Source organism: Myripristis murdjan, chromosome 6 (genome assembly GCF_902150065.1).
Source record: "Myripristis murdjan chromosome 6, fMyrMur1.1, whole genome shotgun sequence".
In the NCBI taxonomy this organism is placed as follows: Eukaryota; Metazoa; Chordata; class Actinopteri; order Holocentriformes; family Holocentridae; genus Myripristis; species Myripristis murdjan.
Genome location: NC_043985.1, coordinates 35,273,664 through 35,345,752, shown reverse-complemented (window position 1 = coordinate 35,345,752; position 72,089 = coordinate 35,273,664). Strand labels below are relative to the sequence as shown.

The 72,089-nt window shown below is 43.6% G+C and overlaps 1 protein-coding gene across 1 annotated transcript; it reads right to left on the bottom strand.

Moving 5' to 3' along the window:
• Positions 1-15,937: 15,937 nt before the first annotated feature.
• On the bottom strand, positions 15,938-58,267 carry lamb1a (laminin, beta 1a). Its single transcript, XM_030053663.1, has 33 exons — positions 58,236-58,267; positions 57,030-57,229; positions 55,280-55,418; positions 54,033-54,106; positions 52,801-52,989; positions 52,241-52,304; positions 50,604-50,806; positions 49,434-49,554; positions 49,019-49,207; positions 47,834-48,010; positions 47,391-47,503; positions 46,973-47,052; positions 46,370-46,505; positions 45,984-46,142; positions 45,076-45,203; positions 44,850-44,970; positions 44,051-44,252; positions 39,064-39,207; positions 38,442-38,673; positions 37,957-38,117; positions 36,979-37,203; positions 34,291-34,508; positions 33,070-33,166; positions 29,112-29,481; positions 28,564-28,748; positions 27,511-27,752; positions 26,763-26,969; positions 25,595-25,739; positions 24,479-24,686; positions 23,644-23,785; positions 18,009-18,185; positions 17,081-17,240; positions 15,938-16,925 (listed from the first exon to the last, which is right to left on the bottom strand). The coding sequence occupies exons 1-33, from the start codon at positions 58,264-58,266 to the stop codon at positions 16,786-16,788; spliced, it is 5,379 nt and encodes a 1,792-aa protein (XP_029909523.1). The 5' UTR covers position 58,267; the 3' UTR covers positions 15,938-16,785.
• Positions 58,268-72,089: the final 13,822 nt, after the last annotated feature.

Genomic DNA, 72,089 nt, shown 5'->3' with positions numbered 1-72,089 from the left:
AGGGGGGGCCCCGGACATGGAGCGTGCCTTTCCTGTCCCGTAGGGGGCAGGTTCAGTTTTTCTCCCCTAACCCTAACCCTAACCCATACAAAATGGTGACCTCAACCCCAATCCACTTCACCTAACCCTAACCTTTTCCTCTTACCTAACCCTAACCTTAACCTTCCTACTATACCTAAACCTAACCTCTTCCTAATCCTAACCTCTTCTCCCCCTTACCTAACCCTAACCTCCTGGACCCCTTCACTCTACCCCACCCCTATTTACACACCCGGCAACCATTTTATGTTTTTTGCAGGACAACCATCTTGTTTTTGAAAAACAGCCCCCCCTCCTCCTCCCCAAACCCCCCCCACCCCCCACCCCCACCCCCCCGGCATGGATAGCATGGAGGTCACTAGACCTACCGTCTTTAAAACTACAACAAACCAGGTTATCGGACCTTTGCGATAACTGGGGAATTTGGAGGGACAGGGACCGAAGTACACGGAACCCCATCCCCCAACTGACCCCAGAAAGCGATCTCAAGCCGCAGACTTATGATTAGAACCAGGCCCCCAATTTGTTACAACATGTTATGACCTGAGGGTAGGGGGTGACTCCATAAGGCTGGACCAAGTCTGACAGTTCCTGAATCCCAGTCCCGGGCATCAGGTTCTGCCACATGGTATCACACCAACCCCGAACTTTGGTTAAGACGTGGTGTTCTTCAGGGTTTTGGCAGTCCAGTAACGTGCGAGGGCCAGTGCCTTTTAACCCAAAAACTCACAACTATGCTGCTTGTACTACCGAAATTGGAGATGAAGTTGGCGTGAGATATCGAGTTCCATCTAACCCTAACCTAACCCTAACCATAGGGTTGGGCGCCTAACCCTAATTCCCATCCCTTCCCTCCTTCACACACGCATACACACACATATACACATCCACACACACACACACATCCACACATACACGCACGCACGCACACACATACACACACACACATTCACACACACACACATTTACATACACACATATTCACACACACACACATTCACACACACACACACACAGTCACACACACACATTCACACACACACACACATTCACACACTCACACACACTCACTCACACACACACACACACATTCACACACAAATATTCACACACACACACACACACACACACATTCACACATATGCGCACGCACACACATACACACACACACACACATACACACGCACACATTCACACACACACACACATTCGCACACACACACATTCACACACACATTCGCACACACACACATTCACACACACATTCACACACTCACACACACACACACACACACACACACACACACACACATTCTCACACAAACATTCACACACACACACACACATTCACACACACACACCACACACACACACACAACACACACATACCCTTACATTACACACATACTTTTACAAAAAAACACACACACACACACACACACACACACTCACACTCTCCCACCCCATATAAACCCCCATCAAAAATCTTAACTGAAAAATGAGATAAACTCTCTCATTGTGACAGAAAAGGGTTAGGGTTAGGGTTAGGGTTAGAAAACGAAAGGTTTCGAAGACGATAGCCCTGGCAAAGGGGGAGGAGCCTGGGGAAACTCCTCACGTCTGCTCAGATTAGCAAAGGAGAAACAGCTCTTGCTCTCAGAAAACGAAAGGTTCCGAAGACGATAGCCCTGGCAAGAGGGAGGAGCCCGGGGAAACTCCTCACTTCTGCTCAGATCAGCGAAAGAGAAACAGCTCTTGCTCTGCAGCTCAGCCAACCTTCTCTATTCTTCCTTCTTTATTCTTCCTTCTTTGTGTGCTAGGCCTGAAGAAGACCCCTGTCGGGTCGAAACGTTGCCGTTGGCACACAAATATATTGGCCAATTTTATTTCATTTTAGTTTTTTGATAAACTTTTCCTAAAAAAATAAAAAAAATAAATATAAAAAAATAAAAAATAATAAAAAAACAAAGAATTTTATTTCAGTTTCAATTAAAAACAAGTTTATTTACAACCTTTTATTTCATTTCATTTACATACATATTTGATTTCATTTTTTAAAAAAATAAATAAAAAAATAAAAAATAATAAGAAAAACAAAGAATTTCATTTCATTTTAGTTTCAATTAAAAACAAGTTTATTTACAACCTTTTATTTCTTTTCATTTCATTTACATACATATTTGATTTCATTTTTTTTTTGGGATACACATCAATAAATAAATAAATAACTTCATAGAAACAATAAATAAATAAATAAATAAATAAATAATTCATATTGATATAAATATATACAATTTCTAGAAAAACAAAGGTGGTTATTAATATATAACAAAGCCTCAATTTGCAAAATAACAAACATGACCCATCGGGAGGAGGATTGGACTCTGGTGCGCTACGGTAGGAGAGGTGGCCGTGGACGCACCCAATCCCAGGAGGATAGGGTGTCCTGGGGGAGGGCCCGTGCACCCCCTGTCCCTTTCGGGGGACAGGCACATTCCCCTCGACCTAACCCTCCCTTCTTCTAACCTTAACCCCCCTACCCTTCCTCACCCTAACCCCCCCTCCCCCTTACCTTCTCCTAACCCTAACCCCCCTACCCCCCCTCACCCTAACCTCAATCCCCTTCCTTCTCCTAACCCTAACCCTCCTACCTCCCCTCACCCTAACCTTAACCCACTCCTTTCTCTTAACCCTAACCTCCCTACTTCCCCCCACCCTAACCCCCTTCCCCCTCCTCCTAACCTTAACCCCCCTACCTCCCCTTACCTTAACCCCACCCTCCCCAATCCTAACCCTAACCTCTCCACCCTCCCTCCTTTGAACCCCGACCCCACTATCCTGCCTCAACCTAAGGCCTCCCCCCCTTCTCTTCCTGATCCTAACCTCCTCCTCCTTCCTACTTCCCCCAACCCTTCCCGGCCAGTTTCCCTTAACCCGCCTCCTAACCAGGACGCCTCCTCCTTTCCCAGCATTGTTCCTTCCGCTCTTTCCTTCCCCCCAGGCCTCTGTGCGGGACCGGGGGCGGAGGTTGCGGCAGCGGTGGGGGGCCCCGATGAAGTGATCCAGCTCCAGCAACCCCAATTTCCGCGGCGCAACCCCAGGCGGCAGGTGAAAGTGGAGCTGAATCCCTTGCCCCAAACGGTACTGGACCGCCTGCGGTCGCGCCCCGCTGGGTCCTCTGCCGGGGCCCTCCCCGCTCCCTCCTCCTCCTCCCCCGGCCCCCCGTCACCTACACACACCCCCAGTCACCCCACAGGATCTACACTGCCATTCAGCAATGTTGCACTCCCTTGCAGTAACTCTATCTCTTCCCTTTCACCAACAGCTTCACCCACCCACCAGCAGAGGGAGCCAGAGCCGCCCGCCTTGGAGCCCAGGGAAACCCGAGCAATCACGGAGGTGGATAAGAACTCGATGACGATAAAGGGCAGTACGAAAGCAAGGCTGAAAACAACCCTAACATCTGAGAAATCCACTTCCAACCCTACCGGGGCTCCTACGGCGACGCCTGGCTCCCTCACCCGCACCGAACCGTACAGACACCCCAATACCTACCGTAAGATTCAGGATTGGTCACTGGAGGTACGGAAGAAGGTCCTTTTTATAGGCGACTCAAATCTCTCCCGTATTCCCTCATTCCAAGACCCCACCATTCAAATTGACAGTTATCCCGGAGCCACGTTTCATCATATCACCGCGATCCTCAAAAAATTACCCACCCACCACACGGTCACCCAAGTTGTCCTGTCCGTCGGCCTCAACAATTGCCTTTCCAAACATGAACCCTCCACTATCTTCAAACAGTTACAGACTATGTGGACCACCAGTCATACTACCTTCCCCAATGCCACCATTTACATCCCGGTAATAAACTTTTCACACCAATTGGACAAACGCAAGAAGACCCTACTCACTCAACTCAATAACACCATAGCCTCCAAGTACAACTTCATCCCGGAAATTAACCCACTCCTCTTTCAGACAGGTACTGACCACATTCATTGGACTCCCCAGATGGCCGGGATGTTGTTCAGGTACTGGCAGCAGCACCTAAACTTGTAAAGGGAGCAATCTGTACCCCTACATCTCCCTCCCCACAGTCTAATATCACTAACCTTTCAGCTGTTCTCTCCCTCACAGCCGCACAGCTGGAGATTTTAGAAAAAGGACTCACCTTCATCCCCACTCCCGACCCTCCTACCCGACCGGAGCTCAGAAGGGACCTCCACGCCTTCCACAGAAGGATAAAGTTGTTGGACCACTTTTATGGGGGCCAGAGGCGGGAGCCTGTTCCTTTCACGGGACCGTCCAACTGGGAACCGCACATAGACACAGTCGATCCCATCATTTCACAACTTATCCATAAAAATTACAACGCACTCACACATTGTTACTCCCGAACACACAGAGCACCCAACATTAGTGAGGAACATAAACAGATTCTTCACACACTAGGTAATTACAAACACATAGTCATTAAACCGGCAGACAAGGGGGGTCAAATTGTCATTCAGGACAGGAACAACTACATTTTAGAAGCCAACAGACAGTTAAATAACACCATTTATTACAAACCACTCCACTCTTCAATGCAAGCGGACACACAAACATTAGTTAGGAACATTACAACCACATTACACACACAGAAATTCATCACAGCAAAACAGAAATCCTACCTGGACGGTCCCGATGAACCCAGGCCCCGCCTCTTTTATCTGCTCCCAAAAATTCACAAACCCCCGGAGGCGTGGACGGTCCCCTTTGTGGTTCCGGTCGGACGTCCCATTGTCAGCGACTGCGGTTCAGAGACTTATGCCATAACTGAATACATAGATCACTTCATCAACCCTTTAGCTAAACTCCACCCCTCCTACATCCAAGACACATACCACTTTGTTCAGAAAATAAAAAACCGTCAGGTACCCGGTCACACACTTCTCTTTTCCATAGACATTGACTCTTTATACACCAATATTGAAACTCCACTTGGTCTAGCTGCAGTCAAGGACATTTTTCAGCAATACCCGAACCCATCCAGACCTGACAATTATATTTTACAGTTACTACAGATAACCCTCACACGCAATGATTTTACATTTAATGACCAGCATTATCTCCAGTTGTGCGGCTGTGCGATGGGTCGGAAATATGCTCCCTCATATGCTGACATCTACCTGGCCCACTGGGAGAGAACAGCTTTTAGCAAATTATCCACCAAACCCCTCCTGTATTGCCGGTACCTGGACGACATCTTCGGCCTCTGGGACGGCACACCGGATCAATTTTCACAATTCATTGCCACACTTAACTCACATCACCCCAAAATAAAATTGAAACACAACCTACAACCCGACTCTGTTGAATTTCTGGACACACGTGTGTTCTTCCGTGCCTCCAGTGACCGAATCAAGCTTTTAGCCACAAAGGTCCATTTTAAGGAGACTGACCGTCACGCCCTCCTGCACAAATCCAGTTATCATCCGAGGCATACGTACAGAGGCCTGATCAAATCCCAGCTGATACGCTTCCACAGGATCTGCACCTTCCCGGAAGATGTGGAGGAGGCCACGAAAACTCTCTTTAGTGCGCTGAGGCCTAGGGGTTACTCGAGACGCTTCCTCAGGAGTGTTAAGGCGGAGGTCAGCCGGACTTTTAAAGACCAGTATCATCACGTCGTCCCCCGGCAGCCGGACCCGAACCTCGTCCCCTTAGTACTCACCTATTCGGAGACCCTTAGAGGCCTCCTAGGGCAGGTAAAAACCAACTTTGAGGGGACGAGGAGGGATTGTGAGGCGCTGGGGGACTGCCGGTTGATCTCCGCCTTTCGCCGCAACAAAAATTTAAAGGACATTTTAGTACATTCAAACTTAAATAATAAAAAAACACAGCCTGGGGGAGCGTCTCGAGGCCTGGATATTGGTTTTATCTCTCTCCCCCACATTTTTAATCCTTATGCCAGAACAGGAGTAAACCCAGGGCAGACCTTCCAACCAACGACCCAGAATGCAGTGTATGCAATCAGGTGCAAGGCCTGCCACAAATTTTATGTGGGGGAGACCGTGGGTACAATAAGAAATAGAATAAAACAACATCTATACAGAATACACAGCGATAGGGGTACGAGTGTCCTGTATGTACATTTTAATCTCCATGGCCGCCACAATATTCAGAGTATGGGTCTGGAGAGCAACAGGGATTGGACCATGGGGCAGAGACGAGCGGCGGAGAGGAAGTGGATCCATCTTTTAAGAACAATAGACCCTGCTGGTCTCAATGAGAAATATGGTTGATGGATCCACTTCCGTTTGGTAACGGTTAAACCTTTTTGAAGCATTCACTAGGGATGCTGTCCTCCTGGCTCCGCAGGGGCTGCCCAACTATTTTAATAAGGATTCCGGATGAGGGACCCCCGACAGCTGCGACTCTTTATTATCTTATGTTGTACATATTTTTTATTAATTTTATTAATTATCTATTATCTTTTATTCCTTTAATTGGTTTTAACTTATTATTACATATATGAATTTGATTTCTAAATAAAAGGCGAGTTCTTTCTATGGGTTCTTGACATTGCTTATCACTAACTTGTTTTATTATACTCTTATTACGTATGGAGTTTTTATTGCATGGTGTGTTTGTTTTATTTTTTAGTCATTTTAGAACTCCATTTGCGGTGACTCTAATACAGCAGTTGGATTTTAGCACTTGGAACCCCATAGGAAGAAACCGCATTTTTAACAGGATTTTTAATTAATATATTAATTTTATGGGGGTGGGAGCCAGGTTTGGTGGTGTGCGTGTGTGTGTCTGTGTGTGTATGTGTGTAGATATGTGTATATATATATATATATATATATATATATGTATGTGTATGTGTATGTGGGTGTGTGTGTATATATGTGTTTAGCAGCTGTCGGGACGGAGAAACCATGCCACTACCCCTCTTGAGCTTTTTAGGACCTTTTTACCTAAACCGGAACCTTCACCAACTTTTAATAAACGTATTACAACACATCGGGGGGGTGTCTTTTATTAAATGTCCTGCTTTTATTGTTATTTATTATTTATTATTTATAACCAAGGACTGGAGGGATGGAGGAAGGTCTCGGGTGTTTTTATAACTCTTTTATCTGTTTGCATGTTTTATATGATCTTATTAATCTATCTTTTATGATGATGCTTTTACATTGTTTTAAGTGTGTGACTATGTGTGGTTGTATATATGTTTTATGGTTTTTAGCACTTATAGCACTTACCTTTTATAGCACTTCTTTTCACCTAGGACCGATCCTCCTCTCTCTCTCTCTGGTTAGCTTTTAATCCTTTTCCTCCAGGACTTAAGGGACCACCCGCGGATGAGGTTCTTGCAGGCCCTGCCAAGCAGGAGGCCCTTGATAATAATGATAAAACCCGCCTCCGAATCTGCCCTTGGGTCCAAACTCTGTATTTTATATCATTTTATATTATTTTTATGGGGCTTTTTAAGGGCCACTTTGGCCTTTTTAATAGGAGATATATTTTAATTCTTGGAATTATTTTAAGACCCCTGAGAGCCCGTGCCGCCCGGAGTGTCCTCAAAGAGGACACTGCGATCTTCACCAAACCTAACCCTAATGATCTGGTCTCTGGGGGTAACTAGTAAAGCAGCCTACAAGCTTCTGAGCCTAGTCCCTGGGTGGACATCCACTATACCATGGGGTTAGGGACTAAGGTCCCACTCACATCGGCAAGTTTGAGTCCGTATCGTGCTAAAGCCAAAATCCCCCCCTCCCCAGTCCCCGGCTGGCCTGCACTCACATTACCTTTTTCCCAAACGCGCCCAAGCACGATTGCCCCTGGTGTGCACGTCATCACGTTGAAATACGACAACAACAGGCATGGCCCGACGTCATTATAAATCAATGTAGTTCAAATACATCATGTCTTCCTTTCAACTAAAAAACGTTTTTGGTCCTTTTAATCAGACATGGGATGTTTATTTACCTTGACAGTTTCGGAGGTAACTTCCTCCTTCTTCAGAAAGGTCCAACTGACAGCCGGAGCGGCACCTGTCAGATCCGGCAGACCGGGTGACCGGGTGACCGGGTGGCCGCACACCGCGCGGTGCCGTGGCCGGTGCCGACGCGGTGCCGGCCAGCACCAGGTCTGCCGGATCTCCACACACAGACTGCTGTACTTTCATTATAAACCGACTTTTGTTTATACGCGGTTGCAGCAGCACAACAGACAATGACACAGACAACATGGTTGATTATTGATTGCGCAACGCGGCCATTCACCGGTAATCGCGCTGCGCACATTAAACAATTTTGCAGAGGCAGGAGGAAAGTTGCATGATTTACATCCGCGCACTGCGTGCGTGACCGTGCATGTGCTCATGTACGCGCCCGTACAACAAAAAAAAAAAAAAAAATTAAATCCTAATTGGACAAGTGGGAACTGAATATATATAAAAAATTTAAAAATAAAATTAAATAATTAAAAATAAGAAAAGAACCTAAATTATTATGTCAAACTTGAAAAAATTATATCCCCGAGTCGGTGGAGGCATCCTCCCTTAAAAAGTAAGTGTTTTAGGGAGATGCTCTCTTAACCCCTCTCCCCCCAAATCCGGGCCTACAGGGGAATCAATCTGTTTAACTTTAATTTTGTTTTTTCTTGTTGTCAGTCCCTTTGTAATAAAGGTGTGGAGACTGGTGCTTGGACCTATGAAAAATGAATAAATTCCATCCACAGAAATGACAAGTTGTGGTCGTATTTATTATCACTATTGTGATTGACTGTATAAATGAATAAATAACTGTATTTATTACAGCCTTGGATGGGCGGCCGCCTTGCCCAGGAGTCACCTCTTCTTTATGTTGTGAACCCTGAAATGCAAACAAACATTGTAAATGTATGGTGTGCTTTATTTATGTGTATATATATATTGTGTGGTTTTTTACTGCATGTCAAGCACTTACCTCCACTGTGTCCGGAGGCCTAGGGTCCTCTTGTAGGTCACTCCTGAGTGAGGCGGACCGCCCACCAGGGCTCATGAACTGATATATTTATGGAAACATGAGTGTGATCATTTTATTGTATTTAATTGTTGGATTGTATTATGTATGTTTTGAATGAGGTAGATTTACATGTACTTACCTTTGCTCTGCCATCCGCCGCAGTGTCTTCTCCTCTCCTCTTTTCCAGTCCACACAATTACACACACATTTGGAGCGTGGGAGGCGACAGTGTGCAGGCACCTGTGCCAGTGCACCAAAACCATACTAAATGGTGATTTTAACCCCAACCCATTTCACCTAACCCTAAGCCTAACCCTAAGCCTAGACCAGAGCATGGCCCTAACCCTAAGGCCAAGCACAGCCCTAAGTCTTAGTGCCCTCTGGTGGCATAGCCCTAAGGTGGCATAGCCCTAGGCCTTGCTGCCCTCCGGTGGACAAGCTTGGTAAAACACCCAACCAAAATATAGCAAAATTTGACAAAGTGTCATGCAAAAAAAAGTCACCTTGAAAGGGGGTCCATTCAACTCCAAAGGGTCTGAAACATGCTCCTAACCACTTTCTGGAAGGTCCATTTGGGCTCTGACACTTAGAAAAATTTCAGCCCCAGACCGGACCTCATTGATTTTGAATGGGCGTCGTTTTTCGCCTGTAACTCCCGAACGGAAGGTCGTAGAGACTCGGGACCAAGCTCCGCCTGCCATAATTCGACCACCAGCTTTCCAACGGTGCAATCCCCGTCTCTCTACGACCGTTCTTGAGATACAAAAGTTTCAATGTATTTTTTGCAAGTCCCGCCCACTTCCCGACGTCACAGACAGTCGAGGTTGGGCTCGTTGGAAAGGTCTTGGTCGACTTTGGGGGGGTAGGACTTGGTTTCAAGTCGATAGGACCTTCCTATCCGGAGTTATTAGGAAAGGGGAAAAAATCCCCTGTAGTATTTACCCCTTTAACATCAGGAGTTTTACCCCCTTCAAATTCTCAATTAATCGCTTTATTCCCTATTATCCTAATATGCATATATTACAAAAGTGTAAAAATCATATTCTCATGACTGATTTCACTTAAATAACCAATGAAAACATGATTACATGTCACTAAAATGTGTCATACTTACCTACAATACTTACCTGTCACCTATTATAAATATATACCTATAATACTTACCGATCACCTACTGTAATTATATACCTATGATACTTACCTGTCACCTATTATAATTATATGCCTATAATACTTACCTGTCACCTATTATATTTATAGACCTAAAATACTTACCTGTCACCTATTATAATTATATACCTATAATACTTACCTGTCACCTATTATATTTATAGACCTAAAATACTTACCTGTCACCTATTATAACTATATGCCTATAATACTAACCTGTCACCTATTATAAATATTGACCTATAATACTTACCTGTCACCTATTATAATTATATGCCTATAATACTTACCTGTCACCTATTATAACTATAGACCTAAAATACTTACCTGTCACCTATTATAAATATGTTACAAAGGCACAACACTCATAACTTCGTCATTAATTTCAATTCATAAATTCAACTTCACTTCTTAGTGGAACTTTAAAGGTTTTAAAAAAAACAAAACAAAACAAAACAGCAGACTATAAATAGCGATAACATATATATTTACATATATTTATATATGTATATATATTAAAATATCCACATAAATTTAATTATTATTACCATTATATATATATATATATATATATATATACACACACACATATATATATACATATATACACACACATATATAGGGCACTGGATGTAAGTGGGCCATATATATATATATATACATATATATATATATACACATAATGTCTGACTTCGTTGTACTCGGCAAGGCCAACGCCTGAAGTTTTGTGGAGTCCTATGAGAGCAAGGCAGACATGGAGGCCTTCCTCCAGGACCCGGAGGTCAGGCTCCCCGTGTTTGCCACTACATACCTGTGGCAGGAGGGGCTCCTCCGAACCAGGTTTGATGTTGATGGTGTGTTGGTGGAGCTGGGGAGGCTGGAGGGGGTGAGGGCGCACATCCCCTCAATCACCCTCCCTCGAGCCAGCCCCTAACCATAAAGCCCCATTACCACATGCTCAAGAAGCATTTGCACTTGAGGGACTGCAGCCCTGCCACCAGGAAGGCATTCAAGCGTATCCATGGCTGCTGTCTCGCCCAGATAGCAGGTGGATATTTCTTGAATGTCTCCGTGGTACCAAGGGACCTGAAGGCGGCCAGCCACGTTGTGTTTGACGCCACCATCGCCCCCCACCATGCTGCGGAACAAGTCAACAACATCCGGGCAGCATTCATCGCGGCTCTGAGGGGATTGGACAGCAAGAATCTGGAAAGGGATTACATCCAAAAGAACAGCTTGGCCAACCCTGCCAAGTTTAATGTCCTAGCACAGGACCAGCACTTTGTGCTAGGACTTTTGGACAGGGCTGTCAAGGCTGTCGATGACAATCCCTTCACCAAATACTTGCTGGCCTTGTCCATGTTCGGACAAAAAAATCCTGAGGCCCTGGACTTGGCAGCGCTGGTGGACACACATCATCTCCTGCTCTGTGCAGACTGCGTGTACTCTCGTGCCAACAGAGAGCAATTTGGAGGTGATGTGGTCCAGGCACGGTGTGGAGAACATCATTGGGGAGAGGGGGGCAATCTACACTGCCCTGACTCTCAGTGAGTGTGCGAACTTCCAGAGCAATCTGGACGGCAGGGCACTGGATGTAAGTGGGGCACTGCTGAATGTGCTGTTTCAGGGGGAGGAGGACCGTGGGGTGCTGAACTTTGTTCAGATCTACACCGACTCCCCCCACACACACATGAGCGTGCCCTACAGACATCCAGTCAGTGGGGTTATCATGACCTGTAGCCTCCTCCACCATGAGGTCAACAAGGCCATGTACGCCAGGGCCCTGGAGTACATGGACCACATGGTGGACCTGGAGGTCAACTTCGCCAAACCCCTGCACTGCCGTCTGCAGCAGGTTAGGTTCTTCTGCCAGGACGACTGCCCCAGCGTGTTCGACCCGGAGGAGTTCTTCAGTGGCCAGGAGGACCTCCTGGCCAAGGAGCCCATGCTTGTTCCCTTTGTTGCCACAGGGGACGGCATGGGCCTCTGGGGTGTGGTCCAAGAGGCACTGAGCTACCTGAATGGTGTCCTCCAGACCGCCTACACCACGAGCCACGGTCGGGGCAGTTTCGAGCACTGCTGGAGAGCCTACCAAGCAGAACTTGCTCTGGAAGAGCTCATTTACGGGCACCCCCTGTCCCCGCATGACCACAAATTGTCTGTCTCGCTGGGCACCTGCTCCACCGGTGCCAAGAGTCAGACAAGAGTTAGGGGTTTCCTGGGTCTGGCACTGTGGAACGCCGCAGGTCTGCTGCCCTCCACTCACAAACTGGACCAGGGACCGCCGCAACCACCTCCGCATCCAGCGGATCTTCCGGTTGTGTGAGTCCCTGGGGGCAGCAGACTCCGTCGTGGGGCAGGAGCACTGGATGATGCTGATGGGGGATGTCTTCTGGGAGCCAGCGGAGCAGATTCCCCTGACCATACTGAAGGCAGTGGACTGTCCTTTCCCCTTCCGGGTGGTGGGAGCCCAGCAGGTCGACAAGTTCCTGGAAATGGTGGTCGAGAAAAAGGCCTTCCCATTTCCAGGGACGTTCGACAAGGCCAAGGAGCTTGTGGTCCGGTTGGGGAAGGACCCACTCCGCTACCTTCAGCTGGGGCTTCAGGAACTCAAGCTCCGCTGGTTCCCCCATCTGCACCTATGGGAGGCCAAGAACCTCCGTGCCAGCTGGGACCACAAGTCCCTCATCGAGCTCTATGATGAGGGCCGTGGGACCCAGCTGGCAACAAAGGTGGCTGTGGTGCAGGGGCATGTACTCCAGGAGATGGAGAGACGAGGGCTGTGCTATTGCCAGACGTTGGAGAGGTACAGGGAGCAGGGCATGCCATGGATGGAGAAGTGCATGACCCGGCTCCCTGCTACCCTCGACGCAGGGCAGAAGCTCAAAGCCCTCACTCTCCTGTCCTCCATCGCCTTCCTGGAGAACAACGATTTTGTCTCCTTCAAGGAGTTGGAGGCTCTCCCGAGGGATGTGCCCTTGACCACAGCCAGGATGCAGAGGCTTTTGCTACTCAGCAAATTCATGCTGCCCAAGGGGACGCTTATTAAGTTGTGGTGTCTCCACGAGACAATCCCCACCAGGCTGCCACCAAAGACCGCATCAGTCCCCGCTGTCCCCCAGGCCAAAAAGCCTCGTCTGGAGGAGGACAAGGAGGAGGAGGAGGAGGATGTCCAGGCTGTGGAGGAGAGGGATAAACCAGTGAACGTGGAGAAGCGCATGGTCAGGTTCGTCCCGGCCAATCTCCACCCTCACTGGTGTCCCAAGGAGGTGAGATTTGTCAGCCTGGACCGGGGCATGACACACCGGGCTGCATATTAAGCTTACCTGCGGAGCTGTGAGTCGCAGCTCATCCCAGCACGAAACTTTGACACCTTCTTGAGGAAGAGGCGGCATCTGCTGTCAAATTTGTAAATACAGTTACTTTCAATGAGTTTAGTACAGTTAGTTAGAGTTTGTTATATTGCTGTTTATTTGTTCTTTAGTTAGGTATTATTAGGTATCAGGTACAGTTAGGTATTCTTGTTATTGTTCATGATTCTGTAGTTAGAAATTTATTCCAAAAAAAAAAAGGCAGAGTCCTCACAAGGACTCTGCCTTGATGTGGCATGGGGGCTTACGTGCCTCGGTGGTCCCAGGGACTCTACCGGTTGGTTCTACCCAGCTGGCCTACTCCTACTTGGTAAGGCAGGAGAGGCACTACATGCACTACATACATACTCACCGTACACCTGCCACACAATGCACTACATACATACTTACCTTCATACTTACCTTCAAATTAGGGGGAAATTTGCCCAAGTGTCACAAAAAAAAGAGGGAAAAAAACCTTAAAAGGTTACCTTAAAAGGGGGGTCCAATCAACTCCAAATGGCCTGAAACGTGCACCTAACCACTTTCTGGAAGATCGATTTTTCAAAAAAAACTGAAAAAATCCACTTGCCTTTTCATTCTGAAAGACGATTGGTCGAGTGTTTTTTCGCCTATAACTCCCGAATGGAAGGTCGATAGGACCTTCCTATCCGGAGTTATTTCATTTTGTTCCCGTTTGTATAGGAATACACAAAGCCTTCATTTACACATTGGCAAGTAAGGGGTTAACAAAACCCTAACCCGTTATGCTAGGTTCAGGTTTATGCTAGTTAGCATTAGCATTAGCATCGGCTAAGTCGCTTCATTGGTTCAGCCCCGGTACTGTTAGCCTCAGCTCATGCCTGTGGAAGGATAAAACAGAATTAGCATTACCATTAGCATTGGCTAACTATGGTCCAATCAACTCAGAATAGCCTGAAACGTGCTCCTAACCATTTCCTGGAACATCGATTTTGCCGAGCAGACCCACTGACACTTAGAAAAATTTCACTTACTTTCTCATGCTGAAATCTGATTGGACGAGCGTTTTTCGCCTATAACTCCCAAACGTAAGGTCGTAGAGACTCGGGACCAAGCATCTGCCATAATTCTGCCACAAGCTTTCCAACAGTGCAATCCCCATCTCTGGAGATATGACCGATTTAAAAAAAAAAGAAAAAAAAAAGAAAAGAAAAAAAGAAGTCCTGCCCACTTCCCGACTTCCCCCCTCGTCGAGCTTGGTCTCGTTGGAATACATCTTATCTTTTTTCAGGCTTTACACAGCAGATAGGCCCTTTAGTGGGCCTCCCCCCCATGACCTGGGGTGTGGGGTGCCCGCTCTGCTCTCATTATGTTTTACTTAATTGACTCCACAAAAAAGAAGGCATCAGTTTTCTTCCCCTAACCCTGACCAGGAGGGCCTTCAGAGGGACCTCCACAAATACCATAGATGAGTAAAGTTAATTGATTATTTTCAAAACGCTCAAGTGAACTATGTTCCATTTACTTTCCAATCTACATGTGAGCCTGAATTGTCTCAACTTAGCAGACCAATTCGTCAATTCATCCAGAGAGACAGCACCAGCAGAAAGACATGCCATCACCCAGTTACAAAACAATCCCAACATTATCATTAAACCAGCAGACAAGGGCTCCTAAATTGTCATTTTAGACAAGCAGCAATACACTCTTGAAGCCCACCACCAGTCGGACAACATCAAATACTACTTTTTAATAAATTTGCAAAAATGTCTACAACACTTTTCATTTTGTCGTTATAGGGCACAGAGTGTAAATTAATGAAAGAAAAAATTAATTTAAACGATTGTAGCATCAGGCTGCAACATAACAAAAGTGAAAAATGTGAAGGGGGTCTGAATACTTCCTGAATGCACTGTAGATCCCTACGAATAAATTAAAGATACTTTGGGTGGCACCAAAAAATTTTTACACATTTATATCAAATGAGTCATCAATGGCGGCTATAGAAAGGAAGATGCTACGGCCCCCAAACTTTGTACACTTTGTCAGTGTAAGTACCTCTGGCACTTACACACATTTTGTTCCACTGCACAACAATTTAAAAAAAAAGAAGCCTATATTACTTCTTACCGTAATGTCTACTATTATATGCTTCCTAATCTGGTGCCTTAACCTTAAAGATTGAAACTGCTGCCTTGCCAAAAAAACTTGACACTACACAAGTGAATTCTATAAAGCATATTGAAAGAAAATGTCATATTTGGACAAACACATCAAATTTATTATAGTGGGCAGTTTTATTAAAAATCAATTGGTTGTCAACATTTTGTTGCATAGTAGAGCAACATACAAAAATACAAAATCAAAGAAGATATGAAGTACAACATTATGAGGTATACATCTTTGCAGTCTCATGCTTTAACAGTCACCTTTTCAGTATTTTTACACTTTGTTTTCCAGGCTTGATTTAAATGATTTTTTTTTTTTATTGAATCACATTGTACTATATTTTTTGACATTTCAGTTTATTGAGTACTTACTCTCTTGCAATTAAAAGAAGCTAACTGCAGCTGTCTTTGGTCGGGCAGATTGCAGGTCAATCTATAATTGAGGACAAAACCACACAAGGCAGTTTTAAAGTTTTCACTTGATGACATGGAGAAATATTTAGTTGGTTGGCACAAGTTTTGGCAGCTTAATCTGTAATTCTAAACTCATAATGGGATGTACTTTATTCATGGCATAAGATGATCCTTTACATTTAAAAAGCAACAAACATTCATTTAAATGTTTTATGTTACTGTTAGGGTTAGTTTAATAGTGGAGGTCACTTTATTCAAATGATGAAAACTTTGGAATGACAGTGTTCAATAGAAATAGTAAACAGTGTGGGGTAGCCACCTCCTCCACTGGGCCTTTCACAGTGCACATTCATAGACTTAAAAAAACTCAATAAATTGACAGTTAGGCCTGAGTTTGCTTGATATTCCCTCCTGGGTCTCTGAGTTCACTTTGCTCCAGAACAGGGCCAGCTGAACTCAGCCAGGTGTCTGACCAGGTGTTTGTGGCCTCACTTCTGGCAGTTCATACATTTGTCCTGCGATGCTGCATGGTGATCTATAGCTGTTTAATGTTGTCAACTTTTCCCCCTGAATATAAATTAAACTCAGCACTGTCAGACTTTAAGAGATGACCTTGGTCCAAAAGTGTACAGAGTGAGAAGCCTCCATGGCGGCAGAACTCTAGAAGAGACAGGTGCTGTAGACAGTGACTTTATGACTGATGTCCTCCAGCAGCTCCTTGACAGCCTTCTCCAGGTCTGACAGCTGGTTGACCTTCTCCTCCAGGGTCCTTTGATTATCTTCATATGATTTCTCCAGGTCTGGACCGAGGAAAAAGATCACCAGATTACTCACAGTTTGCAGAACTAAGTGATGTATTGACGTTTTTAAATCAGCAGAACAACTATTGACATTAGCCTTTGACTTGTTGGAATATTGATATTAGATTCAGAACAGGATCACTCTGTAATTTCACCTTTCAGTAGCTGCAGCTTGTCACTGGCCTGCAGCAGCAGTTCTTTGGCTTCCTGCTGTAGTGACTCTGCCCTCCTCTTGGCATCAGCCACACCCCCTGCCTTCTGCCGGATAAGTTCCTCCACTGTGGTGTATTTATCCTTCAATTCTGTGTCCAGGTTCTACACACACACACGCGCGCGCACACACACACACACACACACACACACACACACACACACACACACACACACACACACAATTCTTAGATGTAATTTGTAGTGTGCCAACAGTTGAATTGATCATGATGGTAATGGCTTGGCCAAAGTGATTATTTGTGTGTCTAAAACTTTGCATCAACACCTGGAAGCACACTGATGTCATGCTAGTTCATACTGTATTTACACTGATGACACTGATGAAAACAAAATTAACCTGAATTCACACTGTGACACAAACAAAACAACCAAAACTGGGTTAGGATTTGGCCCTTCCCCTCTGCTGCACCCACTGACTCACTAATAAAATGATGTTAAGTGTAAACTGTGTGTAAAGAGGTGTGTTTCTGAAGCACATAGTGCTCCTTATGCTGAGGAAACATGGCTTCTTATGGTCTTTGAATCTCTGTGTGAAATAATGTACTGAGGGGATTAATGCCTCAAAATCTAGTCACTTGCTACATTACTTTTTTATTAGTAATGGCTTTTTCCCTACCTGTATAGATATAAACTTTTCTTTTTTTCCCCTTCTTTTTTTTTTTTTTTTTACATAACTCACTTCAAAACAAATAACAGAACAACAATCAAATCATTGTTATGGAAAGTAAGACACAAACACGTCAGCTTCCAGAATCTATTCATCTCATAGTGAATGACTTTTGTATGGCTTAGGATTAGGGTTAGCTAACTAGTAAAAAAAAAAAAAAAAAATCATCAATACTCAATACAAACATTTTGGATTTGCTTGGCCTCTCTGCTGGTGTTCTCCGCTTCCTGCTGGGTTTGTTCGACCCTCAGTGAACTGTTCAGGGCTTTCTCTTTCAGCAGCGTCACGTCTTGTTCCAGCCTCTGCAGCCTCTGGGTGGCGTTGTTCAGTTTGAACTCAGAGTCTGCTGTCTCTGACTCCACCTGCAGATAACATTTACAATCACATTTTACATTTTGTACTTCTCGTGTTATTTGTAAAGGCTTACAATGACTGATGGGCAGAAAAATATGAGATCTTGCCAATTTTTTTTCTCTAAGAAGCACAATAATTCACCACAATCTAAATTACGTAAGTCTTGCAGAAAAGTCTTGCAGAAAAGCACTATTACCCCTTTTCCACCAAAGAGGTTCTAAGGCTGGTTCAGAGCCCGTGCCTGACTTAGCACTGGTTCTTTGTTTTTCCACCGCACAAGCACCAGCCAAACTGGTTCCAAATCGGTTCCAGGCAAGCACCAATTTCGAGCAGGGGCTAAACAGGGGCCAGAGAAAGAACCGATGACACGACCCACCACGTCATTGGTGGGCGGGGTTACAGACCCAAACGGGAACAGCGAACGCTATCCTTCAATGTATCCTATGCTACCTTCCGGGGCACGGCACGGCTGCGACTCGCGTCGAGGCGCTTGTGTTTCTTCTCTGTTTTATGTTGTTTTCTTACGATTAATGGGGTCTTGTCTAAGGTGAGCACGGGGGAAATGTTTATGCACATGTTTGTTTTCGTGCTATGTGGACTGTGGTTGCAAATGCAACAAACACACTGGAATATGGACCCACGTGTGGACACGAACTGTGTGGCTGCAAAGACCGGCATCTCATCCGCTGGTTCTGCACTCGCATACAGTAGAGAAATACTGTTGGAACTAAGATGTTGTCAGAGGATTGTCACTTCACGGGATCGGGCCTTGAGCCTCGCACCGGGGCTCCTAGATAACATTCCTCCGGAGCTGACAAGAGGACTCCAGCGGCGAAGGAAAAGAGGAAGAGAGGGGGGTTGCGGAGATGCCTGCGAGCGAGGCACACAAGGCCACCTCTTCCATCTGTGATCCTTGCAAACCTGCGGTCAATTAACAACAAAATGGATGAGATCTGCACCTATACGAGGTACTGTTCAGAGTTTCGGGAGGCATCGCTGCTGTGCTTTACTGAGAGCTGGTTACATTCCTCTGTGTCGGACTCTGTCTGTGAAATTGACGGCTTCACTCTGGTGAGAGATACCAGCACCTGTAAGAGCAGAGAGGGCGGGATCTGCGTCCTAATAAATGATCAGTGGTGCCGTCAATACATCGTGAATGGCAGGATTTGTGACAAATACGTTGAAATCCTGTACCTGACATTAAGACCATTCTATTTGCCTAGGGAATTTGGGTGCGTGCTGCTGTTTGTGGTATATGCACCTCCCAGTGGCAATGCGAAGCGAGCAGCAGCTACTGTTGCAGACTGTGTCCACACGATGCAGCAACAACATCCTGATGCTCCAGCTATTGTGGTTGGAGATATGAACCAGTGTAAATTGGACTTAATGATGCCAGGATTCAAACAATATGTGAAGGGTGAAACAAGGAAGAATAAACTGTTGGACAAATGCTTTGTGAACGTGGAGGGAGCATATGTGTCAAGGATAAGACCACCAATAGGCACTTCGGATCATAATGTGGTTCATCTTGTACCTGCCTATAAATCTAAATTGAAACGCTCCAAACCAGAGAAAGTGATCAAAGTGTGGTCACCTGATAGCATTGAAAAACTGAAAGCATCATATGACTGTACTATGTGGGAAGAGTTTCATCATGACTCCCTGGATGAAACTACAACAGTAACAACAGACTACATATATTTCTGTGTACAGTCAGTGATACCAACTAGGGAAATAAAAATATATCCAAATAACAAGACATTCATAACAAAAAGAGGTTAAACACATCATAAACATGCGGGAGATTGCTTTCAGAAACAAGGACATTGAAGGACTAAAACAGGCAGAAAAAGATTTAAAAAGTATGAGAGGCAAAGAGGAAACACAGGTTCAAATTAGAGGAGGGCTATAGAAACAAAAGCAGCAAGCAGTTATGGGATACAATGAAAGCTATGACTGGGCTGTCAACCACCTAAAAAGCTCTGGTGGTAGACAATGATTTAGAATTTGCAAACCAATTGAATGGGTTCTTTGCCAGGTTTGAAAAAGGTAACGATACAGATAGGGTTGCTGAAATAACTAAAACAGTTGTACTGTCTGCGACAGATAGGATTGATGTTTCTGTTGAGCAGGTGAGAAATATCTTTAAACGTTTAAATCAGAGGAAGGCCACAGGACCAGACAACCTTAGTGCATATATTTTGAAAACTTTCGCTGATGAGTTGGCTCCTGTGTGGCAGCCCATTTGCAAGTGTTCACTGAACACAGGTAATACTCCTCTCATGTGGAAGACATCACATATAACACCTGTTTCTAAAGTGAAATGTCCAAAGCAACCATGTGATTATCGTCCTGTTGCCTTGACTCTGGTCGCAATGAAGGCCTTAGAAAAAACTGTAGTTCAGGAGCTTAGTGAGTCCATTGCTGACAAACTTGACAGGCAGCAATTTGCATATAAGCATAATCGTAGCACAGAAGATGCAGTGGTGACACTGATGCACCTCATTCTGAAGCATCTTGATAAGCCTAAAACTATAGCTAGAGCTCTTTTCCTAGATTCTACATCGGCCTTCAATACGATCCGGCCATAGATCCTATTGGCTAAGATGGTTGACAAGGAGGTAAATCCCTACTTAATTCATTGGTACCATGCATTCTTTAGAAATAGAGTACAAAGGGTCAAGGTTAACCAGACATATTCAACTCCTATCGTAACTAATATTGGAGCACCCCAAGGATGTGTAAGCTCTCCATTTATTTTCTCACTTTACATGGATGATTGTAGGAACAATGGACCAAATACGTTTATTTTGAAGTTCTCTGATGATACTGTATTGTTGTCTTTGTTGGGGACCGAAGACGATCCCGGTATTCATCAGGTTCACACAGATAGTCTGGTGGAGTGGTGTGAGAAGAACTCACTTATTATCAATGCAAAGAAGACAAAAGAAGTCATTTTTGGTCTTCCAGAGAACTCATATCCTACACCTGTCACTATCAATAACACAAATATTGAACAAGTTTTTTCCTACAAATATTTAGGCATCTATGTGGATGCTGCTCTGTCATGGAGCGCACACATTGATTATATCTGTAGCAAAATACAGCAACGTATTTACTTTCTTAGGAGACTAAGGTCTTTTGGCACTAATAAGCCTATTCTGTTGTTGTTCTTTCAATCCATTGTTCTCAGTGTTATGCAGTATGGAGTCAGTGCATGGTATAGTTGTCTCTCTGTGCAACTTAAAGCTCGACTGGGGAGACTGCTAAGCATCTGCTCAAAGATCGTAGGCCAAACACTGGAGCCAATTTTTAGAGCTGCATATAATAGACTAATGCTATCCCTGGCAGACAACATTTTGTCCGACCCAACACATGTACTTTTTGAAGAATACCAGTTGCTGCCATCCAACAGGAGATATAGAGTCCCTATAGCCAGATTAAATAGACTGAGGAACTCCTTTGTTCCTCAGTCGGTTAAAATGTTGAATCAGTTGGGCCATTCAGGGCACTGAATTATTGTTATTATTATTGTTGTGTAAGGATATGGAGGCACTGCAGCCACTTTGAGGCATTTGCGCCTATAGCACATTATTATGTGTCTGACGGATGTCTTATGTTATATGTTATATTTATGTGTGTATATTATTTGGTATTTGTTGTTTTGCCACGAAGAACAAGTGTCTCGGACGCAAGAAAAATTTCAGAAGAGATTCTGACAATAAAAGTACTCAACTCAACTCATCAAACGTTTAGCTAAACGTAATCGTCATTTGTTCCGACCACAAATACGATGGGTAGGCAGCAATAATTGTGTTCTTCGCTTCTGGATCACAATGTAGGCTTGTTAAGACACAAACAGCACTTGCATCACTACAGTGAGGTTGTTCATATTGGTTATTGTGATTCCGATTGAGTGTCTCGCACACCCATGTGATCATGTTTTACACTGACGTCATGACGTGGCTCTGACTTGGCTCCGCTTGGCTCTTGGCCGATGGAAAAGCAAACTGGTCCAGTTAAACACTGGCTCTAGCACCAGCACCGAACAAGCACCAGGTTCTTTTTTGGTGGAAAAGGGACATATGTTAAGAAATAAACAGCACGCCATCAGGAAAGGTTAAACAGTACAATCAGAAGCACAGATGGTCAGTATTTCTGTTAGTTTTGATTGAAAAACATACTTTTGTGTGTTTTGTAATCCGTAAGCAATATGCTTAGAAAAGGTGCTGGAGCTGAGCTTAAGGATAAAGATTACAAAAACAGCAACCGCACACTCAAACACTGTGCATATCAAAATTTACTGCAAGCTTTCGGTCATAGACCTTCTTCAGGCATGAAGAAATTTTGATATGCACAGTGTTTGAGTGTGCGGTTGCTGTTTTTGTAATCTTTATTTCACAGGGCTGAAAAATCTCATTTGTAACAAGACACTTTACAGTGAAGGTTTGTATTTTCGAAGTACACAAAATATTTCCTCACAGTATTTCTCTATTTAGGTTCTTCTACTGTGACTGTATATTTGCGTCAATACAGTTTGCTGATTGAGGTGACAAAATGAGCTACAGTTTATTCCAAGGACACTACTCAGAAAATTATCATTACTACAAAAACGGTTCACAATACTTTTCACCACATAATGACCCGGTCATAACCATTTAAATAAAAAGCGAGGGCTTTAATTGTGACACCAAAATGCTGACCTGAACAGTATATGGCTAATACAGTTACATAATAGACATAAAACTACAGCAATTAAGAGTTACTCCCCTTACTTCTGGCAATAACTGTTTGCAAACCTATTTCCAAAATAATTTTGTTAAAAAATATTTAACTTATTTATTTATTTATTTTACCTTGTTACTTGTTAATATAAATGGCACAGATGAGTTGTGGTTTATAAGGATTATCTCTACAATGTGACTTACGCGCATCCTTTTTACACACAGATTTCATAATGTGCACATTTGACTGTAAAATGATAAAATAATTCAAAATGATGCAGGCAGTTGCCAAAAAAGTCTAATCCTAACTCTAACCCTGTTGAAGTATTTAATCCAAGTACACGGGTACAGCTTCTTGTTATTTCTAGAAAGTAAAAAAAAAAAAAAAAGGTTGAACAGTGAGGTGAAGTCTGTCTGGTACTGTGTACACAAATGTATGCAAGTGTGTTTATGCCTGGGTAAACATTTACCTACACAGTGATGGTATATGCATATGCAGTAGCATTCTACTTCCTGTTCATACTTCCTTGTTGGGTTCAATCTCTCACCAGAGCTTTGCACAAATTATGATTTTTTTAATATTCTGCCATTTTGTACAAAGTCAGAGTCCCAAACCTGTATTCCTGTATTTTGAAAATACAAAATATATGTATTTTATCACGATACATTTCCTGGCACTATCTTGGCCCATATCTGGTAGTGGAGTTCAACAGTACCATCAGGGGAGTTCAACAGTACTCACCGAGGACAGCAGGTTGTTGGTGTTCTTGATGTCGGAGCTGGCCTGTTGGATGGCTTCACTGGCAGCAATCTGGGCTTTCTGAGCTTCTTCCAGAGCCTGTTTCACCATCTCTGCCATGTCCTTCACATCTGTCGCCTCTTTACTGTGGTTTACAGTTGATTCTTCTTGTTAGTCATGTCATGTTTGAGAAAGCTTTTTTCCTCTGAAGAGATTTTTTTGTGTGTAAATGTATGTGTAGATGACACTGTATTCATTCTTTAAATCATAATGACAGTGCAGGACACCCATAAGAAAGCGTACACTTCTCTTTGACGGCCACATTATTCAGTTTACACACCTCCTGAGTCTTAACCTTGGTAGCTCACCTGGTAGAGTGCATACCTCTTGTTAAGTCCTGATGGCAGTGTGCTGGGTTCGAATCCGAGCCTAGGCCCTTTACTGCAGGTCATCCCCTCACTCTCACTCCCCCTACCTTTCCTATCTCTCTCTACTGTGACTGTCAAATAAAGCAGAAATGCCGAAAAAATAATCTTTGGGAAAGAAAGAAGTTGGAGTTCATACCTGCTTCTAGGTGTCTTTCATTCATAGCTTTTGACTTATTCAGTTAAGTTTTAAGCCCTTATTTAATCAAAGAAAGATGACTGAACACCAAGGTGGGTTGGTGGCTTAGTCTCGCTCTAATGCACCTCAGCAGTACAGAGTGTCACTCCTTCACTTTCCTGAGCCACATTCTCAACCCAGAGAGGGGCCTCAAACCAGTGGCATTGCGATGACACGCTTTCGTCTTTAGCCTCTCAGCAGGGACAGTGTGAAATCTCCATGACAAAGCTGTTACCTGGCTCTGCGGGCTTGCTCCAGCAAATTCTCAGCTCTCTGGATGTCACTAGCGCTCTGGTTGAGGATGGTTTCCACGTGGCCCAACTCTCCAATCTTCTCCCTGATCTCATCAGTCAGGTTCTGCAGCTGGGCAGGCGTGGTGGGCATCTGCATGGCCAGCACTTCGTTGGCCACTGTCTCAATGCTCTCCAGGTCAGCTGCATCCTCTACATGGCACCACAGTACAAAGTTACATTTATAGTTTACTCTTTATGTATTTAGGGTAACACTTTACAATAAGAGTACAACAATTAACGTTAGTTAATGTTGTAATAAACATTAAGTAACAGTTAACTAACCATTAACTAATGTGTCTAAGAATCATGTACTAATGCTGTTCGTGCTAAGGTATTAATTTATGTTATTCAAGGGTTATTGTAGATATTTTTAACATTAGGGAATGTCATAATAATCATTAACTAACAGTTAATTAACCACTACGGCATTAACTAGCGTTAGCTAACGTTAATTGTTGTACTCTTATTGTAAAGTGTTACTGTATTTAGCTCTAAACTGTAAAAATTATGACTGAATTTGTGGTTCCCCTCCTTTCCCCCTCATGACAGAGAAACATAAGTGTGTTCACAACAATTTCTCTCTGACGGCAGTGAGTTTGACCAATTTAATTATTCTAATGCTAAAACAAACATTTGAATTTACACCATTATATGCATTCAGACTTGAGTCGTAATTGAAGACCCCGATGGCGTATTATACAAATTAATGGAAAAGGCAGTTTCTCAGCCAAATATTCACTAAAACAGTATGTTGAATGTTACATATCATGAATGTGGTGTTGATTTCACATTCTGAAAAAAAAACTGCCATGAAGAAAAATGCACAGTCCAAATACAGTAAACTGAAGAATAAAGAATCATGTTTTTGTGACAGTTGTGATGCTGCCAGATCCACCGTCATAACCACCACCACACCTCTTCGATATTTAAGGTCTTTTTTTAAGGTCACAGCCCTGTGAAGGTCACAGGGTTGTAATACAAGATACAGTAAATGTTTCTGTGTCCAGAGTATGATCCAGAAGTGCAATATAGAGATAATGAGAATCATGCTGACGTACGGGTGAGGAAGTCTCGGATCTGTTTGATGAGGGTGCGCAGCTCCTCGTTGCTCTGGTCGATACGATGCTTGGTCTGATTGGTCTTCAACAGGACGTCCTGAGCACTCAGCTTGGCCTCATCTGCTTTCACCTTGGCCTCTGACACCTGCTCATTATAACATGCTGGTCGGGATCCACTGAAAATCATAACTTCTTTCCAAAACAGTGATGGCACCCTCATCAGCCCTATGACTGTCTGCCTTCAAACTGATGGATGATTGCATTGTTTCTATTTGTCCCTTTCTGATGTCTTTCCTGCACCATCCCAATGTTGTCTGGAGTTTTAAAGGCAGGCTTACTTAGTCAAACTGTGATGGACAGCCTACATCAGACCAACATAGGGAAGATGTTTTTTGCAATGTTTAGCCGACTGCGACTGTATGTCTGTATCAGGCCCTGGTGTGTGTGCTACCTGGGAACATATATAACCTCTGTGAGGGCTTATGAAGCTGCTGTGCATGAATGCAGCTGTTGCATGGTTTTGGTTTTATGACGAGTATACCTGTGACTTCACGAATATGCTCTCCAGCATTCAATTTCTTATTTTTTTTACTTAACAGTTTTGTATTAAAAGAACACCTAAATAAATTTAACTCACTTAACAAAAAACACACCACATATCCTTTTTGAAAGCTATTACCTGAACACCATTGTGCCATAGCTGCACTTCTTTTAAGAAATACCATCATTTGCCTAAGTGTGGTGTCAGTTCAAATGTGGGGGAAACACACTGCTGTGACAGATTACTAAAGACATAATATACTCATTTAAACTGATTTGTGATTGTGAAGGCTGATATTATTGCTTATTTTAACAACTGCTAATATCTGGCATTTATAAGTTTCTACATTTCACCATTTTCATGCATACAAAGAATTAAAAAGATTATAAGTTTTCAGTGTTCAATAGCAATGTCAGCATCATTAATACCATTTCTGGAATCTGAAATTGCCATTAGAATCACTCCATGCTAAAGGCTTCCACAGACAGTCAGTGCAGTGTTATTAACTGATAAAATGAATATGTCCTGATTGCGTTGTTGACTTACATTTAAGATAACTAACAAATCAATCTTTTGTCAAGATGCGGAATTAGAAATTCAAAATGCTGCTATTTTTCAGAGTCTCACCATCTTGGAGAGTTTCTCCACCTCCTCCATGGCACTGCTGATTTCCTGCTCAGAGTCTCTGGCCTTCTGCCAGGCACTGTGGGCCAGAGTGACCAAACCATTGCATCCTTCGCCACCACACTTCCTGTTGCCCTCAGCATCCAGACAGCTAAGCCCCCCACAGGAAGCTGCAGAGCAGGCCTCTGGGCCCAGTGGACCACCGCATGTCTGAGCATGGGAAGAGACCACCAGTAAAACAGGAAGTCAACATGGAGAACAGATGACAATAAAACAGGAAGTGCATGTTCCTCTGTAAACTCTCTCTCTGGCTACAGAGTTATGGTGTTTCTTCATTACTTTGATATTTTGTTAACTGCAGACCTGCTAACAAGCTGGGGTTTGTGATATTTCTTTGTATCCTGGTTTATCCAATCACAATACAGGAGCCTCTCAGTACAGGTGTGAACGGCAGCTGATGCATCCTCACTGTGCTGAGATATGATCACTCAGGCCTTTTTCTTAAGCTTTGACCCCGCCCAACATGTCCTTCAACTCAAAACAAACAAAAAAACAACAACCAAGAAACAAACAAAAAAAAAAAAAAAAAAACTGGAGGCGCATGCAGAGACATATTCTAATTGTGATTGTCCACCTGTGATCAGATCACCTAATCTGATCTTATTTGTATGAGGTTCCTGTTTACAGACCAGGGTGGGTTAGCATTAGTGTTAAGACTGCCTGCACACCATGCTTCAGGATATTTCCATACCTTCTCGCTGAGCTCTGATAGGTCCAGAGTCTCCAATTGTCCTGCCAGGTCATCCAGTCTGTCAGCATGCTCCTTGTGTCTTCTGTGGAACTCTTCTTTGGTCTCATTCATCTTGTCTTCAGTGGCTTGCCGTAGGGTGGCAGAGTTTTCCACAGGGCTGTCAGGACCGCTGGTCGATGCATTGGCTCGAGCTTCTGCGGCTTCAGACTGCAGGAAGTACTTTGTGATGCTGTCTGTTGCTCCTAACATGCAAACACAAAACAACTGAAAATTTGATGAATGAAGATTTTACATTTCTTTACTACACAGTCTGAAATCGGCCACTGTCAGACCACCAGAAAAGTGATTCTTCAATATTCAGGAAATACAAATACTTAGCAAGGCTAAGCATTTGCTAAGCCTTGCAAAATGATGGAAAAAGTAGTGCCCATGCAGTTGAATGATTTTCTTAATACAATATTGTCTATGAAAATTATCAGTCTGACCACAGCTCTTTAAAAAAGTCTATCTATCTATCTATCTATCTATCTATCTATGTGTATATATATAGATAGATAGATAGAGATAGATAGGTATAGATTTTTATTTTTAAAAAATAGATTCATTATTTCATAAAACTCAGCATGGGATTTTACTTTCTTGGCTACAGATTTGTTCCAGCCTGTCTGGTCCAGTCTTGGATTGGTCCAGATCCTCTCATGTTGAGGAGAGGATCTCCTCAACATGAGGAGGCAACTTTGTCTGAAGCTGTGTTAATGTTACATCAGTGTTAACTGCTGAAAAATAAATTGCAATATAAGCAATCCATAACCCAAAAACAGGGCAGGGGATGGTAGCTAACATAACTTTATGCTTACGTTTTGTTATTACAGTAGTAACAGGTTGGTTCAAAACTTTGTGGCCAATGTAGGGCTCAAGGTAAATCACCATTCTAAATTCAGACTACATGTGCCCTACTTGATTTTAACACACAAAATTCAACCAATCACAAACTAGTATAATTCTTATTACTGTCCTGCGTCTTGAGCCTCTCATCTTCTCTGCATTCCTCACCTCTGATGTCGGAGTTTTTGATGAACTCAACCTGATCAAGCAGCTCTTGGACGGTACGCTCCAGTTTCTGAGCATCTTCTCTCAGAGCGTCCAGCTTGGTGTCGGTGATGTTGTCCTCCACTGTCACCTGGACCAACATCTCCTCCGTCTGGTTCAACTTAGCACTCAGCTCAGACATCAGATCTCTGCATGTGAAGTTAATATTGATGTAACCTGAACGTGTTTTTCTGCTATCTGTGATATTTATACCATAGATGCTCCCTTTATTAGCAATAACATAATGAAAAATGAGGGATGCTTTAGCTTTAGCTGTTTAGTATTATCATGTTAAAGGTCCTGTCGCTTGTTAAGGGTTAGTGGTCAGCTGCTGTTGGTGATTTGAGATTCAAAGATTATTTTCCAAGATGATCAAAGCACTCAAGCATATTGGCTAACTAATGGTATGCTGACTTTGCTGGGTTTAGCCAGCTTGTTCTTGTAGCTGTTATCTGGATCATGGCATGAACTTGGTGTTGTTGATGAAGATGATGATGATGATAAGAACTTACGTGGCCTGTTCCAGCAGTTCCTGGATCTCAGACAGAGGCTGGGTGGCTGGGTTTTGGGCCAGGATGGCCCTGATTTCCTCAGTGTTCTTCTCCAAGTTATCAATGGTTTGCTTGTAAGGCCCCGTGATCCCGCTGGCCTTGATGGTGTTGACCTTGTTGACCAGTCGATGCGTCTGATTTGTCAGCTGACCCACGATGACGTCCCACTGGGCAAAGCACTGGTGGCAGCGTTGGCAATCAGGAAACGTGCCAGAGAATCCGCGGGCACAGATGTCACACCTTGGACCAGAAACTCCTTCCACGCAGACGCAGTGGCCGCTGGCCTTCTTGCACTGTGGCTCGGCGGTTCCACGAGGGTCACAGTCACAAGCTGGGGGGCAAACACCAAATAAACATGACTTAAACTGGAAATACCACCACAGACACCAAATAAACATGACATAAACTGGAAATATCACCACAGACACCAAATAAACATGACATAAACTGGAAATACCACCTCCCAGGTGTATGATTGCTCAAGTTGCAGTTTATCATGTCTGTCCACGCTCATGAATAATTCCCAGTGAGAAACATGCAGTGTGTTTCGACAGAGGAGCTCAGAGGACTGATGGAGAGCTCAGTCACATCACCTGAAGATCAACATCAGCAGAACCAATACCATAAATGTCATGACTTCAACATTCTAAGCTTCACCTATTCGATATTTATTTGAAACTTTGTCCTAATTAGAGCATACATTTTTGAGTCACAGCCAAAAATGTATTTTGTGAGATTACAGTGACCTTGACCTTTGACCACCAGATTTTAATCAGTTCATCTTTAAGTCCAAGTGGACATTTGACCCTAACCCTAAAACTTCTATATGAGAATAAAATATACAGAACACACAGTTTCTTCTCTCTGTGAACAATGGCAGCTTTTGTTGTTAATTAAGATAAATTAATGTGGTGAGACTGGAGCGTCATCTTCTCAACATTTCATCAATCGGTTAATCAATATTGATTAAAGTTAATTAATCACCATGTGAGGTGGCTAACTGAGGTTCTCACCTGTGAAATCAAATTTCCTGTGGGCCGATAAAGACAATATTTTATTTAACTAGCAGTCAGAGTAACACTTGAGGCATTTCCTGTTGAATTAAAACTTAGGAGGTAAGAACACATCGGGGGGTCTGGGTTGGGGTGGGGGTTTACTGACTTCAAAGCTGGTGTGTGGGGTGTGTGTGTGTGTGTGTGTGTGACCTCCAGGGAGACGACCACACTGAAAACCACAGAACTGAACAGTCAACTCTCTGTTCAACATCATTATCATTATTATTATTATTATTTTAATTGCTGCTGTTGTTGTTATTAATATTCACATTATTAGGATTTCACTGCAGCATTTGAACAAACAGTCACTGACAAAATGTATGACTCAATATAAAAAAAAATGATCCAACTTTTTGAGGGCAGGACTCTCTAATTTTCAAAGTGACTGGAAATCCCCCCAACACACGCACGCACGCACGCACGCACGCACGCACGCACGCACGCACGCACGCACGCAGACACACACAGACACACACACACACACACACACACACACACACACAGGCATTTAATCACTCACCACCTCAGTCTCTGCAGTCTTTGGTCTTCTATCATAAAAACAAACATTTGACTTTCAGTCTGTTGAAATGAAGGCTTGGCTCTTGAATAACCTGGTTTTTACCTTGGAGACACACACACACACACACACACACACTATATCTCAGTGTGTGTGTTTGAAGAGACAGAGCACTTGGTTCAGGTGTGAAGGGGGAGGGTCAACAGTCCTGATAGATAAAACCCACGCGCACGCACACACACACACACACACACACACACACACAAGTTTTGTTCACATGTCTTTGTGTCACACAGCAGAAAAAATGTGAATAAAAAACAAAAAATTTACAGTAAAGGAAAAAAAATTGAAATTTATTAATGGATAGCCCCTTGAGATGAACCATCTCGTTTTCAAGGTGGTCCAAAAACTCTGTTGTTTAGCTCTGTTTAAACACTCAGCACCTTAATTGTTTATTTATTATTCATATCTAACTCTTATGCTGCCACATTTTTTTGGCAGTTGCACATACATTCATAGTTTAATATACATTCATTATGTTTTAACCATTGCACCTATATATTTTAATACTGTTAGATTTTATTTTTTACAGTGTTGTCTTTATTGTATATATTTTTGCATTTATTCTTTTTAATCTATCTGCTTTATATCATACAGTGTGTTTTTTATGTTTCCACTGTTGCTGCTGTAAAATAATAATTTCCCAGTTTGGGAATCTATCTATCTATCTGTCTGTCTGTCTATCTATCTATCTATCTAAAATGTGACAATATAAAAAAACTGCAGCATTTTCATGGTAGCAGGCCAGTGCCTTGCTCAAGGACACATGAGAGATTTGAACCTGAGCACCTGGGTGACAACATCACTAACCAGCTTTTTGTTTGAAAGTTTATTAACTTTTTATTTGGGAAATTCTGTCATTAACTCTCATCAAGCTGCAGGGAAAGAGTTAACTGTATGAAAAATGCTGTCTTCAAATAAAAGTGAATTAAGTATAAATAAAGTAGAAAGTAGAAAGCAGCTCTTCCGCTGAGGCTTGAGGAAAGTAAACATTTCCTGCAGGCTGATGACATTTCAGAGAAACTGTTTGGAGGTAAAACATCTGTTTTACATTAGAAGATCAGATTATAGCAGCGAGTCTGGGGGAGAATTCCAGCTCCCATGTGGCTTCAATTCAACAGTCTGTGTGTGTGTGTGTGTGTGTGTGTGTGTGTGTGTGTGTGTGTGTGTAGGCTGTGATGTGCAACAGGAAATGAGGATGTGACCTTAAAGAGAGGATGTGGGACATGTAAACAAAACAAGGTGCACCTAAATATAATGTCTGTGTTAGTTAAATCATTTATTTAACGTCTAAATCTTATTTTCTTATTCGTGTTGCAGGACTTAAAAGCTGGGACAACCACACTGTCAAATAAAGAGAAAAGCCACAATCACTTCAAAGTTAAATGCATGGAGAAACAGACTTGTTAGTTCAGATCAACACAAAAAGGAGCAGAATACCACTGCCATGGAGCCCTTGAGCAACACAGTCAGCATACAGGGCAGCTTCAATGAACAAGTAAAGTTTAAAAACATTTGATATGGTTTCAATTGTGAGAATATTTTAATGACAGAGCGTCACCCTGGGACTTGATTTATTGAAATGAAGCCAAACAGCCTGAATGAGCTCACGTTGATTCATGCTCCTCGCCACCTTCAATCTAACCCGAACCCTTCAAAAACAAACTTTTCTCTCTGTTGGCAACCAGGAAGCCAAAACTCTGGGAAAACTCTCTCATTGCGGGAGTTAGGCTCGGTTTTTTGTTGATGCAGCTGCAGTGTTTTTTTTTTTTTTTTTTTTTACCTTTATTTAACCAGGAAATCCCTTAAGATTAAAATCTCTTTTTTGAGGGAGACCTGACCAAGAAGAGTACACCAGTCCTTGTCTGTCAGTCCTGAGCTTTTCAAAGGCTGGGATTCATACCAGCTTTCTCTTTTACAATTACAGATGAAATCAGTACGATTTTTTTTTTTTTTTTGCGTGACTTTTATAGCTGCTAACTCTTCACGACAACAACATCTTTATGTCTCCATTTTTTTGGCTTAGAAAGCAGAGAACAGAAGCTCCTTTATGCCTGCTGTCAGGATACAGGTGCATTGAGGGAGACAGTCTCAGTCGCCATGGAAATGTAAGCAGCTGGACCAAAAACTGCTGAGCTCAGCAGATTTGTTTTGTCGTCCACAGCTGAAGGTCTTTAGGATCTCACGACAAAGAACTAATGTCTCATTTTGTGTTAAGAGGAGAGGAATTTGCTCTGCGTTGTTTCTACAGGACAGTTTTACTGAGGGACCGATCCTCTGAACTCACCGTGACATTTGACCTCAGGATCTCCCCAGAACAGCTCCCTGCACTCCTGACACGTTCTGCCGCCGAAGCCTGGCTGACAGGAACACTGGCCGTTGATCTGCAAAATCATTTTACATTTCAGACATACATGGGAAAAAAAAGAATAAAAACTTCAATCTGACCTGAAAGTACAGTCGCCCTCAAACAAAATACTGAACCTTTGTTAAAGGTAAATTTATCTTTTCAGTATCAGAGGAAGGACAGGAAGATTTATTTTACATATACAGCTGTTTGTACTGACGAAGGAAATATTCGAACAAATTATAGTAGCTATTAGGGGTGGGACTTGTAAACGTGTACACGGTTAGCCAATCATAAACGTTTAGAAAAAACCACTAACCGTGTACATGTCTTTTTTTTTTTTTTTTATTACCTGACTTTAAGTTCACTCACGAGATGCAATGGCATCCACCAAAAAATAGAAGCACTGTTTGGCAGTTGTTTCAAAGAAATGTAAGTGGAAACACTGTCAAGTGTACACTGTGTGACGCTGAATTATGCGGTTTTCAAATAGCACGCACGGCGCAGACCTCGGCCGCCGCAGCCATTCATTGTGTATGTGATCGCGGGGCGCAAGGGCGCACCGGTCTGTGCCAAGCTGAACGCAGCGCGAGGCTGGCGCCACCGCCTGTGCGCACTGTGCCCAAGTTGATAATTTTTAAATAACCCCAATACTAACCCAGCGCAGAGCGCGGCCCAAACCGCGTGCTATGTGAAAGCCGCTTTAGCCTTTAAGGGTAGCAGCACAGGCTCACTGTTAAACCACCTGTGGTGGAAACACCCGAACAGCCTGGGGACAGAGCCCGGCGTCAGTGCAGGTGCGAGTGGAGGACGACAACAGCAAGTTAGCATATAGGATTTCATATCCAGAAAATGTGACAAGCCATGAAGCGAAGCAATTAACTTAATTGCGGTTGCTGTTGCGACTGTGTTATTTGAATGGTGACAGCGCCCTCTAGCGGTTGTATAGCAGTAAAAATCAACCAACTCTGAAGACACGTGTACACGTGTACACGCAATTAAATGGCGCGTGTACACGTTTAGTATTTTTTGTACACGTTCCCATCCCTAGTAGCTATATAAAAGAATCAGACCAAATACAATGGTGATAAGAATTTTAATGGTGAAGCAACAGGTTTGTCAGGATACAGTGTTTCAGGCTGTCTGAAATGTTCGACTCACCTCATTACAGGACGTCCCAAATGAATGTTTGGGGTCGCAGTCGCAGGCCTCGCAGCCCTGCCGGCTCGCCAGGTTCCAGGTGTCAGCGGCGCAGCGATCGCAATGCTGGCCGACCACGTTGGGGAGGCACCGGCACTGGCCATCGTCCCGGTCACAGTGGCAGTCGCTGGCTGATGGGCAGGAGGTGGTGTCGGTGCCCAGGAGGTTGCACACACACTCTGAGGAAGTGTCATTAGTTCGTTTAACCAATTAATATGGAACAAGGTATGTTCTCCTTGAAAAACATACAAAATCTCATAACCAGCAAAGTTATCTGCAACTGCACAGTCAGATAAATGAACTAAAATATCCAAATTTCCCTCTTTGTTTATAATTTTATGTTGGGAGAACCCTAACCCTAACCCTAACTAGGGCTGGGCAATTAATCAAAAAATAATCAAAACCGACATTTAGGGTCCTTAACCAACATAATCCTGCCCATGCTGGTTATTCCGGATACCACACCACAACACGTCACATCACAAAATGCTCCTGTTGTCATGGTAACCACGGTCCGTTCCTCCTCACTCAGGCTGTACACTGCAAACTTCCAGCAGTTTAAGCAGCATGGATTAAAAAGAGAGATGCCAAAAGAGCCTCACCGCATCGTTTAGCCCACAGGCAGCACACACAACAGAAGCTAACTGACGTCATGACGTCATACGGCCAGCGCTCTGTGATTCTGGGTAGTGAATAAGAATAAGAATAATATAGATATGATAATAATATACAGCCTAGATACTGATGATTAATTATTGTACTACTACCACTACTACTACTACTAGTAATGATAATAATGATAATAATAATCATTAGGGAGCAAAATTCAGAGAAATTAATATAGCCTGCTTACTATGCAGGCATGCTGTATTATTTTTAGTGCATATATATACTACTCCTAATAATAATATAGCAATAATATTACTTGAAATAATATTTGTTTAGAAGAGATGCAGCTTTTTGTAGTTTGACATTGCCGTTTTGTTTGCAAAGATTTAAAGCTGTAATAATCGGTAATAATCGTTCATTAATCGTAATCGAGGTAAAATGTTTAATTAATCATGATTTTGATTTCTGCCATAATCACCCAGCCCTAACCCTTACCCTGTTTCAGCTGCTGAACAAAACCACAACAGAAGAGAAACAGATTTGATCTGGATATAAATCATTATTTTGACTGTGCTGTGAAAAAGTATTTGCCCCCTTCCTGATTTTTTTTTTTTTTTTTTTTTTTTTTGCCTATTTGTCAGAATATGCAAGAATGAAGTAGGATAAAAGATCTCAAGAAACAACACATCATGCTGCAATCTAAAGAAAGTCAGGGAACAGATGAGAAACAAAGCAATTGACATCTGTCAGTCTGGAAAGGGTTACAAAACCACTTCTAAGGCTTTTTGACTCAGTGAACCACAGTGAGAGCCATTATCCACAAATGGAGAAAACTTGGAACAGTGGTGAACCTTCCCAGGAGTGGCTGGCCTACCAAAATTACTCCAAGAGCGCATTGACGGCTCATCCAAGAGGTCACAAAAGAAGCCAGAACAACATCTAAAGAACTGCAGGTCTCACTTGCCTCAGTGAAGGTCAGTGTCCATGATTCAACAATGAGAACGAGACTGGGCAAAAATGGCATCCCTGGGTTCCAAGGCAAAAACCACTGCTGACCAAAAAGAACACAAAGGCTCATCTCACATTTGCCAAAAACATCTTGATGATCCCCAAGACTTTTGGGAAAATGTTCTGTGGACTGATGAGACAAAGGTTGAACTTTTTGGAAGGTGTGCATCCTGTTACATCTGGCATAAAACTAACACAGCATTTCATGAAAAGAACATCATACCAACAGTCAAACATGGTGGTGGTAGTGTGATGGTCTGGGGCTGCTTTGCTGCTTCAGGACCTGGACGACTCGCCATAATTGATGGAACCATGAATTCTGCTCTCTACCAAAAAATCCTGAAGGACAACGTCCGGCCATCAGTTCATGACCTCAAACTCAAGCACACTTGTGTTATGCAGCAGAACAATGATCCAAAATACACCAGCAAGTCCACCTCTGAATGGCTTAAAAAAAAATGAAGGTTTTGGAGTGGCCTAGTCAAAGTCCAGACTTAAATCCAATTGAGATACTGTGGCATGACCTTAAACAGGCCTTTCATGCTCGAAAACCCTCCAATTTGGCTGAATTAAAACATTTCTGTAAAGAAAAGTGGGCCAAAATTCCTCCAAAGTGATGTAAAAGACTCATTGCCAGTTATCACAAACACTTGATTGCAATTGTTGCCGCCAAGGGTGGCACAACCACTTATTAGGGTTAGGGGGGCAATTACTTTTTCACATAGGGCCAGGTAGGTTTGGATAGCTTTTTTCCCTTCATTTAAAAACTGTATTTTGTATTTACTCTGGTTATCTTTGTCTAATGTTAAAATTTGTTTGATGATCTGAAACATTTAAGTGGGACAAATGTGCAAAAAAATAAGAAATCAGGAAGTGGGCAAATACTTTTTCACAGCACTGTAAGTCTTTTTCATGGATGAAGCTGTTCTCGACTCAGTGATTCCTCTTCTCCACCTTCCAGACCTCACAGGGCAGTGTACTGTGCAGTTCAGTTAAACTACAGTGCTACACCAGTAATACCAGTAAACTTACTCCTACAGTTCTGCGCCAGTGCGTCGCCATGGTAACCCAGCTTGCACAGTTGGCAGGACGGCCCCTCTGTGTGGTGAAGGCATTTCAGACACTCGCCAGTGTTGGCATCGCACGATTCTGGGTCCAACATGTCAATGTTGCTGCTACACTGGCAGGGCTGGCACTGCCCGCCCACCACGCTGGGGTTTCCATAGTAACCAGGTGAACATTCATCACACCTGGCACCTGGATGTAGAAAGGCAAAGAGAAACAAATGAATACACAGAGAGAAACAGAATTCACAGAGGAAGAGAAAAATGAAGGAGCGCATCTAGAGTCTTCATCAACACCTGAATCTCCAGGTGTTGATGCTCCTGAACAGGCAGAGACTGTAATCCTGACTCTGAGAGTGTAATCCTGACTCTGTGTAAGAAACCAGTGGATCTAGTGTATTAATTTGTGGTTTTATTGGTAATACAGTGTTTATTTTAATACTTTGATTCACTGAAATATTTATCATGGAAACACCAATAGTCACCAAAACAGGTTAAAAACATTTGAAACAGTTCAGACACAATTACTTAAACAAGAAGGTCACAGTAAACGTCTCTTTGATTGTGGTTCCATGTTGACCAATCCAAAAGTTTTGTCCTGGTTTTTGCAGGTTCTATCCAGTTTGAGATGGACGTTCCATCTGTCAGTTAAAGTTGTAATGAAATGTATTTTGCGACACCGTAATGCAGTTTGCACTTGAGCTTGTACCAGAAAGCAACTTCCTGTTGGACTAACCCAACTTGCTAACTTCTCAAAAGTTGGTTGCACTTTCATGTTAACATGTTTGTCATAAAGTTGTGCTGTTCATGTTCAATCATGTGCTTCTACTTGATAAATCATTTGTTTCTTTTACTCTCTTTATGTGTTCTATTTCTCTTTCATTATTTTTTCATTATGATTTTTCTTGTTTGTATTCTCCTGGTCTGGACAGAAACATATGCTCACCTCTGTATCCGGCGCGGCACACACACACCACCTGGGCATCCAGACCGCGGTAGCAGCTTCCAGCGAACTGCCGGCCACTGCCTGGCCCGTCAGGACACATGCAGGGACGGCAGTGATCACCTGAGCCCAAAACAGGGTCGCCATAGTAACCATCCACACACCTGAGATTCAATACAGGTCAGTGAAAAACTGAAAAGTTTTGGTTCAGCGTGAGATGAAAAAAACAACAGGACATGATAACAGTACAAACTGAGTACAAGTTCAAAGTTCAAACTGAGTCAGGATTGGCTTAACCGTAAACCTGACAGTGACAAACTGACAGAAATTACAACTGTAACCACTCGATCTGTGACAAACGGTAAACACAAATAACAGGTCAAAAAGGTTTGGATTATGATACAACACAAACAAACACAAACAATCAAACAGGCACTTCAACAGAAACAGAAACCCATCCAGATGGGCCCCGGCCGGTTCAGACTGACCTCTCACAGTTGTGTCCCGTGCTGTGCTCGCGGCAGCTGAGGCAGCGGCCCGTCTGGGCGTCACACTCCTCGCTGTGGCCATTGCAGCTGCAGGGCCGGCAGTTCGGGAAGCCCCAATGTCCCGGGAGACAGCGGTCGCACTGCCGGCCGTATGCCCCGGAGATGCAGGCACACTGCCCACTCAGCTCATCACAGAAAGAATTATGTGAACCCTGGGGGTTGCACTCGCAGGCTGACAGAGGAAGAGGAGGGAGAAAGACACAGGGGGACAGAGACAAGACAGTTTTATTCCTTCATCTTAAGATATCTACCATTTCAACAATGTAAAAGCTTCTTTTGGTAATTTATAACAGAGCTACTTAAGGGATATTATTAAAGTTGTTCATCAACCTGAGACTCACTGACCCGAACCTGACGAGAAAGTGAGATGGAAACAAACTGGATTCATGTCAAGCCAAGAACAAATCAATACCCATATGCTCACTACCCTTTAAGAGGCACAGTATTACCAAAATACTTATTATATATATGTTATTTTCATTTTTACAAGCACTATGTTAGCTTATTTAGACAAGTGCGATAGAAATTACATATAAAATAATAATTCCAATTATTTTCATACGTCTGCAGCCATTGGGTCCAAACTGGAAGGTGGCAGGTGCACATCTGTCGCAGTTCCTGCCGACCACATTGGGCCGACATTGGCACTGCCCGCCGCTCGAGTCGCAAACTGTGCTGAGGGAGCCTTGAAGGTCACACTGGCATGCTGGGAAATGGAGTCAAAAAGAGGAGACAGAAAATGAAAACAACTCATTTTCTTCACTCAACATTTTGCTTCTACACTTTCATTCATGTGTTCCAGGCTTCAGTTTCTTCTGTTCTCAGTAAATTATTTTGGTACAAACTGTAAACAAAGATGATGTCACAATTCAGAGGTTGATTCACATTAATTTGGGAGCAGAAACTGCACAGTTCACCTTTCTGCTATCAGAAAAACATTGCAGAAGGTGTTGCTCTGTCTGTCAGAAGAACTGTTGATCCAAGCCAGAGCCACAGATATAAAACTCTTCATCTTCCTGATCAGAGTCTCAGAGGTACAGGTTGACTTCCCCTTTTAGTCCTTGGGCTCCAGCAGGACTGATGACTTCATAAACCACCAAATAAGAAATTACTCTGTGGAAAAACCTTTTCCTACATGTACAACACATGAAGTTTATTTTCTTGTCAGTGAGCACGTTTACATGCACATCATATTCCTGTATTATTCGGAATATCCTCAATATTCCAGTTGCGCACGAGTCATATAAACATGCACCGAACCAGATTAAGGTCATATTCCGGTTGGAGAGAATTTCAAATAAGACCCCTGGCATGCCTGTTCCAACCAGAATATTGTGCCATGTAAACACCTTAATTGGAAAATGCCCCGTACAGGAATATTCAGTTACGTCTGCGCATGCTCGATTCACAATGAATCCTGGGGTGTCTTTGTTGCTATGGTTACCTGCAAGCGGGGAAAACGGCAGGGCGAACAGCAGCAAGAGTCAGGAGACTGCAGTCTGCCTTCAGCTAATGAAAGACTTAAATATCATATAGTATATCGATGGGAGAAAACACAGAAATAGCGACAGCTTCTTCTTCTTCTGTATTTCTGGCAGACCAGATGCCTATAGACCTACTGTTGCCCCCTGCAGGTTGAGTGTTGCATTACATAAGAGCGTGGAATACGCAGAAACACGGGAATATGCCAAATAACATGTAAACGGAATATTCCAGTTTCTGCAGCGCATATACCTTATTTGAAAAATTACCTTAACCAGAATATTGACCCGAATTGGAATATGGTGTGCATGTAAACATAGTCACTGTCAGTCCACTTTAACATGATGAACTTGTTGCAATACTTGCAACAGGTTGTAGGCAACAAAAGTTGTTGCCTAGACAGCCAAGACCAAAGGTAAACAGATTAAAGCACTCTCAAACCACCGGATTGACAGAGCCATTCTCCCTCGAAGAACTCAACACCAGCATTAACAGCCTTAAGACCAGTAAAGCCATAGGCCTAGACAACATCTTCACAGAAGAGATCAAGCACTTTGGACCTGTCACAAGGAAATGGATCCTTGATCTGATGAACAACTGTGTAGTGACAAAAACATCCCAAAGATCTGGAGGAAGACCCTGCACACGCAAAGAGTTTCCGCCCCATCTCCTTGCTATGCCACCTGTACAAGCTATTTGGGCACCTGATTCTTAACAGGCTCTCCCCAGTCATTGCACCACTTATCATCCCTCAACAAGCCGGATTCCGACCCGGCAAATCCACAACATCCCAACTCCTGAATCTCACTCAACACATTGAAGACGGGTTTCAGAGATGACTCGTAACAGGACCCGCCTTTGTTGACCTGTCTGCAGCGTATGACACTGTGAACCAACCTCTCAACATCAACATCAAATAGTCTGGAACATCTCTTGTGCACTGCCCCCACCCAGTCTATCTCAGAGTCACCCTGGATCAAAGAGTCTCCTACAAGAACCACATCAGCAACACCAAATCCAAAGTTGATTTCCGAAAAGAACATCCTACAGAAACTGACTAACTTAAAATGGGGAGCCACAGCATCCACCATAAGACCAACTTCACTAGCCCTGTGCTATTCATCCGTAGAATACGCCTGCCCTGTCTGGGAGAGATCAGCTCACGCTAAGAAATTAGACCCGGCACTGAACAACACCTGCCACCTGATCACTGGATGCCTGAAACGCACCAACACAAAAAGCTCACACCTCCTTGCTGGTATTGCCCTTTCCAACATCAGATGGGAAGTCACAAGCAAAGTTGAGATGACAAAAGCCACAACAGACAAACGCCACAATCTTCATGGACGTCGACCCCCAACACAATGAATTAAGTCAAGATGAAGCTTGCTCAGCCATGCCCAACATCCCGGGAAGAAACCAGACGCCAACTCTGGTTGCAAAAGCTCTAAAAGGAACCACCACCAGTTGACATGCAATTTCCTGCTGAAGAACTCCCTCCTGGCTCAGACGCACTATGGACCCAGTGAACAACTCTGAACCACCTGAGAACGAGAACAGGACGATCTAAGGTTGCTCTGAACAAATGGGGCTACAAGACTGGACCAACCACCTGTGAATGTGGAGAAGCAGACCACACCATGGAGCACTGCCTCATCTGCCCTTTACTACCCAATCCCTGTAGCCAGAAAGACCTCGCAGAGTTCAACACACATGCAACGACCTGTGTCAAGAAATGGGAGACTGTTGTGTAACATCGCTTTGAAGAAACAAAAAGAAGAACCTGATGAAAGTCAAGCCAGGAGAAGAGTGCCAACTAAAGAGTTCAGGGCATCAGGGTCAGAGGTCAGGAGGTCAGAGGTCAGGAGGTCAAAGGTCAGGAGCACCAGGTGTCAGAAGATGTGCAAATCAAGGACTGGCTCATAAGGAGCCTCCAAGCAAAAAGACAAAAAGACCTTTTACCTGATCTGAACCAGCCATTGTGTGTGTGTGTGTGTGTGTGTGTGTGTGTGTGTGTGTGTGTGTGTGTGTATGTGCGCGTGCGTGTGTGTGTGAATTTGTGTGTGTGTGTGTGTGTGTGTGCGTGCGTGCGTGCGTGCGTGCGTGCGTGCGTGCGTGCGTGTGTGTGTGTGTCTATCACTATGTGGTTAATTATGTGTGTGAGCATGCATTGCATCTAAGGAAAGATAACTGAGTCTGATTACACATAATGACACATGAACACATCCTGCCTGCTGTGTGTGTGTGTGTGTGTGTGTGTGTGTGTGTCTGTAAAGAGAGAGTTGTGTGGTTTGCAGGTACTGACATGCACATCCTGACCTCTGTATTTTAAGTTTTGCTGCTAGTTTAAAGCACACGATAGACTTTGTCTGACTTTGTTTGTTTTAGAATTAGTTTGTGTCATTACCTAAAGAGAATTTTTTTTCTCTGTTGTAAGAGACAAAGTGAGATTTGCAATCTGGGACAGTTTACCTGGTGAAATAAAGGTTAAAAAAGCCTTTGTTACTATTTGCTGAGTATGTATGTTCCAGGGAATTGTGTTCCATTGCCACACCTTGGAAATGATGTTCTCCTATTCCGTCAAGGGGAAAATTTGAGGAATAAAACAGAAGAGCCTAAGGCAAGACCAAACAGAAGGCTGGGGCATCAGTCGGAAATATCTGAGGACCGTTGCGTGCAAACCAAGGAGGAGGTGGCTGCAGATGGCAGGTAATGACAAGAACGTCAAGAAGGAGATGAAGCACAAAAGCTGACTGACATCAGAGGTGAAAGGTCGACACTGGAATGAAATGCCGTCATTTGCGAAACACGTCCACTGTAGTCAGAATGTTTGAAAGTTTGTTTTCTGGTTTGTGAGGTAGAATCAAACGGGACGGGTGGAGGAACAGAGGAAGACAGAGGTTAGAAGTTGGGATGAGTCGTGGAAAGAGGATATATTTTTATCTCTGCAACTGAAGTTGAAACTTCACTCTCTTCACTGTTATTTTGAAAATGAGACACATTAATCATTAAATTTTTATTAAAATCCAATTGGTAACATTCAAGATATACAGTGTTTTAAGGCTGTTTTATGGCTGTAAAAAATGTTGACAAGTCTGAAAATGTCGAAACACATGGAAACTTTGGGAACTAAGTGTCAGAAGACGCCTGTGGCACAAGCTATAATGTGCATGGGAACCACCTGGACACGTCTCCACTTAGAAAAAATGGCTGCCAGCTTTGGGTTTGATTTGGCAGAGGAGGACATTTTTAACTGATTTTACAGCAGAGAGGAGGCAGAAGTAAGAAAGAGTTGCTGTGATTTTCACCAGGGGGTAACTGTGTTTTTGGTTGCTGTTCTTTGAGCTTTGAAAGAGATTTCCTTGCTTGTTCAGTCGCTTTTTAAACTCATCTGTAACTTTAGCCAACAAATCTTTTAACCACTGTTTTTATTCTGTTTGATCTCTACAATAAGTTGCACAAAATCAGTCACACAACTGTGTCCATTTTCATGGCAATGACACAACTCTCTGTCCATCCAAAGAATGAAAATGTAAGCGGCTGAATGACAGCAACACTTTGCAGAGATTAGATAGGTACAAGAAGCTCTTTCTGCTTTCGTCTTACAGCCACAAAACAAGCTTTAGCTGCACTTCAGTAATCAGATTACTCTCTGATCTGGATCTGCCATGGACACACAAATCCAGTTTCCATAATCAAGTTCAGGGATTAAAAGAAAGATGGTTAGCACAGGCAGATTTCAGCAGTGTACACACAGTGCAGCACTCAGAGAGGCAAAACTTTCCGTCCTCCGTGCTCGTAACGCCCAATAATCTGATGAGGAAAATCTGGGTAAAGTAAAAACGACAGAGCAGTAGAAACAGTGAGCTGCCCGACCTGCGGTGATGAAGCTCAAGGAAGGCGCCTTGCCACCGCAAAACGCTGTGATGACATCACACCCCAAAATTTCATATGCTCTGTGTGACAGTCAGATCCCACTTGCAGCTTCAGGAAAAAACATGTTTTGTGTGTGTGTGTGTGTGTGTGTGTGTGTGTGTGTGTGTGTGTGTGTGATGTTGTGGATGAACCTTTGGCTCCCTGGTGTAGCAGCGCTGACACGCTGAAGATGAAGTTGCGGCAGATGTCAGTCATGGGTGTCTTCACCACGCTCTGGCTGTTCTCCAGGCAGCGATATCGCTGGAACGTCTCCCAGGCGCTGCTGGTGACGGAGTCTCCGCCTTCGGAACCGGTGAAGATCTCCAGGTTCTTACAGTGAGGCATCAAGACGATCTGCTCAGGACGGCCAGAAAGGTTTGTTAGTGCCCTTTATTTAGCTTTAGCTTTGCTGATGAGGAAGCTAATGCTGTCACTGACAGAAGCCAGCTTTTCCTACAAGTCTTTCTGAATGAAAATTATGCATCAAACTAGAATGCTGACATGGAAACTGCAAAATTCAACAAACTTTTTTTTTCCAGTATAATTTGTTTTCTTCTCAAAATCCATATACAGATGTTCTGTCTCAGTTTCCTGATATTTGTCCTGACATGCACTTTATCGTTTGTTCACTATATGGACAGAAGACTGTAGTATTTCTAGGCTTCAGGAAAAATGCTGCCAAAGGTTGTAATGCTTCAAGTTATAATTTTCATCTTTAAATCCACCAGCAGGATTCTAGGAACAGATACACAGGATTAATACACTTTATTTAAATAATATATATATATTTTTAAATTACATAAATAACACCGATATAAACGTTATTCTGTTGAGTTCCCAGCCTCTGCTTCAGGTGTTGTGAAGGTTGATCAGTGTTTACAGAGACAGAGAGATCAGGGTTGTTTTTTTTTTTTTTTTGTTTTTGTTTTTTTTTGGAGGTGGTCTCCTCACCGAGTCGATGAGTGTGTACGGAGACTGGACGTCGCTGAGGGTGGAGTACAGCGGGAGGCTGAGGCGGACGGTGTAGTTCAGACCCGTTTCAAAACACACTGGCCTGGGAAGAACCACATAGCTGTGGAGAGGAACACACACACACACACACACACACACTGTAACCACATCAGATAACACACACACTGTGTTCACTACAGTGACACACACAGAGCAGTGTGTTTACCGGGAGCCGGGGTGGAGCGACACCATCTGGTGGTCGTCGTCCGGCATGGTGTTGGCACAGCGGCTGTCGGCTGTGATTGGTCCAGGTCGCATCACCGTCATCAGCACCTCCTCCCACTGCTCGGGCAGCTGCTCAACACACAAAAAACACAAGTTAACATCCCCAATGCCTTAAAGCTGCAATATAAACATCCTCACATGAAAATAGCAACCAACAGGACTTTTTTCTGCCTCATCAGTCTGTTTGCTCAGGTCGCCCATTGTTCTGAAATTCTCTCCTCAGAGATCCATTTCCTGGGGGCGTGTCTTAAGGCCATGGCCATGACTGTCAAGGTGAAGCTAGCAGCCACAAAACAGGATTACACAACAAAAAAAGACAAAAACAACAAACAAGAATAGCAACAAAAACAACAATGTCAATGGAGGACGACAGCAGGAAACAGAAGAGTCTAGAAACAAGGTAGTGGGCTGATGACATCATCAACATGACTGAGAAATTTGAGGTGGGGACGACCAGGATGGAGGAAGGTGAAACTAACACTTCCATGTCAACTAGACAAAAATTTAATTTGGCTTCAGGTAGAAAAAGAGTTTGTCTGGTCAAACTGAAATAATTTATAATGAAATTGCAAAGGGCACACCTGAGACACACCTGTGATGAAACCATGCAGGCGACAGGAAACACACCAAGAGGAACTGCATCATATGTGAGAAGCTTCAGGTCTGTTCCCCGCCACTTCAACGTTCACGCTTAAACATTTCTACTGAAATCTTTAAATAGACTGACCAGTTTTGTTACGAACAAGTAAAAATATAAACTGTGCTTCATTATTAAAGCCAAAGCATCTTCACGGTGCTCCTGACTTCCTTCTGACTGAAAAGAGTCAGTGAAGCTGAGCTGCTTCCCACCTGCGGCTCGTAGCGTATCAGCACATCATACTCCATGGAGTGGGGGATGTTGTCAACAGAAAACTCAAGAAAAGCTCCTTCGGGGACGTTGACCAGCCCGATACCTGTCCAGGTAGGGCTGCGGTCCAGAGGATGAGGTCTTGGCACCACAGTCACACCCTGAAATAGAGGAATGAGGATGAGGAAGTGGGACAGGATGGTGAGAGTTACAGTGGTGGGGAGGGAGAAAAAATAAACTAAAACCTAGTACTTGGAGCTAATTTTGAGCATTTGCTTCATACGTTTTGTAGTTAGCCACAAAAACAACGGCTGCCAGGAAGTTTAGATGAGCATAGACAGTATTTCTTCAATTTGAAAGTCAAAAATATTTTTCTGTGGCAACTCACAGGTCCAAAGTTGGCGTTCTCAGCCTCGTAGGTGTAGTGATCCAGAGCGATGAAGTAGAAGCCAGACTCCACCTGGTCGCAGCGACGGCCAAACATGTGATCCCTGCAAACACACTGGCCCGTCTCCTGGGAGCAGCTGGAAGGACGCGAGAAGGTCAAAGACAGGACAGACAGAAGACACAGGGTTAGGGTAGAATCTGCACCAGAAACCCAAACAAGGAATAATTAACTAAGAAACATAACATTTCCTAACTGAAATGAAACATTATTTATTTCATAACTGCTATACTCGAGTTTGTATCCAGACACAGAAAAAATGCTAGATGGTGCTAAAGCATGAAATTGTATAAAACCTGTTGTTTGCTTTGACTCCAAGTTTGTTTGTTTTTTTTCTTGAAATTTTGCTTTGTTGTCCTGCTCACTTTCTCGATGTTAATCTGAGGTTTAAATGACGGTAATGATGATGAAGACGACGACGATGATGATGACTTTCACTTCATTTTGCTTCTCTTTAAATGGTATCAAAGATAAAACAGGCACTGTCTGTGTACTATATTCATTTTCATCTAAAGACACTTCAGTCAACAGGAAGTGTGAACTCACTTGTTGTGGACGGCTCCGCCCAGGTCGCAGTCACATGGTCTGCAGCCGTCCATGTCGTTACTGAGCCCCCAGTGCTGAGGCTGTGGTGTTCACACACACACACACACATACACACACACACACACACACACACACACACACACACACACACACCATTATCAGCCTAGCTGTCAGGCTGTGAATGGATGTTTTATAGGATTTTGCCCCCTCCCCCACAGGGCGACGCGGTGGCGTTTAAGTCCACCTGGCTGACGAAGGGCAGCTACCTGAAGGTATATTCACCTGGCCTCCTGATGCACCTGGACATCATCCTAAAGTCCCCAAGGAGGGCAAGCCACCACACACACCTGAACCACTGTGTGTGTCTGTGTGTGTGTGCGTGCGTGTGTGCGTGTGTGTGTGTGTGTGTGTCATTCACCAGACAGCGGTCGCAGTCTCGGCCCGTCACCAGTCGTTTGCAGTAGCAGCTGCCGGTCTCGGGGTCACAGGGATTCCCTCCTGGGACAGTTCCCAGAGCGCTGCAGGTACAGGCTGCAGTACACACACACATACACACACACACACACACACACACACACACACACACTGTTAACACTGTTTCTCATCATGCATGTCACTGTTATGAATGGTCACGTTCTGACGGGACAGGAGCGAAACCAGAAACAAAACTTGTCTGTGCATCACGAGGAAGCGCCGCAGAGACAGTTTCCTGTTTCCTGTTTCCTGTTTCCTGTTCACTTCCCGCTGAACTTCAGTTTGATTCTGTTGCTTCAAACTGGATAAAACTGGTTTTAGCTTTCTTGGTTCAGGCCTCTTTGTGTGTGTGTGTGTGTGTGTGTGTGTGTAGATGTGTGTCCTCACCCTGGCAGCCCATTGGCTGGCTGCTTAGCCCGAAGTGCGCCGGCCTGCAGCGCTCGCAGCGCTCGCCCTCCACGTTTTCCTTACAGCGACACTGGCCGGCGATGAGCCCGGCACGCACGTCGGTCCGGCCGTCACACACGCCGCCGTTCAGCGAGCCGAGCGGGTCGCAGTCACACGCTGCCAAACACACACGTTGCCTCACTTTATACAGCTGTTGTGTTTAAATGCCTGGATGCAGAATTAGTAAAAGGTTCCAAAAAATGACCTTGTTTATTTTCAGGTCATTTTCTGTTATTATTTATTTATTACTTTTTATTTTTCTTAATTGTTTAACTTTTTTTAAGTTTTTAGTTTTAAACTTTCTTTTGTTGTGAATTTTCAGACTGCGTGGGCAAGCTGGAAGACACTGAAAATGTGAGGTTAAATCTGCTGAAAACAAGTTTAAAGCTGCTCAAAACTCACAGTTAGCACTCTAGGTGTGAACATTCTGGCTCATACACACTCATGTTAAAATCTGAAGAGGTCTGAAAAAAAGCATAAAACTAAAAAAATATTTTGTAAAAACTTTGAAAGATATTGAAAAGTTGTTTTAAACCTTTAAATTACTACGTCTGTTCAACCATTTTATGTTTGAATGACGTCTGTAACCTAAACTATGAAAGCAGAATAAGACTGTGAAAATGGGTGGGTTTGAAGCCACATCCCATTAAGTTCCATTATAAAAATAAAAGTGAAAACAATTATCAATAAAAAAAAAGTTGTCAACAAATGGTTGAATATTGCTGAATTTTGAAGCAGCTGTCCCATTCTTTCCTATGGGGAGAAAAGTCTAAATAAAGCTTAATAATTCAAAAAGTTTTAAAGTTTTCAAAAAGTTGAGTACAAGCAAACATCACACAAAGAAGCTGAATTTTTTAAAGTGTGAATGAAATTTTTAGCACCAAGTATGTGGAAGTAGTTATGTGCCAAAAAACGTACAGAATAATAAAGAAAGAAAGAAAGAAATAGTAGGAAGAACATGAGTGTGCAAGCTTCCAGCTTGCCCACTAATTAATCATCATCATCTTGATTAACATTAACATTAATATTAATCTTCATTAACTATTAAGTGGACAGGACAGAAGAGGCCCAGGTTCCTCTGAGCTCCAACAGACTAAACAACATGAATCTGAGCTGCTGCCTCACGTTCGCAGATGTTCGGGTCCCGGATGTCGCGCTCGGGATGCTGGAAGAAGAACGGCCGGCACTGCTCACAGCTGTGACCCGTCGTGTTGTGCCGACAGCCGTCACAGACGCCGCCGCTCACGTTTCCTGAGGAAACGTAGACCGCCGCGTCGAAGTGGCACGAGTCCGAGTGAAGGTTACAGTTGCACTCTGGGAAAGGAAATAAAAAAGGAAATATTTGTGACCGCTCTACTTCACTCGATCCAAGTCGTCAGTAAACGCCATGTCAGTGTTCAGAGAGGAGTTGATGGAATATAATCCCTCACACACCAAACAGGGGCCACAATATCAAATTAATGGATTACTTATTACTTATTACTGTTTATTACATCACCAGTTAAAGAAAGAAGATGGAAATTAGTGAAAGAGCTCTCACTCTTGCAGGCGTTGGTGTTGCGTCCCTCCGCCGGACGCCACGGCAGGTCGTGGTAGAAGTCCTGACACGCCTCGCAGTTCAGGCCTTTGGTGTTGTGGTTGCACATGCAGTGACCGTGAACCTGAAAACACACGTCTCTGTTCAATCTGCTCTGAGCATGTTTCACACCTGTTTTTTTTTGTTGTTGTTTTGTTTGTTTTCTTTTTGCCTGCTGGAAGGTGGGGGCGGAGCCTCAGTATACGGGTTAAGGTTAGGGTTTGATCAATCGGTTTTTACCACTAACTGATCAAAATATTATTAAAAATATAAATAAAAAAGGACATACATAGGGCATAAAATCTGTGAAGAATGTGAACAAGGAAAACAAACTTTTTGTTTATTTTGTCTGCAGAGATGAGCAGGAAGTGCTTATCGGCTGGGTGTCGCCATGGAAACAAGCTGATCTCAGAAGTGCTCCTAGATTACATGCAGCTGACCCTCGACCTCCTTTGGGCAAAAATGTTTTTAACAGAAGGAAACCGGACGGGACTGAAACCCACCAAACTGCAGCACTGTTGCTAGGCAACACAATAATGAACACTACAAACTGAAGGAAACCCTAATCCTAACCCTATTCCTAACCCTAATCCTAAACTATGCCATACCAAAGGTACCTAAACAATATTTTAACAAAACAAACAAAAAAAAGAGATACAGAAATAGTACATTTACAGCAAGACAAGACATGAACTCACAATATAAAATATTCATTTCAGGCTTTTGCAGTAAAAACTGGAAACTACTTCATTCTGCATTCTCTTACTGCTCAGGAGTTGAATTTTGAAAGCACGATAATACTGCGGATAATACTGCGGATACTACTGCGGATACTACTGCGGATAATACTGCAGATACTCCTACAGATAATACTGCGGATAATGCTGCAGATACTACTGCCATGAAAATTTCAAGTTAACATAAAAAAAACAGAGTTAGGGTGACATGAAGAGTGTGAAGTGTTAGAGCCTGTTTTAAGTTACTGAGTAAAGCACGGGTTAAGCTTTACACACACACACACACACACACACACACGCAAACACACATACACACGCACACACACACACACGGTGCAGCCAACAGAAGCAGCTGGAAAGTTTCCAGAGTTTACAGGAAGTGTGGGAGGCGGCTCACCATCCCGTCCACGGCGGCGCCCGCCCCCTGGATGGGCGCGCACTCGGAGGCGTGGCCGTAGCAGAAGCAGTTCCCCCGCACCACCATGTCGTACACGGCGTAGTAATACTTCTCCTTGATCTCCATCCTGGAGTCCAGCAGGTTGTCGCCCAGCGTGTGGAGCTTGGTGAACTTCACCCGCAGGTTGGTGATCTTCAGCAGGTCTGCACACACACACACACACACACACACACACACACACAGCATCAGGCTGACTGATCAGCTGATCGTGTGGACAGCAGATCTACAGTTCAATCTCATTTGCATATTTTGCTCGACCGTCTCGTCGTGGTTCTGCTGTGTAGCCGGAATCTCAAACCGTTTTCACATTTCTTGGTTTGTTCATGAAATATTGAAGATCTCACACTAATGTCCTTATGGTTGGTTAGGGTTAGGGATGGGTTGGTTAGGGTTAGGGTTAAGGATGGGTTGGTTAGGGTTAGGGTTAGGGATGGGTTGGTTAGGGTTAGGGTTAGTTAGGGTTAGGGATGGGTTGGTTAGGGCTAGGGTTAAGGATGGGTTGGTTAGGGTTAGGGTTAGGGATGGGTTGGTTAGGGTTAGGGTTAGTTAGGGTTAGGGATGGGTTGGTTAGGGCTAGGGTTAAGGATGGGTTGGTTAGGGTTAGGGTTAGGGATGGGTTGGTTAGGGTTAGGGTTAAGGATGGGTTGGTTAGGGTTAGGGTTAGGGTTAGGGATGGTTAGGGTTAGGGTTAAGGATGGGTTGGTTAGGGTTAGGGTTAGGGATGGGTTGGTTAGGGTTAGGGTTGGTTAGGGTTAGGGATGGTTAGGTTAGGGTTAGGGTTAGGGATGGGTTGGTTAGGGTTAGCGTTCACATGGGTGGCCATGTTGGTTCCATGTTTCTACGGTGGCTCAGTCAGGACAAACCAAACCACAGCTTTTCTCTTGTGAGTGGCTGATGGAAGTGGGAGGAGCTAATGCGCGGGCTGGTATTGAACTGTTGAATTATCCACCAAAGAAGAAGAGCAGGCAGCTTTGCTTGTGGTTGTGTTCTGGTGGATCAGACCTTCACACATGAAGAGCAGGAGAATGTCAAACTGACGTAGACAGTTAAATATGTAAATATGTAATAGAGTAAATATGGCTGCAGCTTTTATTCAGTGGCCAAGTTTTCATGTTTTCTCCTCAACAGGAAATGAGAAATAATAGTTCCTTTCTGTTTTCAGTGGTTGTTGTTGTTGTTGTGTAGGATTTTTATATATTTTTTATATATTACAGGGACTGCATCATATCTCCGAGCGACATCAACAGGGTTTCGTTTCGTTTCGTTCTGACGGCCGATCCAAACAAAGTGTTTTTATGTTTTTATGTGTTGATTCCAGGAGGAAAACAGGCAGCCTGACCAGCGGAGATTCCAGGTTCAGGACACACACACACACACACAGCAGGATGTGTGTGTTTGTGATTAAATGGCTGAGTGTGTGTGTGTGTGTGTGTGTGGGTGTGTGTGTTTTCTCTGGTGACTCTATAACTGCTGCGCTCTGAAGGACCTGCTCGCTCATGTGATGATGTCATGATTCAGCTGAGGAAACAGACATGATATTAACACACAGGTTTTTACTTAAAGTCACAGCGACTTACTTTGGATTCTGGGGCTGTAGGGATCGTGGATCCGGAATGCCGGGTCCAAAACTCTAAAGATGACCTGCAAACACAAATTATACCTCAAGTATAAATCCACTCAAAATTCACCTTTTATTAGTTTCACTGATTTAAAATGGAAGAGTTCTGCCAATAAATAAATAAATAAAAACAATTCATTTTGGAGAAGAAAAAAATAATATAATAAATTTCAGTCTCATCATTATCATTTGGTCAACCAAAATCTTAGCTGACCAAATGATAATGATTTTATTAATATGTCTGATTTTATTAATATGTATTTTATTGTGTTTTATGTCATTTATTTCTTGTAGCTGTTATCTTTTACAGTTCTATTGTTGTTTCTTCATTTTATTCTGTGGATATGACTGTTCTGAAACGTGCAAATCAACTAGTTAATTATTGTTGTTATCATAATTATTATTAGTAGTAATAAATATACTTAATAAGTTACCCAGTATCCCAGAAAAAGAAAGTTATTTTCATTTGTATCAAATGAGGATGATGATGATGATGATGATGAAGTGGAAATCTCGTACCTCTCCCTCAGACGACGGCTCGATGTCGGAGTAGCGCGAGTCACAAATGACATCATCGACCTTCTTCATGGGCCCCTGGGAGACGGACGGGAACGACGCCTCGCAGTCGTAGGCGAAGTAACGATAAACCTGCCACGTCTTCCCAAAGTCAGCTGATCGCTCGATCACCATGGCGGCCGGCCGGAAGGTCTGCGGCGATGAGAGGAAACACCTTACAACCCAAAAACCACAAAGCCTGCAGTCCACATGTGTTCTTGTGGCCTGTTGTAAAATGGTGTGTGTGTGCAGACTGGGGCCTAAACAGTCTTGGAGCTGCATCAGTTGGCTTTGACTGGAAAGCTGAGACTCTTGTGGATTCAATGAGCCACATTTGATTCCTGTGTGATGATGTTGGCCCCCATAGCAGCCATTTCACTGCAGGCAGAGACTTTTGTCAAACTGGACGTCGCTGGAGAAAATGACCTCTAGTGACCTCTAGGAGAATCACAGCCTCATCAGACTTTACAGACACAAACTAGAGAGCGAGGCCGTTCAGAGGAGCTCTGCTGCTCCAGCTGGACTGACAGTGAGGGCCACTTTCTGACACATTTACACAACACAACCTCAACATCCAGTCAGGAAAAATGCAGTTCTTACAGATAAAAATCTCCAAATGTTGAACATTTTTGACTCCAAATCAAAGCCTGAATTTTTCTGTGGTGTTCCTCAGGGTCTTGGTGTCCTCATGTGATGTTTTAGAGGGATTTTTGAGCATTTTTATTAATTCTCTGTGGTCAAAAGTCATAAATTTTTGCAGTAATTTTTTATAACAAATGGTATCAACATGAAAATTATTGTTATGACACATGAATGAACACAGGAATCCATCATAATGTTCTCACCCTGATATACTCCTAATAAAAAAAATGCAATGTTTGTTCCAGATTTATAACAGACACAGAGCTGAGATTAATCAGATTAATCTTCCCACCGAGAAGAAAAAACATTTTTACTGTCGACTCAACAGAAAGAAAAACAATGACAGCAGAGAGAGAGACAGAGAGAGACAGAGAGAGAGAGAGAGAGAGAGAGACCTCCCACAGAGCTAATCCCCCCCACACACACTCTCACACTTCCTCACACACACACACACACACACACACACACACACACACACTCTCACACACACACACACACACACACACTCTCACACACACACACACACACACAGCTCTCAGGCCCCAGCTGCTCACCTTGAAGGTCATGATGAGGTGTGTGAAGTGGAACTCGGCCTCCAGGTTGAGCTGGACGGTGACGTTCTCCACACCTGCAGAGAGAACGGCTCTCCGGTCACATCAGAACACACCAAGAACACCTTTCTACTGCCTGGGTGTGTGTGTGTGTGTGTTCACTTCCGGCTTGTTGGGATTACAGGGATTAAAAACAAAAACTATAAGAGCCTACGGAGCTGCTCCCTGATTCATGAATCAAAAATGATCCATTTTAGATTCTTTTACATTTTTAATCTGAATCACATCAATGATTTTCCTAAAAATTTATTTTATAAAACATAAAATGTAAATGTCATGATTCAGCGTTTAAGGAGGAGTAGGTCAGACCTGTGAGCCTTCAGGTACGGGACGTCCCGCCACCTGCGGCCCTGACCCTGCTTCAGTTTTTACACATAATCTGAATGAATTAGATCACCTCCAAATAGTTTAGATAATCTCTGAATGGATAATTTGTAAATGTTTTAGATAATTTCTGAATAATTAATTCATCTCTGAATGGTTTAATGTGTGACTGAAATGTTTACCAGTAACTTGGTTCTTCTGTTGTCATTAAAAAGTTGCAGACCTTTTTACTTTTTTAAGTTTTTTTTTTTTTGCATGTTGCTCTAATCCAAACCCGAACCCGACCCTGAACCCTAACCCAGCTGGCTCTGGGAGCTTCCAGCTGGTTTCAGTTCCTCTTCTGTGATTTAAATGAATTTTACCTCCTGCTCTGCATTTAAAGCTGCAGGATGTTTTGATTCTGTTTTTCGTGTTTCTCTCATGATGGAAATCTGATTTTCTGAGATGCTCTCGGTCAGGAGGCCGCTCTGATTGGCCAGCAGGAAAAAGTCTGAATTAATTTTATGGGTGAAACTTCAAAACGTCTTCCCAGTTTTCAGGAGTTAAAGTCTGATGAAGCTTGTCTGGATCACAACCTTCCATCTAAATTTCTGCTGTGATCACTTTTCTTTCTCTCTCATGCACATCATCATTTTCTCTCTCTGCTTCTTTTATTGCTTTTCTTTCAGATGAATCCCAGCCTGACTCTTTTGTCTTTTCTTATTGAAAAGTTGTTTTTTTCCGGCTCCACAGAGAAACCCTCCTGGTTAATGACAGACTGCTAACTGTCGCTCCTGTAATTCAGTTTGTCAGAAAGTTTCTCTGAAGCTCCTCCCCCTCTGCTGGAGGGGGAGGAGCCTGGAGGCGTGACCTCCAGGTGAACTCACCGTTCTCCGACTGCCACCAGGTCTTCAGGCGGTTTGGGGCGAAGGTGGTGACGACGTTCTCGATGCGGTGGCTGTCGGTGCGCTCGCTCCGCTCGTCGTACGGCGCCGCCGAGTCGCACACGAAGCATTTCTTCTCCTCCTGGAGGTGAAGGTCACACACATTCCTCACATTCCAGCCCCAAACTTCCTGCTCCAAACTTTGAACAGTGTGTGTGTGTGTGTGTGTGTGTGTGCGTGTGCGTGTTTATTTATGTGTATTTCAGATCTGAAACATCTGGATTGTTCCTCTTGGAATCTTCAGTGTCTTCATGCCTCTAGACCCCACACACATGGTGTGTGTTAGGAGCTACACACACACACGGTGTGTGTTAGAAGCTACACACACACACTGTGTGTTAGGAGCCACACACACGCGGTGTGTGTTAGGATCACAGCCTTTTGTTGAGTGTTTTGTGCTGATTGGATGTAAACAGGCCGCGGCTTCACGCTGATGTGTTTCAGTGTTTAATCTCAGCGGGAGGTGAGGGTCCGGGGTTAGCGGGTGTGAGCCCGAGTCAACAGTCTGTCTGATAAAAACTCTTTGAAGCGCTCTCTCTGTGTGTGTGTGTGTGTGTGTGTGTGTGTGTGTGGACCCCCTGTGTCTCTGCAGGGACAGTTGGCCCACATGCAGACGATCGGGGGGGTTTGTGACTCAGGAAGTCGTCTAGACATTCTGAGCGCGCTCACTCCTACAACTGTGTGTGTGTGTGTGTGGAACCCCCCCCCGCACACACACACACACACACACACACACACACACACACAAAAGCTCCACAGGAGTCAGATCCCAAAAAGCTCACAGCAAGAAATAAATGAGGTCATTTCTTGTTAAAAGTCGTTTCATTATGACTCAGCTTCTCATATTGAGATTTTTTTCAAATTAATTTTGTATTTTCTCTGTTCAGGGTTAGAGGGTTAGAGGGTTAGGGTTAGAGGGTTAGGGTTAGAGGGTTAGGGTTAGAGGGTTAGGGTTAGCGTTAGGGTTCGGGTTCTTGGACTCAGGAAACACGTGGAGCTCAGCTCGCTGAAGACTCTTTGATATAAACTGAATGATGTGATCTGATTGGATAAATGAAACCTCTCTGTGTTTCTGCTGTTAAAATAAAAACTTTCAAGAACTTCCTGTTTTCATGATGGAACAATAAAGATTTAGCTTTTGTTAAAGGTGCAGTCCAAAGAAACGCCCAGAATCTGAATGTTTTTCTATTTTGTCACCTGTCAATCAAACGGTGTGGGTGGGACTTGGAGCTCTTTGTGTGTTCATGTTCATGGAGGCTAACGGTGCTAATGCTAACCCACTTCTTCTTCTCTTTATTCCAAACAAAGTCACTTCCTGTGCAGCAGGAAGGAGCAACGCCAAGAATTTAAAACAAACTGGACCCTGGAACATCGACTTTACACTGAACTAGCCGAGCCGAGTTAGACCGAGCCGATCCGAGTTAGACCGAGCCGAGCCGAGTTAGACCGAGCCGAGCCGAGTTAGACCGAGCCGGGCCGGGCCGGGCCGGGCCGAGCTGAGTTAGACCGAGCCGGGCCGAGCCGAGTTAGACCGAGCCAGGCCAAGCCGAGTTAGACCGAGCCGGGCCGAGTTAGACCGAGCCAGGCCGAGCCGGGCCGAGTTAGACCGAGCCGGGCCGAAGCAGAGTTAGACCGAGCCGGGCCGGGCCGGTCTAACTCGGCGCTCTGTGAGCCTGGTGGCCGCCATGTTTACCTGCAGGTGGCTGACGATGCAGAAGGGCTCGGGTTGCTGCAGGCCGCAGGTGGAGGTGCTGGACAGCTGGTGGGCTCGGCCAATCAGAAGGTCTCCTGTGGCGGGGTAGCAGCTGCCCTCGGTGCAGACGTCGCTGAGCTCGGGCCGGTCCGCCTCCACCGGAGCTCCGCCCTCCTGGGCCGCCGTGAACACGCCCGCCGCTGCGCAACAGAAGAGCGGCAGGTTCAGCACATGAAGACGTGATTTGATTTGTGTTCTATTTTTCTTGGAGCGTCAGGAAACTGAGAGACTTCAGTGTGAGAGCGCCACCGTGTGGCGGCTGTGAACACCTGAGTCTGTTTCATGAGTTTCACCTCGACATCAGGAGCAGCTCCGCCTCAAACCTCTAACCCTGCAGGAGCTCAGAGCTCACCTGGGGAAAATCTAATTCATGAGTTAATCATCTTGTAATTATGACAAAGGTCTTCTGAGATTCTGAAAGTTGTTGAATCATTTCAGCTGGAAAAACTGATTTCTTTATCTACTTAAGCAAAAACAGGCAGAACTTTTTTCTCATGAAATGTTTTTCATTGAGTTTAAAGTCATGATGCTTTTCTTTCATTTAGTCAAACTTCTTTTACTTTGATTGCATTTTACTTTGTGGATTGTCTGTTGATCATATTGAGTCTCATATCGGGAAACACCATTAAAACCATTAAGACGCTGTTTCTCAGTGGATCGTCTCTTTAGCAGAAAAGCCACAGCAGCTCAGACTCACTCAGTCACAAGCAGCAAACACAACAAACAGAACAGAACAATCCTCGGCTCTGTTTCCTTACATGGATCGAACACGACGCTGAGCCGAGCCTCCGTCTGCCCTCACATCAAACTCAAACTCAAACTCAAACTCAACAAACTCAGAAAACTCAGAAAACTCAACAAACTTTCCAAAGCCGCTCGACAGAAACATCCTGCAGCAAATCAGACGAGTTGGAGGCAGGAAAAGTTTTATTTCCTCTGACAGAAGAAAAAAGATTCAGGACAAACTCATTTTTTGCACAAACTGGCAGCTTGGTCTTTCCAGACAAAAGTAAACTGACTGTAACTGTGATTTGTAAAGATCTGACCACACAGATTAAGCAGATTGAGCTCTGGCTCAGATTATCCAGACTGATCAAGCTGATCAAACTGATCAAACGATGGTATTGATGGAATGTGTGGACTCACCCAGCAGCGCTGCGAGCTGAACAACCAACATGTTTGTCTCCTGTTTCCTGAGAAGTGAGTCTGCAGCCCCCCGGACCCCTAAGCCTGCAGCCTGTGGCCCCGCCCCCGTGCCGTGGCCCCGCCTCCAACACACACAGCCTCCTGTCTCACCTTCCACAATAAAAGCCCCTGTACTGAAAGTAACTCAGGACACTGTGTACTATAAAGTTAGTAAATTTTCTACTGAAGTACATTTTAAGCCCCGCCAACAGAGCAGATCTGATTGGCTGGATCAGAAATTAAAACACTGCAGAAGAAGAATCGACCGTCTCTTATTATTTTCAAATTTCCAGTTTAAAAAAAATTGTGCTCTTTAGAAAAAGTTCAGTAACTTTGCATTTCAAATGAGCTCCTGTTACTTAAAGTACAGCTACAATTTACAGTACACACACACACACACACACACACACACACACATCCCAAAATGACTCATTACTGATTTTTAGGTTTTAAAGCCAGAAGCACTTCCACTTCTCTTCGCCCTGTAATTTAAACCAAGCTGTTCCTGTGTGTGTGTGTGTGTGTGTGTGTGTGTGTGTGTGTGTTAGCTGACATGTCCAAAATGAAAAAGTTAACGAAACAGCCTTTAATCTGCTCTCTGTGCCCTGAGGTGACTGGCTCTGCTCTGACCTTTGACTTCATGTTGAGGAAGTTCATTCAACTGGAGAAAATAATTAAAATGCCTGAGAGACTTTTTCTTTTTCTTTTTAATGTCATTGAGAAAACATGTGACCGTGCCACGTTATAGTGGTTTACATTTTTTTGGTTAGACTTTGTTTTCAGTTTTAGTATCCATGAGTTTTTAAAGCAGATTTGTGACTTTAGTTTACTTTTTTGTTTGTTTGTTTAGTTTTTGTGTATTTTTTCTATTAGAAGCTGCAGATGCCAAAAGAAGAACATTAAGCTCATGCTGCATAAAACTGCCACAACTCCAAATCTGGAAATAAATTCCACATCCATCCAAAATACCAGCTTACGTGAGAAATAAAATGACAAAAACTGAAGACGTTTCCTCGATGATATTAAGTTTCTTTTAGTTCGATTTGCAGACACAGAATACAGTTTCAGCCCATTTTTGTTTTCATAATTATTTTGCTAGTTTTCATAAATGATAAAAACCTGTTGTGTCTCCGCTCCGTCACTTGGAGCAGAATCACATCAGATAGAACAGATCTGCAGGTCAGACACAGCAGCTCGTTTGCAGAAAACTAGAATTTACAGTAAAGGTAATGGTGTGTGGGTTTGAATGAAGTGGCATGTGTGTGTGTGTGTGTGTGTGTGTGTGTCGTGTTCGGGCCCTGCAGGAGAGCAGAGGCTCGCTGAGGATTCCTTTGTGTCGACTCATTGTTCCCACAGGTGAGTAAAACACACCTGGGGGGAGGGGAGAGACCCCCCCCCCCCCCCCCCCCCCCCCCCCGCCCCTTAACCCCCCGAGGGTGCTGATTGAATCACTGCTGAGCCCCACCCCCCACCACTTCACCTGGAGACAGGAGGGGGAGGGTGTGTGTGTGTGTGCGTGCGCGCGCGCGCGCGTGTGTGTGTGTGTGTGTGTGTGTGTGTGTGTGTGTGTGTGTGTGTGTGCACGCGTGTGTGTAAAACGTGCTCAGATCTGTCGGCTTTTATTCTTTAAGGCTTCACATGTCGGAGCTCGCAGACAGAAAACCCCGAGGGAGGAGGAGCTGAACATTAACAGAGAGAGAGACAGAGAGAGAGAGAGAGAGAGAGAGAGACAGAGAGAGAGAGAGAGAGAGAGAGAGAGAGATTTGATTTTTAAAAGTAACTTTATTCTATCATTCTTACAGACCTATTTACAAAAAAATACATTATATCTTTCAGGACACAAACATCACATCAACTCCACAGAAAAAATGAGCTGGTTTTCTGTGACAGAGCACGTCACCATAACTCCAGGTCAGACTGAACTGATTCACATCTTTCATTTCCTTCTAACAGTTAAAATCAATCTTCATTCTAGCTTTTACCATCCCAGTAAACAGTAATTTTACATCAATATCTATTAAATCATCAATTTTTCTCTTCCTGCTTACATAAATGCCCATCTTTGCTTGTCCCAAGATAAAATTCATCAGTTGACATTTCTGTTTTACAGATTTTTTATACATGAAACCAAGAATGAACATCTGCTTGGAGAAAACCTCCCCTGCCTTTCTGAATAAAATCTCTAATAACATAAACAGTGGTACCAGACATACAGACATACACACACTCTGAGTAACAATGGAAAACATTTTTTTTTTTACAAGGGCAAAAAGGACATTTATCACTCACACCTTCGTTTATGACAGAGAGAAAAGCATTGACTGCTACTATCCTGTGTAAGACTCTCCACTGTAAGTCAGCTACCTTCTTTGTTAATGGAGGCTTGTATAAAGACCTCGCCAAGGTGTGTCAACCCAATTGTTAAGTTTACTCCTATTTAGACACTTAACCATCATTCTATACAGCGGTTTACCTTTTGCCTCTTCCAAGTTTAAACAAATATGACTGTTCCCATCAAAAACAGGACCTGCACAGTTTTCAAGACTAGGCCAAACACCTAAACAAGGGAAAGGATCATCAGTGTGAGGCACAACCAGACCATTACAGTAATCGTTCAACAGGAGGCATTCATGTCCAGTCAGACGGTGTTTCCAGTGTTCAAGCAGCTTGCTGGAGGCTAGATGCTAGAGCAGCTGCGTTGTCCAAATTAGTTCCAGCAATGTTCACCACAGACCCAAAGGTTAAAACCCCTGCTCTGGAGAAACTCTCCATAAGTGCTGAACCTGCCCAGCAGGGGGTGTCCAAATGTCCTCCATACACCACAGGCTCTTGCAGTAACCAGTGTAAAGAGTCATTTCTTGTTAATCTCTCCTTCACCAACATCTTCCACACTGTAAAAACTCCACGGTAAAAAGGCGGCACAGCCTGGAACTTCACAGTCTTTAAATCCATTAAAAACAGAGAATCGTGCAGACCCAGACCACTAAAACGCTGCAGCACTGTGTGGGCCAGGGGTCTCCACACCAAGTCTCTTGGGCCATACAGCAGTCTCTGTACAAACTGAAGGCAGAAAGCAGCACCTCTACTGGCCAGATGTATGAGTCCTTGCCCTGCTTCTTCCTTTGGAAGAAAAAGAAGAGCCTGGGGAATCCAATGCAGCTTATCCCAAAAGAAATCGACCAAAACAGCTTGAATTCGAGCCAGTAAGTTTGATGGAGGATCTACACAAGCTAACCTGTGCCATAATGAAGAGGACACTAAATTGTTAATTACAAGTGTCCTCACTCTGTAAGACATACTTGGTAGGAGCCATTTCCACTTTTTAAGTCGACCTTCAATCTTCTCCAAGGCATTCTCCCAGTTCTTTTCTAACACAGATTCTTCACCTAGAAACACTCCCAAGTACTTTAGCCCCCCTTTCTTCCAAGTCAGCCCCCTTGGTAGGACTAAATTATCTGGTGAGGTCTTTCCAACCATCACAGCTTCACTTTTGTTCCAATTTACCTTAGCAGAGGAGATTTTATTAAAAAGATTGACATTTTTCTCCAAAATACTGATATCTCTTTGTTTGTTCACCATGACCATAACATCATCTGCATATGCCGAAATTTTACAGCTGAAGCACACCCTGTAAAACACACACCTGAGAGTTCTCTTCTCAGTTTGTGGAGCAAAGGCTCGATGGCGAGGGAATACAACATCCCAGAAAGTGAGCATCCCTGCCGTACCCCCCTCTGTACATGAAAAGGCGCAGCCAGACCACCATTTATTTTCAGTATACTCGCAATAACACGGTACAATACTTGGATCTTGGCTATAAAACCTGGGCTGAACCCAAAAGCACTTAGCGTCTGCCACAGATACTGGTGTTCAACCCGGTCAAAAGCCTTTTCCTGGTCTATGGAAATAAGACCAGTGCACACACCCAATGAGCCAGAGATGTCCAAAACATGCCGAATTAAAGTGATATTATCACTTATTAACCTGCCAGGCACACAGTAAGTCTGGTCAACGTGAATGACCTTACTCATCACCTCCGTGAGTCTGAAGCCAAAGCTTTGGAGAGGATTTTGTAGTCCCCACACAGCAGAGATACCGGTCTCCAGTTCTTCAGATCTTGCAGATCTCCCTTTTTTTGGCAGCAAGGTGATAACCGCTCTCCTACTGCTCAGTGGAAGCTGTCCATTCCGCAAACTGTCACGAAACACCTCCAACAGGTCTTCACCAACCACTGCCCAAAAAGACTCAACAGGCAGTCCATCAATACCAGGTGCTTTTCCATTTTCCAATGGAGCAGCATGCAGTTCATGTAGTGACAGTTCATCATCCAAATCTGCATTGGCATCAGCATCCACTTGAGGCAGCCCAGCATAAAAAGAACCAGCCAACTCTGCATCCGCCACAAGTTCCTTTTAAAGAGTTCTTTGTAGAAACTAGTGGCATATCTCCGAATCTCAGGGGTATCCATTATTATGGATCCATCACCAGATCGCAAAGAATGGATTAACTTTCTTTCACCATTCTTTCGCTCCAAGCTGAAGAAAAACTGCGAAGGGGCATCCATCTGAGAGGCATTCATAAAACGTGAGCGAACCAGAGCTCCCTGTGCTGTAATGCCCAACAGGTTGGCTAAAGCAGCCTTTTTAGATTTAAGGGCTTCAATATGCCCTTGATTTCCTGTAGAATCCACAAGCCCTTGCAATTCTACTATCTCAATCTCTTGGTCTTGAAGAGACCCAGTAATGTGCTTGGTGACATTGCGAGTATACTGCTGACAAAATTGTCTAATCTTACTCTTTCCAACATCCCACCATTGCTGTATTGAAGAAAAGGTAGATTTACACTTCCTATGTGAAACCCATAAAAATTCAAAAACCTGCTTAAAAGATTTATCATGTAAAAGGCCAGTGTTAAAATGCCAATAAGCACTTTGTACTTTAACATTTTGGATGAAAAATGAACACTGCACAAGACAATGGTCAGAGAGACCAGTAGGAACAATCTGACATGCTTTAAATATACTGAAATGATACTTAAAACAATAAAAGCGATCAAGCCTGGCCAGTGACAAGAAATTATCCTTAGAGTGACTCCACGTGTACTGCCTGACATTTTCATTGAAACCCCTCCACACATCTTTTAACTCATGAGTTTCAATTAAACATTTAAGTCTGATAGACGATGCTGAGTGAGGCTCCAGATGATTTCTGTCTGCTCTTGCATCCTCTGTGCAGTTGAAATCTCCCCCCAAAAACAAAAAATCATGATTACAATTGCAAATGACATCACATAACACATTTAAAAAAAATCATCCTTTCAACACTCAACACAGAAGCATAAACATTTACAAACACCATATTTACATTTTCATGTTGAACTTAACCTTCAGTATATGTCCACACATTATTTCCTCTACCACAACAAACCCCTTGAAAACAGTATAGCCACTCCACCACTGTTAAACTGCTTATGGCTAAGATGGACCTCCCCTGGCCACTCCTTTTTCCATTCACCTTCATTTTCAACATTGCTGTGAGTTTCTTGTAAATAAATCACATCTAATTTTTTAATCTCTAACAATCTGAAAAGAGAAGCTCTTTTCAAATCACTTCTAGCACCATTAATATTCAGAGATCCTATTTTTAAGTCCCCCATAGAAAAGAAAAGACCCTTCCCAACAACAAAAACATACAAAACTAGTATGTAGAAAAATATATCTAGTTTAAACACCATTTCCATTTAGTTGAGCTTTGACTTTGTGCACAATTTTCTTGAGCCGAAAGATCTCAGTTTCACAGAAAGCATCCTCTCTCCTTCTTAGCTGTGCCACAGACGATACGAAACCTCTCAAATCAGGGAAGAAATTCTCAATCTCAACTCCCCTTTGCCCTTTAGTTTCCACCAGAAATCTCTTTATTTAGGGTAAACAATGGCTGCATCCTCCTGTGATGACGGCTCCCATTCACATTCATCATCAATGTCTGACAACTCATCCTGCACTTTCTTTGCCTTCACACCTTTCTGTTCTTTTTCTAAGATTTTCCTTTTGCTGGATTTGCTTTTTAGAACCATCTCATCCCACACACTTTCATCCATCAACACATCACTGACTACATCATCAACATTCTGACTGCAGTTTTCTTTATTTTTGTTGCCTTTCTTTTTCTCTAACTGCTTGTTTTTCCTTTGTTTCTCAGTGGTCTTGGTGTTTGTTTCATTCTCTCCTTTACTTCTACTCTCAGCTTTATCCTGTTCCTCATTTTGTTCACTGTCCTGCCTATCCGCCTCTGTTACTTGCGCTGTCTCTGCAGACTGCCGCTCAGCGAGCGACTCTGCTTCAGCCCGCAGGTTGTGGTGACGCACCTGCGGGAGATACCAGCTGCCCATAGCGCAACAGCTCTTTGGCCAACACTTCATTTTTTATAAACGGAGGTGCGTTTGAAATCATGATCTTTTTTGCAGGGGTTACCAGCGGGAGGATGGGGGTGAACATGTCACGAGTCACAACGCCGCTTTCAACAACCTTTTCAACTTTGGCCATATCATCCAGAAAAATGACAATAGCGCTGTTCATACGAGAAGCAGATTTGATGCTCTCAAACCCCACAGCCTCTCCAACAGCATAACTGGCCTCCACTGAACAGCCGACAAGAGGTAGAATTTTAACCACATGTCGGCGTGTCAGTTTCTCCAGCTCCGCACAGCCACTGACAACGGGCATCATGCCCGGCTGCCAGCCCCACCACCAAACTCAACCAAACTCAACCACCACCTACTAATAAACAACAAAACATAAACACACACAAAATCTCAAAACTAACAGAAAAAAAAACAAAGATAGAAACTCACTCACTCCGAAAAACCCACACTCACTCCATGCTCACACATGCGCTCAGAGAGAGAGAGACAGACAGACAGAGAGACAGAAAGAGAGAGACAGAAAGAGAGAGTGTGTGTGTGCGTGTGTGTGTGCGTGTGTGTTGGGGGTTAGAGGTGTGTGTGAGTGTGTGTGTGTTGGGGGTTAGAGGTGTGTGTGTGCGTGTGTTTGGAGTTAGAGGTGTGTGTGTGTGTGTGTGTGTGTCGGGGGTTAGTGGTGTGTGTGTTTGTGTGTGTGTGTGTGTGTGTGTGTGTCGGGGGTTAGAGGTGTGTGTGTGTGTGTGTGTGTGTGTGTGTGTCGGGGGTTAGTGGTGTGTGTGTGTGTGTGTGTGTGTCGGGGGTTAGAGGTGTGTGTGTGTGTGTGTGTGTATGAATGAATGAGTCATTTATTTTTTGAAGATGTAGATCACACAAGCTCAATCATCAAAGACATGGGCTGGAAAATAGGAAAAAAACAACAAAAAAAAAATGTCTACAAGTTCAAAAAAAGGAGTAGGAGGAAGCTAAAGCTTATTATATCCTACCCCATTGTAACGTCATACATTTTCACGGTCAGTGTACAACTCATAATATATTTCCCAAACATGTAACATCGTCAGTCCCTCTTGAACTACATCAATACCTTGACAGAAATTCAAGAAAATGCATAGTTCTGGAGATATAGCAGATAAGGAAATGTACAAATAAATAACAAATAATATGCTGCTCTTCACCTAATTTCTATACTTCTCTAAAGTATAGATTTTAAAGTGCTTTTTGAACTGAGTGAAGTGTAAGCATTCTTTTATATATTCAGGTAAACCGTTCCACAAACTCACCCCACTGACAGAGATACACATGCTTTTAAGCGTGGTGCGTGCTCGTGGTTGTATTAAATTTCCTCTCCTCCTTAAATTATATCCAGTTTCTCTCTCTCTGAACCATCTTTGAACATTTTTTGGAAGTAGTTTGTTCTTGGCTTTATATATAATTTGTGTGGTTTTGAAGTCCACTAGGTCCATAAATTTCAATGTTTGCAATTTTAAGAATAAATCATTTGTGTGTTCATAATAGCCAGAATTATTAATTATTCTTATTGCTTTTTTCTGCAGTGTGCATATTGTCTTAAGGGTGCTTTTGTAGGTGTTACCCCACACTTCCACACAATATAACAAATAGGAAAGAAATAAAGTACAGTAAAGGGTGTATAATGTTTTCTGGTTGAGTACATGTCTAACTTTGCATAAAATTCCAACACTTTTAGCTAGTTTAGACCGTACATGTTTAATTTGAGGCTTCCAGCTGAGGTTGTGGTCTATTACTACACCCAAGAAGGAGTTTTTATTAACTCTTTCTAATTTTATGCCGTCAATCATTAAGTCAATAACTAAATTGGCTGGAACCTTGCGTTTGCCAAACACCATAAATTTAGTTTTTTTTAATGTTGAGGGATAGTTTATTCAAATCAAACCATGTTTTCAGCTTGTCTAGCTCAGCAGAGACAACCTTTAACAATTGTTGAAGATTCCCTCCTTCACAGAATACATTAGTGTACATTAGTGTACATCATAACATCCACACACACGCCCATGCATACGCTCATACGATCATACTCACTCAGCGATGAATACCCACGTACACACATCTTGACATCCACACACACACACACACCCATGCACACACTCATACGATCATACACACTCAGAGTAGAATACATACATATACACAGACTATCTTCCACACCCACACCCATACAATCGTACACACTCAAGGGATACCCACACAGCGTAACATCCCCACATCCGGACATACAGTCACACAGACACGCAACGTATCCAAGCACACGTGGTTCAAAAAATGTTGATGAAAAAGTGAAAATGTACATCAAAAGTGTGTCCAGTGCAAAAAAGAAGAGATTAGGGGGGAAATCGGCAAAATAATTCGATAAATTAAAAAAAAAAAAAACAGTCCAGCATGAGTCCAATTAGTAAAAAATGAGTCCCGTACAAAAGAGAAGAGACTGGAGGGGAAATTGGCAAAATAATATGTTAAAAAAATCAGTCCAGCATGAGTCCATGGAGGTTGTGAAAAGTGTTGTGAGAGAAGGTCATGTTTCGGCGTGAGCCGGAGAAAAATGAGAGACAGGCCTACGAAGAGACATACCTTGATCCAGATAGGCCTACTCACCACCACATCAGGCTCTTTAATTTCTGGAGGTGTTTGCTTCATCCAGAAGGCCATTTTGGAGATTCTCCATAACAATATCCGGAGGCAGAAAGTAGCAAAAAGGCAGCTTAGAGCAGCCATGAAGCTCCAGGCGGTGGGTTTTGGTCGACTATGCAGCTCCATATTTCTCCAGGTCTTTGAGGTCCTGAATAAGCAGGGCCTTCCCCTCTTCATCAGCTGTAGCGGTCGTTCGAATCCAAACTTTGCAGTCCCGTGTCCATGTTGCTTGGATTTTCTTCTGTTTCTTCAGATCCCTGGCACGTTTGGCTATTTCAGCGTTTCTTTTCGTTAAATGTTTGTTTATGTAGACCTTTTCCTTGGCGTCTTTCAGCTTCTTTCCTTGTCTCAGGAGTTCTACCTTGTGTCTGCGGTTCACAAATCTCAGAATGATGTTACGTTCCTTTTGGTCATAGCGTTTCGGGAGAGTGTGGCAGGCGGCGATATCTTCCTTGTTAATAGTGATATCGTGGTTTTGAAAAAATAGGATAACCTGTTCCTCCAGTGTTTGTTGTTCCGCATCAGTCAGATCATCCTCCCTGCTCTTCCCTCGGATGGCATTCGCATAGGTGTAATGCCTAGTTTTCAATCCAGAAATTATTACATCTTCTTTACGAGTATATTGCTCGAGTTCGTCCACTCTATGCTCGAGTGCGATGATTTTCTCGTCTTTCTGTTGGAGCAGTAGTTCTAACCTTTTCACGTTTTCGACCAGTTCACTTATTTTGCTCACGTCTGACGCCATTCCATCAATTTTTACTGTCAGAGTTGTCAAGGTATTCTTCATCTCGTCCATCTTTACACTTTAGTTTGAAATATTCACCGAGCTAAAGTTTGTTCCATTTGGAAAAAGAAATGTTTGTTTGATTGAGCGGAGCCGCAAGGCTCCCGCTCCTCACCGTGCAGACCGGAAGTGGTGAAGTGTGTGCGTGTGTGTGTGTGTGTGTGTGTCGGGGGTTAGAGGTGTGTGTGTGTGTGTGTGTGTGTGTCGGGGGTTAGAGGTGTGTGTGTGTGTGTGTGTGGGCCTACTGACATTAGGCCATTTGTGCTGAAGCACGTTTGACCCCAAAGTCCTGCTTCAGGTGTGTTTCAGGTGTGTTTTAATGTGTGTTTTAATGTGTGTTTCAGCACGGAACACTTCAGGTACGGAACACGGTACAGGTGTAACGGGGATGGTTTTAGGACACAGGGGAGCCTATAGAAGTAGAATGGAAGCGGCGCTTTCTCTCTCTCTCTCTCTCTCTACCGGTGTGTGCATGTAACAGAGTTAATGTATTGGTGATTCCACTTGCCGTACCTCTCGCTGCTTTATTTTATTGATTGCTTTTATGAAACTCACTGAGCACGTTTACATGCACACCATATTCTGGTTAAGGTCACTGCGCTGCGGCAACTGGAATATTCTGTTTACATGTTACTCAGCATGTTCCCGTGTTTCGGTGTATTCCACTCTCTTATGTAATGCGATACTCAGCCTGCAGGGGGCAGCAGCACGCGTATAGGCGTCTGGTCTGCCGGAAATACAGAAGAAGAAGTCTTCTTCTTCGTCTTCTTCTTCTTTTTCTTCTTCTTTTGTCGCTACTTCTGTGTTTTCTCCCATCGATCTCCTCCACGATCAGCTGAAGGCAGACTGCAGCTCCTGGCTCTGGCTGCTGTTCGCCCTGCCGTTTTCCCCGCTTGCAGTAACCATAGCAACAAAGACGCCCCAGAATTTCTTGTGAGTCGAGCATGCGCAGTCGTGACTGAATATTCCGGTTCGGGGTGTTTTCAGATTAAGGTGTTTACATGCCTCAGTATTCAGGTTGGAACAGGCACATGCCAGGGGTCTGATTCAGAATATCCTCCAGCCGGAATATGACCTTAATCTGGTTCGGTGTGTTTACATGACTCGTGCACAACCGGAGTATTGAGGATATTCTGGTTAATACAGGAATAAGGTGTGCATGTGTAGCGGCTGTGTACTCTCTCATTGCGTTGTGTAAAATGAAGAAGCCGGTTCACTGATAGAAGAAATGGTATTTTACTGTTGGTCTGGCTCTCATCCACACACATACCTCTCACACTGGGAATATGACGCAAAAAACAGCACAAGTTAGCCAAAACCCGCATTACACTAGTTGCGGCACAAACAGTGGGTTTCACACGGTCACTTCTACACAAGAACATGCTCAACCGATCGCAAGCTGATATTCTACAAAGGATAACATAAAAAAAAACATTTGGATATAAAAATAAAAGAAATAATGCTTGCTAGCAACAGAGCTCCCAACATGTGCACCTACCAGGTCAACAGCGCAGCACAACTGTTGCTGCTCTGGGGTGCACAACCCAGGTCTGCAGGGGGCGTTGAGTTCAAAGACCGTAGGACAATTCCATAACAGTAATCGGTAAAATAAAACAGCGTGAAAGGTGTGGCAAGTGGAATCATCAATATCACATATTAACTCCGTTACACATGTAAACGTGCTCATTTATGTTACGGTCCTTGAATGCAACACCCCCTGCAGACTGGGGTTGTGCACCCCGGAGAGCAGCAACTGTTTTTCTGCACTGTCTCTCTGGTAGGTGCACATGTCGTGAGCGCCGTAGTTATTTAGCATTATTTACCTTAATTTTATATCTAAAGGGGTTGTTTATGTGATTAGCATAATACAAGTGTTAGCTAACTTGTACTATTTTTTTTTAGTTTATATTCTCAATGTGAGAGGACATGCGTGTGAGAGCTTTGAGTGAACCTTGAGTTGGGATTGATTGTAAGTCATGCACTTTTATTCATATGTGTCAAACTGTGAGTTTATTTAATGGTGTGGTGTTTAAATGTATTTTATGGTGTGTTTTTTTTAGTACTGTGACATGGCCTGGGTGCTAGTTAAAACAACCTGAAGTCAAGGAATAAAGTAACTGCTGGTCGGGGTGCTAGTTTAAAATACCTGCAGGTATGGCACATTTAATGACTTAGTTTATCAAGAGCATTGTTTTATAATATGTACTGAACATAGCTGTCCAAATGTATTTATTTTTTTTTTTTCAGTTTCAGTAGCAGACGCTGCTACATGGTCTGGGTGCTAGTTAAAACTTGACATCACAGCAAACTGCTGGTCTGGGTGCTAGTTAAAAACACCTGAAGGTACAGCATACTGAACACAGCTTAACCCCCATGCCTGTGTTTTATAGGACTGTCTGTGGGTGCAGTGTCTGTCACTGTTTTTTTCCCCTTCCCAACAGTAGTTTTAATTTTGGGCCTTTTTGTTTCTGATGTTTGGTTTTCTTTGTTTTCTTTTGATATTTGTTTGAGGTGGGCTTGGTGCAATAATTAGCAGGTACTGTGCAATTCAAGTGTGGTAACTGGTCTGGGGGGAGCTTTAAGGTGCGCTCACACTGACAGCGACAAAATTGCCTGTGGTCGCTCGGTTCGCTCCCTTCGCGTCGCCTGCAGTTTTCTTTGCAGTTTTCTGCTGGCGCGATGGAAGAGACCGGAGACCACGGTTATCAGCCTCTCCTCCATGATCGGTCCTCCTCCTCTCTCATACTCCGGTCAACTTTTGCCGCCGTGGGAATCCAGATCGGCTCGCTATTGGCCGTCGCCTCGGTCGCGTCGCTCCTCATTTGCATAAAGTTGAGATTTTCTCAACTTTTTTCGCTCGCATCGCGCTCGTCGCTGCTGTCGCCCAAATCGCCCCTCATCGCCAGCGTATACAGAAAATGAATGGCTCGTCGCTCAAGTCGCCTCTGTCGCTTTCAGTGTGAGCACCCCTTTAGGCCTACCATTTAGTGACCTCTTTGTTTTGTGCTCATAGTATAGCTTTTTCCACAACAACATTGTGTGTTTTTTTTACTGTGTGTAGTGGCATTTTATCCTCCTTGTGGAGTGTATTGGTCCTAAATGTGTTAGTTGATTCTATATGCCCTCTCTTAGAGTTTCCCCATTTTTATGAATACACGTGCCTTGCTTGACAAATTGCACTTTTGCACAATTGCTACTGTGTAGTTTCCAGTCCACATATTGTCTTTTTTTTTTTTTTTTTAATTTATTTTGGATTCTATTTTGTATTAAGCTTTTGTATTTTATAAGTTGCCAGCCTCCTATCCTGGTTATTCTGGACAGTTTCCTGTCTGTAGTGACTTAGATTGTGAAGCCTTAACTATATTATCAGTAAGAAGCTATTGTAATCACTACACAGGTGTGCTTCAGCAGGGTACACTGCAGGTACGGTATGCAGTACAGGTGTGCTTCAGCACAGTACAGGTGCTCATGCACAAGCACATGCAGCGCGCCAATGTGGATACGACGTAAATCATGCGACCGTCCCTCCGCTACAACAGTAGCAATGGCGGCGGCGAAGGGTTGGTGTTGGCTGCATGAGGAGGTTGGTTGTTTGATTGAGATCTGGGCAGAGGACGGCATTCAGCAACAGCTGGAAAAGACCCACAAACATTCAGAGGCAAAATCTGCGACCATCTCAATAGTCGTGGATACCAAAGATCCATCGAGCAGTGCAGGGACAAGGTGAAGCTCAGGATCCAATACCTGAAAATCCGTGATGCCCTGCGGAAACCAGGTTACTTGTCCGTCGAAAAGGACAAGTTTCGGTGGTATGACACCATAGACCTGATCATCGGCTGCAAACCGAGCAGTCAGCCGGTGGCAACTCCACTAAACAGTAAGTTAGCATTATGCTAGCTCTTGTCATGGCTATGCCGTTGCGGCAGAGGCGAAAATCACCGCTCACTGTTGTT

Excerpts from the sequence above, each read along its gene's own strand:
- lamb1a (XM_030053663.1), bottom strand. The coding sequence starts at position 58,266 with ATGTTGGTTGTTCAGCTCGCAGCGCTGCTGG. Across the intron at positions 46,506-46,972 it reads GGCGGAGCCGTCCACAACAA|CTGCTCCCAGGAGACGGGCC; the intron begins GTGAGTTCACAC and ends GCGTCCTTCCAG. Across the intron at positions 34,509-36,978 it reads ACTGGCGCAGAACTGTAGGA|AGTGTGTGTGCAACCTCCTG; the intron begins GTAAGTTTACTG and ends ACACTTCCTCAG.